Source organism: Macrobrachium rosenbergii, chromosome 19, assembly GCF_040412425.1.
Source record: "Macrobrachium rosenbergii isolate ZJJX-2024 chromosome 19, ASM4041242v1, whole genome shotgun sequence".
Classification (NCBI taxonomy): Eukaryota; Metazoa; Arthropoda; class Malacostraca; order Decapoda; family Palaemonidae; genus Macrobrachium; species Macrobrachium rosenbergii.
Genome location: NC_089759.1, coordinates 31,389,157 through 31,449,156, shown reverse-complemented (window position 1 = coordinate 31,449,156; position 60,000 = coordinate 31,389,157). Strand labels below are relative to the sequence as shown.

The window sequence follows — 60,000 nt, the reverse complement described above, 5'->3', positions numbered from 1 at the left end:
ATTTTTTCTCCTAAAACTAATCCCCATTTTCTCTATCCTAATGAGGATCTTGCCACCCCTCACGAAGACCCTCTTTCCTCAGCCGGTCTTCGGAGCCTCTGACGGAAGTCTTAGATGCCTTGGCGTCCGCCGTCAAGAAATGGGAAGAGCCCCGAGTGAAAGGAGGCAGGGATCGCTCTTCCTGAGGAGAAAAGGATGTCGATGACGTGAAGAAAAAGGCATCTTTATCATCTCATATGCTTTTTTTTTTTTTTTTTATGCGAAGTTGTTGTTTATGGTTTTAATTTATTTAAACATATTGATATTGTTCCAGAGAATAAATTTGTTAATAGATTTCCCAGAGCTTTCGTATCCTTTGGCGAAATAAAGTTTTCTGTGACGTAATTAATTCAGAAAATTATCTGTAAGCCATATTACTAATAAATATGTTTACTTTTTAATCTCTTCTGCAAAGCTGATACTACCATTAATCCGCAAATAATAGAGAAAAATAACAATGGAAAAAATAGGTAGAAAAATATTAAAAGATTTAGTTAGCAACCTTTTTAATTTGTTTATAGAATTATGAACATTTCTAATAAAACCAAGATCCAGAATCAATGATATTATCAAATTTTAATTATCGATTATACTTCTTCTTCGTTTTAACGTGCTTTTTCCCATTTTTATATGGGGTATGCACGATGCCTTCTTTTGAAGGACTTTGATTTGGCGGTGGGGTAGGCCGTAGCCTCGATCGGCTGCCCTGCCTGACATCTCTTAGACCCTGGTAATGAATGTGTACACACATATGTAAATATATATGTATACATGTGTGTGCTTGCGTACGGGCGCGTGCGTTGTATATGCTCTCTCTAGGGCGCGTTCACATATGCATATTTGAATGTCAGGTAACATATTGGTGTAAAACACATCACATAAACAAACCTGTTTAAACACTGTTTAATATCCTTTGTTTATATTAAGTAGCGTAAAAACTGACATAAGATCTGTCAGTGTTTTGAATCCAGTAGAGGATTACGTCACGTAGCATAACAGCTACTTTGATCAACAGCTAAGATTAACTTGAACCTCTCCTCACATTCTAAGCGTGAATCACACTTCCGTCTTTGTCTGGATGAAAGTAACTTTCGTTTGCTAGTGATTCATTTCTTTATATTTTTTTAAACACATTCTTTGCTATTTAATAATCATCGATAAAGGACTAAAAATATGTACCTTGGTTATCATGATTTTTCGATTGCGAATTCTAGCCTATAAGGCTTTAATTTGCCCAAATGTATGAATATACACATACATAATATACATACATGAACATTTTCCATTCAAATGTGTAGGTGCGTATGTCTTACATGATTAGAGAGAGAGAGAGAGAGAGAGGAGAGAGAGAGAGAGAGAGAGAGATAATGCCTCACTAATTTTATCGTCCTAATATCAGATTTCTGTAATTTTACGTATCGCTGTTATAACCATTAGCGTAACAAACAGATTGCTTTAGAAATGACTTCCAGGTATTCTTTTTCATTCGCATAAAAAGAAGTTTGTTGCAAGTGACAGATTAAGCAGCATTTATGTCTTTCAACACCTTCGGAACCAGATTGAAAAGGCAGCGAGACGTCATTCCCCTAAGCGATATCTTTTTGTTTGGGGTTCATTAAACGTACCAGAGCGAACCAGTTCCTTATACAGAAATAGGAAGAATAGATGATGATTGTCGTAATTCATCGAACTGGAAAATTACCGAGTCTCGGAGCAACCCGGATTCCATTGCGTAACAAGAGTGAAGTTCTCACAGGTCGTTACAGAACCGGATGATCCAGACCCTTGGGCTGAATAGATTTGTCTTATTACCTGATATATTGTACGGAGCTTATATATATATATATATATATATATATATATATATATATATATATATATATATATATATATATATATATATATATATATATATATATATAATGTATATATATATAAATATATTTATATATATATATATATAAATGTATATATGTAAATATATTGTATATACACACATACATACACACACACACATATATATATATATATGTGTGTGTGTGTGTGTATATGTGTGTGTGCGCGTGCGTGCGTGTGTGTGTGATAAAATCCGACAACGCAAAAATTATAATTCATATCGCAGCATAAATAAAATTACTACACATTTCGCTCGCACACGGGCAAATACGCAATTAATGATATCTATGTTAAACAATATGAACACTACATGTATTGTCTGTTATTACTGAAGATTGCTATCGAACATACATCATTATTTAAAAAAAATGGATAAGTATCCCTAATACCGAGAGGAGAACATACCACACCCATACCAGTTGGGTACAATCACTAGTCGAGCAAGGTGTGCCAAGTACGAAGGTCACAATCAGTTTCGTAGTATCGGTGAAAGTTATGAATGAGATGACGTCATACAACTCACATTGGCAACTGCCAATTCCGCTCTTATCTTAATTGCTCCGTATCTCAAAGTTCTTAGAATATAAAGCGTATTATTGGTGAAAGAATAGACAGTTTATTTTTCGTTGTTATGATATCAGTTTCTTACCTGTCAAAATCAGCTGGAACTGACAAATTTTTTGAACAAGAACCAAAAGATTTAGTGACGAGATATCCACAACTCTGATTGTCACAACAAAAAGAGGCAGCCAACCATCTGAAAGCCTTTAAAAGTTTATGTCAAAATCATCGATAAAACTTCACAGCCTTATATAATATACCAATCTGCAGAGGTAAACATTTTTCAGCTCCTTCTCCAGGTCAATTGACTGTTGGCTTATTGAGCCTCCTTGTGAACTGTTACCACTAGCACCAGACTCCTAAGATCTGTTGCCAGTTTTAGAGCGTCGTTTGTTTGAATAATGTTTGCCAGGTTCATAACCCAACCGCCCTCTGATGGTTACAGGGGTTTACGTACCAACGTTATTTCGCTTTATTTTCAGATCTCCCATCTACGAACAGACTAAACCTAACGTTGCTTAAATTCCCGGAGCCAGCGACCTGCTGGTAACTGACAGAGAATATTTTATAGCACTGAGTCATGACCAAGAGGTAAACGGTACGGAAGTAATGACGGAAGAGATTTAAGCTTCAGGAAAGTGTTGGCCAACAAAACGCTTTCGAGAACATATTTATTGTCGAGGAATTGCTGAGATCAGCTTTACCGAAAGTAATTCCCTCACAACCTAAGGCGAATTGGAAGGGTGGATATTCCTTTCAATTCAGCGATGACTTTTGGAGGATCCGGCTTTAAGGTCAAAAGGTCGACGGCACAAACTCGCAAAACGGAACTTGGATTTTCCTTGGGAGGATATGACGCCAAGATTTAAAAGTTTGCACAATAATGCTGGTGAAGACGCTCATTGAAAAGTAATGGCATGATCGTATACTAGTATCCATATTCACTGAATATGTGTGTGTGTGTGTGGGTATGTGGGGAGGGGGTGGGTGTGTGTGTTGGTATGTGGGGTGTGTGTGTGTGTGTGTGTGAGTGTTAGGATCAAAGGCAGTTCTAATTATCTTCCCAAAGAACGCTCGTAGCATAAGGAAAAATAAACGAAAAAGAATTGGGAGAGAAAACAGATTCAACGATAAAAGAAACGTCAGAGCCGAGTTTTGAAAGCGAATTCAGAAGAGGTTAAAGAAAGTAAGAGTATATACAACCGGGGAATGTTAGTTGGTTGGTATATGTAAATGTATTTTTTTTTTGTGTTACAAACCCCTTCCACCTTTTACGGAATTACCCTTTCTTTCTCTTTTATTCGCTAAGTCGTTGACTTCACTTCCTTCGTTCTTTGTGGAGTCACTGACAATTTTTTTCTTAAAAGAACAAATAACAAACAAAAATCTTAACTGAATGATATAAATGAACAAGCATTAATAATCACTAGGTAGAAGAACAACACATATTCAAGGTTGTAATTAATATTAACGAGGATAATTACTCTCACTTTCACTTATGCTATTGTCCTCAAACGACTGGGCTGTTGCCATCCCTTACTTTTCTTTGTCTGATAACTGCGTGGTTTGAAATATAAGAGGAATTAAAATAAAAGAAGTATGAGTCTGTGTATTGTTCCACATAACTATTTAACCACACATACATATATATATATGTATATATATATATATATATATATATATATATATATATATATATATATATATATATATATATATATATATATATATATATATATATATATATATAGTGTTGTGGCTGGGAAAGAAAGACGGTTGAGAGACACCTCCAACACAGACTACAGGCACAGGATATTGAGGATCCACTTGATGGCCGGATTGAGATGGTGTGGAACAGAGTGGAGTGGAGAGGTCTGGTGCCAGTTTCATTAAGTTGCTATACTAAGGCCCGAGGACAAATGGAATGGGCGATTGAGATCGGGTAAGTCATTTTATCCACCTTATTGCCAATGTTTTCAAAGGTTGTTTACAGTTACTTTGTACTTTTGTTATTATTATTATTATTATTATTATTATTATTATTATTATTATTATTATTATTACAGGATATAGCTTACTGTTATATATGTCTATTTCATATATGAGTATACTGTAATGTTATAAGGCACACAAATATAATCGCACACAGAAATTGATACAACGATAATTATGTCATTATTATAATTATACGGGACACTATATTAATGTACATCTCTTACGTATTCTATAATGAGTTATAAAGCACAGATATTTCTCTGCACACATAAAAGATAATTATATCCCTCATTTAGGACGTTTTTTACTTACTAGTAAAGAACTCATATTAGAATGAGGTACAATCATTTACTCTTTCGTCGTCATGCGATGTTTCAGAGACCAAGAGAAAGCGAATGTCATCACAGGGAAATATTTACTAGATTTTACACCAGTTGTTTCCGCCAATGAAATAATGTTTTTGGTCGGATTTGTCTTTTTGACTGCTGCGAGAATTACTCGAGAGATTTTCCCTTGATTTAACGAATATTTTTTTACAAAAGTGGTCCTCGTAAATGGCAATAGTGATTAAAGATTTGGTATATATAGGACGGTAACCTTTTGGGGTTCTAGAAGGGACTATTGGGAGTTAGATTCCAAAGCCTTGGCAGATGTTTTTCGGTTCCGAATTCTCTTGTTTATGTCGAGTCTTGATTATATATATATAAAAAAATATATATATATATATATATATATATATATATATATATATATATATATATATATATATATATATATATATATATATATATATAAAAAAAACAATATTCCTGTAAACTGGAGTATATTAATTGTGTTGAATGATTCTCTCTGGCATCCTCTAAAATATTTCTGTGATATCTTTATAGAGAGTCAGTTTATTAACATCCATGTTTGTCTGCTGAGGATTTATTTAAAAAGATTCTCTAAAAACCAGTAAGACATGTACACAAAGACACTCGCTGAAAGTGAAAGCATGCCGAAATTATACTGACGACAAGACGCCATGAACCTTGTAAGGAATGACTAGCACAAAGGATATTTGCAGTCGCTCCCTGTTTACGCCTACATATTTTTCCAGTCAAATCTGAATAAGGATCTGGCTGGATTGGGAAAAACGAGAATTTTTAATCTAAAGTGAGATGAAGGTAACTTTTCCTAATCGGCCATATATATATATATATATATATATATATATATATATATATATATATATATATATATATATATATATATATATATATATATATATATATATATGTAAATATATATATATATGTAAATATATAATGTATATATATATATATATATATATATATATATGTAAATATATATGCATGTAAATATATATATATATATATATATATATATATATATATATATATATATATATATATATATATATATATATATATATATATATATATATATATATATATATATATATACTATATATACTGCAAACATAAAATAACTTTTTATGAGATCCGTGAGCTTAACTGAAGCAAGCGTATCAATATTTTAAGCTCAAGTTTTCCATTTTTAGAACAATAGACATGACCACAGCCAACCACACACAACTTATTTTTTTTTTATTTTAAAAAATCATTATAGATGTATAATCGTTCTTCTGAATAAAAATATATATCCGAAAGGTTTATCACCCTAACTGAAATACAAGGGTCAGTGTTTTAGGAAAACATTATCCTGTAATTACATAAAGGTTTTGAAGCCATAAAATGGGCGCTGAAAAACTATTTATATGCATTGTGTGTCTGGTGTTGAAGGCCAGGCCATGTTGCCTTTAATTATTAAGTCTACAACTGAAATAGTGCTACAAATTAATGACTATAAATTATCGTCCCGGTCGTCTGATTTCACAGAAGTATTGTTTGTCATTATGGACAATAATACCTGCTTACGAGAAAGCGTTGCACTTCTCATTTTTTTCATGTATTATTTACATAAACGTCATATGTATTTATAAGATGTTTAAAAACATTTATCACCAGTGCTTTTATCTGTGTGTGTGTGTTTGTGTATGTGTGTACGTATGTATCTATGAATGTATGTGTCTCTGTGCTTGTGGAGTGAAGTATAACATTATTTTGTTAGCATGCACTTCTTCCTACGTAGAAATTTGTGTAATATTAAACACTTTTTTCTTTCCTGGCTATTTCTTTAGTAAAGGATGATTTTTTTTTTATCCTTTTCTGATGTATTAATCGAAAATAATTTCACTTACTATACATCGGGTAACAATAAATAAAGAATCAATTGTCCACCGCTAAGACTTCATGAGATTTTTTCAGCTTCCCCTTAAACAAAAATCAAAGAACATTGTTGTCTTTCGCGTTTATCGCCCCTGGCTGAAAGTGTGGCAGAGAGGTCCTTGACAATGACGTCATCAGTTAACCGTCAACTCGATACTGCTGAGCTCCTAACGAGGTACCTCACTGTTCCTGCGTTCGCTGACGGTCTGGCAAGTGGCAAGTCATTTCCTGGCTTAGTTACCTTGGAGGAGAAAGGAGTTCGTCTTATTCCACAAATACTCTGCAATGCCGTTGAATCTACGAGCGGTGCTCGGTGGACTTGAGGGTAATGACTTCTAATCATTGGGTAACTTCAGTGCTCAGTAATTTGTAATTTTGTTTGCGATAATGTTGGACATCTATTATCATCTGCCTTAGATAACTTTTAATCAGAACGTTTGTTACTGAATCCTAGAAATTTTTCCTTGTCATGGTGGCACTCATTAACTGTTTGCCGAGCTATTCTTGGTTCGTAACAAAACTAAATGAGCTCGTGATCTTTGAAATCTTCTTCATTATATTTTGTCAGGGGGTTTGCGGAATATTTTGTACCAGATGTCTCATGTTGTTTCAAGTCTTGCTGTTTAGGCCAAGGTTTATCTGTTCTTTTAGTATTACTAAATGTTAATTTATTCGAAGTACCATAACGGATATTTTAAAATTATTTCCAGATGTCTGTGAACTACGGAACCGATTACTGAAGCCAATAAACTTCACTGAAACTAACATTTTGACAAACGTGGAATTCAGAAGTGGAAATTTCACACCCAGGATAAAGGATCTCCAATTAGTGACAAGTGGAATCATTCTCCATCCAGGTGATCCCAACCAAACCAATGTATTGTTTTACCTCCACCCCTATGGGTGGAGGCCCCTCCCATGTCCTGTTCCGTAGGTCTTATGACCTACGGGCAGGGTCGTGGGAGGTTTTAACTCGCTAATCAAAATTTTCTTCCAGGTTTTAGTTCTAATTTTAGCAATTTTTAGTAGTTAACGTGCCCTAACTGCAATGGTGTTCATTAAGTTAAGGAATATCAGAGTTTATTTTAAATTCTTGATGCACATAATTTTTACAATTATGCTTTTAGAAGATTTTCTCACTTGAGTTGACTTTATATTTTAAATTCACTGATTAATGGTTCAGTTTTAAGTTGACTTTTAAGGCTCTGGTGTTTCACAATATAAATTTAATTTAACCCAACAAGCAATAGGTATGTATTGCCAAGGTTTATAAATTTTGGGTTTCAAAATTCACCAGTAAGTGAATTAATGTGCATATTTACATTTTACCTTAAAGGACGTTAACTACTAAAAACTGGTTAAAAAAATGAGAAACTTTGCTGCACTGACTTCTTTGAAGAGTAGTTAACGTAATTTTTTTGTTACATTAAATATTTAGTTGACTAAAATTTAAAGTATCTTTTAATAAGTGTTTGTTAACATAACTTTATCATGCAAAACTTAGTAATCTACTAAATGCAATATACAGACCTGTACTTTACTGCGGTACTAATATAATGATCAGACCTGTGAGTATCTGTGAGACTAGTTCAGTATACAAACCTCCTATTTTACTGATATTAAGTTGATCGGTTTTATGCCAAAGGAGTCAGTGCTCCGGTTAAATTGATTACCCCTTTACTCAGCGGTCACATGCCCTTTTCCGGCAGATATGACCACTTAGTTCGGTCGTTAACTAGCCATCTTCACTTATTACCAATCTTCTGGTACCCTCCCTTGGTTACTTGAATGAATGGTTAGGCAGTTCTGATTCTGTGGAGGGAAAGATGGATTTATTGTGAACATTTGTTCACGAACGCTGTTCAGCCCTTATTTTACTCAATATGTAGTAATTAAATTTTGTGTAAATTGTATTTCTTTGCCGTAAACTTTATTTTTTGACTTCAAGAACTTGTTTTCGTTGATCTTAGACATAATCGTTTTAAAACTAGGTGAGGACAAGGTTTGAAATTGCAGTTGGGCTCAAATATTTATACTACTAGTAGGTACTAGGTACTGTCTTGTATTACTTTAATCATCACAAAAAACTTTTAAATAAAGTTTGAAGATTGAAAATCCTGAAATATGAGCGTTATACCTAGGCTGACCAAATCGAAACTGAAAAAAGCAACTTTTCAAAGTTGCTTTTTCCAATTTCGATTTGGTCAGCCTAGGAAAAGGTGCTTTTTTCAATTTCGATTTGGTCAGCCTAGGAAAATGTGCTTTTTTTTATATTCCGACTTGGGCAGCCTAGGAAAAAGTGCTTTCTCTCAGTTTCGCTTTGGTCAGCCTGTATAGTTATACCCTGAAAAGTAAATGCTAAAGTATACAGCAATTAAGATGCCCTTTATGACAGATTTTGAATTGGCTTCATTTTTAGGCTTTGGTTCTAGGGCAACTGATAACAGGATAACTCATTCCCCGGAAAACTCATATCGGACAACTCATACCCGATCAGTTGACATCTAGGAGACTGAAATATAGGACAGCTCATAAAAGGTATAAATATTTTCACTTAAAAAAATAATCCACTTAATAGTTATTGATAAAGTAGATAGGCAAGTTTTAAGTTTATAGGCGCAACAGTGGTCATTTTACTTTAATTATTGACTAGTATTCTTTAAGTTTCATAGTTCATGCTAGTTACTGTTGGTCTAGCAAACACCTCTCAAACGGTCATCATAGCCTTTCAACGAAATTTTTATTTTTATATTGAACTCGTAAAGTTTTCAAGTGTTTTAAAATTTTCTTTATCCCTCACAATGCCATATTATATAAAATCAGAGAGGAGCTAATAAGCTTGTGGATAACTACGTATAAAGTCTTCAGACAGAATGTAGATAAATCAAGAAAAGTATGGCTATGTGAAGTAAAGGCGTGAAGTAAAGACGTGCAGAGCGCGCGCGCGTTCAGACGATGGCTGAAGAGGACCCATTGGGAATAGTAGGCCTATCTTCAACAGGGGAACACTTTCACAGCGCTGATGTGAATAAGTGAAATCGAGAATTGTCCTCGGTACTATAGAAGGCGAAGCCCTGTCATCACAAGAGACCGCAAGAATTGTGATTGCAATAGAATGTTCTTCTCTACAAGATGAAGTATATATGAGCTAGGAGGAAGTTCCTCTGTGTTTTGCTGGACTGCCAGCAACATCAAGTTTTATCATGAAGCATTCGTTGGTGGCGACAGCAGACTAGTAGTGCTTCCCGTTCCATCAGAAAGATATGGTTTTGATATCCCGCTGTTGTAATGAAGATTTGAATCGGGGGAACCTTTTGCAGCACCATACTGGAATAGGTGATGAAGAGAGAGAGCTAGTTTTCGCCTCATCAACAGGGCTGGATGATATTGTTAAAATTCGTGATTGGGCTGGCGATGGCACATTTAAAGTTTGTCCATCTATATATTACCAGTTATATACAAAAAAAGCATTCAGATAGGTAATTTGAATGGACCTCGTGTTTTCGCCTTCTTACGAGGCAGGAAGCTTACGATTGGCTGTTTTCTCAGTTACTCCTCGCGCTGATATTCAGCCTAAAAGGTATACGATGGACTTGGGAAAATCCCTCATGAATAGCCTTATGTCAAGATTTCCTGACAGGTTATATATTTCATTTTTCTCAAAACCTCTACCGAAAAGTTGAGCTAGGTCATAAAGTACAATATAATACAGATAAAGTATTTCGTCTAAAGATAAAGTGCTTTACAGCGCTTGCCTTTTTTACCATTGGCTGATGTTATTGTTGCATACGAACAACTGTCAGACGGCGATGATCTCCACTAGATTTTAGTAAATGCTTTTTATATTGACAGTCTTTAATGTTTTCAGTTTTCATTGTCCACCAAAAAATAGTTTCTTTACATATTAATTCTTGATTTCTCTTTCTAAATTAAATAGTTACCACTTTATACCTGTCCTAGATATCAGTTATCCAGGTATATATATATATATATATATATATATATATATATATATATATATATATATATATATATATATATATATATATATATATATATATATATATATATATATATATATATATATATATATATATATATATATATATATATATACATACAGAGAGAGAGAGAGAGAGAGAGAGAGAGAGAGAGAGAGAGAGAGAGAGAGAGAGAGAGAGAACAGAAACAAACTTCTGACTCGCATATCTGAATGTTCCAATCTCTCTAGGTAACAAGCAAAGGAATACTTAATTTTCAAGTTTTTATTATCGAAAACAATTTATAACTCATAATAAATACCAAAGCACTAAAAGTATAACGTCTATGATAATCTACACATAACTGAACTACCAAAGGTCTCGTCCCCCATAAAAGGATCGATCGCGGGCAACTTTGGGCTCCTCAGTTTTCTCCCATTTCTTCACAGCGTCAGCCAACGCATCCAGGACCTCGGTGACTGGTTCCAGGGAACGGCTGATGAAAGAGAAAAACGGAAAATGTGATAAATGTAAAGATACTTTCGTGCTTGGGGCAATATTCCTTATTAAGTTATGCATACATTATCCTTATTGTTTTATTGTTCTTATTGTAAATTGTGTCTCATATTCTTACCATTGTAACGCAAAAAAAATTGTACATAATGGGTTTGAATCCTATTGTTTTCTATTTCTGCCCCGCATTGTTTCAAAAAGTTTAAATACCGTTACAATCAAAGAGTAGCTATATAATTTTGGACTTATTTTATCTGGAGTAAGTTTAGCATAGCATTTCAGTATGTTATTACGAGAGAAACAGAACAAATGCCTGTAGCGTGCGGTAACAATGGATATAAGAAGGTAATTAGATTTTTGACAAACAAATGGCTACATACATTCATTTATTGCCTAAAGTTAAATTGTCACTGCAAATTATGCTCTAAATTTCTTATTATGAAGGTCATATCTTCACTAGTAATCAGGAATACTTGATGCAACATTAACTTTACATAATCAAGGAAAACTGTAATAATTAGCGTGAAATGGATGCAGTAATTAATAATACTATCAGTATTACAGCCAACTGCGATCTCTTAGAAAACTATAGCTAGAGTTTTAAGAAGGATTCTTGTGTATGAGAAGCTACGAGTGAAATGGCAGAAATGAGACAGCGATCAGAAAATTCAGTGGCAACGCACCTGTCTCTTCCATATTTATCAAAGTGAATGTGTTGTCTATTCCTCTGCCAAACATCGGCAGCAGTGACGGCCAGACTCCTTCCAAAAGGACCGTAGGACTTAGTGAAAAAATCCACAACAAGGATAACCGCCACCACAGCCAGAGCCAACCATCCGAAAGTCTTCAAATCTAAACCTTTGAAGAAATTCGCCACGTCGAAGTTCCGCGTCCAGTTGGTGAGGTCGAAGTTCTTCAGTCCCTCCTGCAGGTCGTACAGGATTGGGGAAACGGTGGTAGCGTCTGTGGCCATGATCCTCGCTGGGGAAGGGCAGGGTTGGTCAATGATACTGGGCGCGGATCATCCTTCTTTATATGCCGGGGTGGCAGTGAAAGGAAAAGGGGATGCGCTCTGCATGCCGGATGTAAAGGAAAAAGCGACTTGGAAAGAAAAACCTCAGACGGAGACTGTAACGTCGTCATACAGTGAGTATTTGCTCCCACTCACAGGATAAACATCTGTGTTTTGCGTGCAGCTGGTGAAATTATCGGATTACGAAAGGGAAAGATGGCATTTTGTTTATGCAGTCGATTCCTTTGTTACAAGATTTATGAAAGCCGGAGGTCAACTGCGCTTTCCAGGGAAATTTTGTTTTTCGTTTACGTTAATTTAGTGCAAGGTTTATCGACCACTAATATAAGGCAAATCAATATTACAAAGCTTTATTAACGATCTTCATTATTTAAATCAGTTACACTTGAACATCCTAAAAAATCTGGAAGCAGTTCTGGTCATATGGAACTAAAATGTTTCGGCCTTAATATACAGTTTATTTTACTCGCTTAGCTGATTAAGAAGAAATGAAAAAAGTAGGAGTTCTACAAAGAAGCATCTCTCTCTCTCTCTCTCTCTCTCTCTCTCTCTCTCTCTCTCTCTCTCAAAATGATGGATTTATATAGAATATAACAATTAAAATCTAGGTTATTTTTGCGTATTAGGCGATGCTGCCTTTTATAACAGACGGCGGAACAAAACCTCCTTCCGCGCGTTCAAATCTATCAGCGTAATTACGTTATTAAGCTTTGGAGAGCTGTTAATTTTGACTTTAATAATAATAATAATAATAATAATAATTATTATTATTATTATTATTATTATTGGAAAGTTATCGTATCCTGTAATCCCTAGTAGTACATAAAACAGGTCATGTCTAGGGATGGGTGCGTGGAAAGACCCAAGGTCCTACACCTTTTCGTAGTATGAGTGAAAGTTATGAATGAGCTGTCGTCATGACATACCGTGAGTAAGGGCTGTCAGTATTTTCATTGCTATTTTTGTTCCGGTTTCACATTCTAATTATGATTTGTTCAGGGGTTTTCAACGGAATTGTAATAATGATATAAAGAACGTTACTGCTATTGTTATGATTAATTGATTTATCTTATTCGTTTCACTGGTTTTTCTCCTGCAAATACTCGTAATGTTTATAAGCAAAATAGAAAAATCTTAGTAAATGATCTCAGAAGAATTAGAGTTCATTAATACAATTATGGTTTGGTGATCATTGCTGACTTAAATATTTCAAAATCGTAAACAACCTGACGAACAAAAGGGTTATCATTTGGCTTCTGGGTAAAATTAAAGGTCATTATTTCGTAGAAAAGTTAAGTACACCTTAGTTTAACCAGACCACTGAGCTGATTAACAGCTCTCCTAGGGCTGGCCCGAAGGATTAGACTTATTTTACGTGGCTAAGAACCAACTGGTTACCTAGCAAAAGGACCTACAGCTTATCGTGGAATCCGAACCACATTATGACGAGAAATGAATTTCTATCACCAGAAATAAATTCCTCTAATTCTTCATTGGCCGGTCGGAGATTCGAACTCGGGCCTAGCAGAGTGCTAGCCAAGAACTCTATCGACTCGTCCAACGAGGAACTTGATTTAATATAGAAGGTGATTTAATATAGAAGGTGATATTTCTCCCAATACGAACTTTATAGTAGATATGTGTTCTTACCTATAGAAGTTGTTGATTACTACAGAATCTGAATTTTGGTGGAGATAATTACAAATAGAACTTTTAATTCCTAAATACCAATATCCCACGGATAATTGATTTTATTTTTATAACACCCCCTGGTAGAATAAAAAAAATAATCGTGAGTGACATTTCTGTTGGAACTATAACGTGTATATCTATCTACCTATATATCTTTATACATATATATATATATATATATATATATATATATATATATATATATATATATATATATATATATATACATATATATATATAAACAAATTTCTGACTCACGTCGGAATCGTACCCACGTCTTTCAATTGAAAGGCAGGGGCACTATCAACCTGCCCTCAAACTGGAAGACTTGGGTTCGATCCGATGTGAGTAAGAAATTTATTTCTGTTCCACATGTGATTGTGCGCTGATTGCTCCTCTCATGTCCACTCAGAATGGATAACTCGAATGAAATGCTATCAATTGGGTCACTGCTGAGTCGGGAAATTGGGTAAAACTCACTAGTAGATTTGGCACTCAGCCTGCATAGGTAAAAACCTTAAGTACAGTGGTACTAAGGTTCCAGGGTCTTTTATGACTTGTGTGGTTCAGTTGGTAGCGCCCTTGCCTTTCAATTGAAAGACCTGGGTTCGATCCCGATATAAGTCAGAAATTGATTTCTGTTCCATACGTGATTGTGTGTTGATTACTATGTATGTATGTATATATATATATATATATATATATATATATATATATATATATATATATATATATGTATATATTATATATATATATTATATATATATATATACTGTATACATATATATATATATATATATATATATATATATATATATATATATATATATATATATAATCATGAAGCTACAAATGTTGTTTAATATCCAATTCACGCTACTTCGGAATATCCCCAATGGGGAATTATCATAGAAGGGGAATTTTATAAGTAAAATAAATGGATCGGTACCGCCGGGTCTCGATCCCTCGACACAGTACCTTCCAACAACTTCAGCGGTACCGATCCATTTGTCACTTATAAAATTCCCCTTCGTTGATAATTCTCCATCGGGGATATTCCCGAAGTAGCGTGAATTGGATATTAAACAACATTTGTAGCCTCATGATTGTATATAAATCACGGTGTGAAGAAAAATTTCATTTATATACACATTATATATATATATATATATATATATATATATATATATATATATATATATATATATATATATATATATATATATATATATATATATATATATATATATATATATATATATATATATATATATATATATATATATATATATATAATGTGTGTGTGTATGTCCAGATTCAACATGAAGATTCATGTTTTGATCATTTAAAGCGGTTTCAACATGATTTTTCAAAAATACATCTTTAACAGATGTCAACGCAGAGACTTAGTTTTGTCCTTTTATTTTATGATAAAAGATCGCTTTAATGAAGGTCAGAAATAGTCTTTTATTTCCAGGGCAATATTTCCTCATCAAAATTTAGAACTGTTTCAGCCGGACTTCATTTCCGGTTTGGAAAATGAGTTCTGTGGAATTTATTAATTACTGTCAATAAGTGGATTAATCATAGCCAACTAGATGTACATATAATTATACATGTAATACAACAGTGATCCAATTTTTTAGAATACAGCACAAAACCCCAATGCTGGGATTGATAGCCTAAATTAAATTTCATAAATAATTATAAATCATTGATAAATGTTAAACATCTAAAAGTTCTCTCTCTCTCTCTCTCTCTCTCTCTCTCTCTCTCTCTCTCTCTCTCTCTCTCTCTCTCTCTCTCTAAACTGATTATTTTCTTAGTTAATTAATCAACAATTTTATTACATAAGTATAATTTAACCAAAAACTAGTGCTTACAGAATTCCAAATACTTTGAGAATAAGAAAAGAATATATCAGTCTGTTGTCATATTCTTCTAAAGGCCTTTAAAGAGAACTTTATCTTTAAAAAGGGTAAAAAAAAGGGAAATATAGTTTCTCATTTTATTTTGTAATTATTAACAAAAGAAATCGCACAAATAGAAATAAATTAATAATTGGCGATGATGTAAGCAGCAAATAAGATTACTTCACTGAAGAATAATGTCAGTTAATAAAAGTTTTGATTAATTCCCTTAAAGCATTAGAATGGACATGTCTCCACCAGCGTAAGATTCTTGCACTTATCTTTCTTGAAATATATTTCTACAGATTGTTCTTACTGCTTCAAAGCATCCGCAAAAGCAAATAGAACCTCAGCCACTGGGTCTAGGGATCGGCAGGAAAAGGGCTGTAATGCATTACGAAACTAAGGAGTAAATGTCCGCTGGTGTTTTGCGTGTGTGTTTTTTATGTATTTCTTTATTTGGTGGTGTCTAGGGAGTAATTTTAGGCTTGTGGGTGAACATCCAATAGTCAGCTTAGAACTGATATTAGTAACTGTTTGAGGAACGAACTGAACATGCGTTTATTAACAGACTTTACATGTCTCTTACATACTTATAGAAAGTAATAAGCTTCTGCCCTTCTACCAAGCATCAGAGACTGAGACCACCTGACTCTTTCCGAAAGGAAAATAAGGGTTCATAAAATAAAGAGATACGCAACGAAGATGATGACCACCAAAATCAGAGCCAGCCGACCGAACGTCATCAGGTCGAGGAGGTATTTCATGGAACTCTCCAAATCGAAGTTCCAGCGCTTCAAACTTCCGAGCTCGAAGTTCTCCAGTCCAGTGGAGAGACGGCAGTTGAGGCCACTATTCCTCGTCCAGGGAATGTTGATTGCTTAGTCGGGCCCTGAGTGGAAGATGCCTCTGTATAATATGTCCAGTAAAAAATGAAAGGTGCCTTGTCACCTTTTCCCAACGGGGTTGTTGTGAGGTACCTCATGTTGTGACAAAGGGCCGCTGCTAAAAAAAGTGAGAGAGAGAGAGAGAGAGAGAGAGAGAGAGAGAGAGAGAGAGAGAGAGGTGTATACCGGAGCTTTGATTATGTGAGGAGGCGAAACCAGAGATTAATCAGGGACGCGAGGTCGCTCATTAATCTCCCGAAAATAGACGTCATGTGAAATGGAGAGTCGTGTTCATTACGGAGTCTCCTTTTTATTCTCACTTTAAGAAGATAGTTTTTCATGTTTCACCTTCATAATTCTATTTATGTTTTTTAATTATTTTCAGTAAATGTTTCTCGTCGGTTTGTCCCAAGCGTTTCGTATGAAATAGGATTTAATTAGAGGGAAATATTAGGGGTTCATCTTTTAATCCCTTTACTTCTTCGGAAGACCTTCTGCAATAAACCGGCCCTTAAGATAAAATTTAACGTGCCTTGTATTAAGTAAATTATCCGTTGCTTTTTTCGTAAAATTGGCTACAATATTTAATAACAACCATATCTGCTTCGCATCATATTATGTAAGATATAGAGTATTATATTCTGAGGGAAGCTCCGTATTATCTTCCTACTCTTATTTTCGGTAGACATCTTGTTGCTTATAATCTCGGATTAGTCAGGTGCAATTTGCAGTAAATATGGAATAGTAGTGAGGTATACAACTGCATACCGAAAATAGTAAAATTACAAGGTTCGTGTGAATTGTGCCGATTACATTTTGGAACAAATTACCTTTTCAGTAACATACGATAATTACCTTGAGCTTTTCATCTACATCTTTTTGAAACGAGTTTTCATGCACGTTAGAAAAAATGGTTCGGTTGTCAGTAACTACTGAATATACGATATAGCTCTTACAAAATGCGTCACAATCTTCATTCCCTGTGGAAAATCTCTCCGGACTCTCAGCATTGTGCGCTAAAGTAGAATTAATAAACATATATTCTATTTAATGATGCCAAATTAGACTCAAGGTCATGGGCGCTCCCAGGAGAGGAGAAAAAACTGTGGGATTCCCGGAGAAAGTTTTCTTCATATGGGTGAGTGCAGACACACAAACACATCATATATATTATATATTTATATATATTATATATATATATATATATATATATATATATATATATATAAATATATATATATATATATATATATATATATATATATATATATATTATATATATATATATATATATATATATATATATATATATATATATATATATATATATGTATATATATATATATATATATATATATATATATATATATATATATATATATTGTTACATTATTCTTTAAAAAGTATAATTTATCTAGCAGATTAATTGAGAGAGCTGAAGGGTAAGGTCGCCATGAGCAATCAATTGTCCATACTTTATTTACAATTACAGGTAAAAATGAGGAAAAGGGTGGTAAATGGAGTAACACTCATCAATTTAACAATGATATGGTAGCACTACAGTGTACTTCCGAAGATGAATAATAACAGAATAGGTATAGGGGTGGATATTGGAGAGTGGAACACAGCTTTGTTTAGCACCGCCTGCAAGAGGAGGGTGCATGCATTAAGAATAGGACAAGCAAGGGTACATGCAAACTAGCCTGGGCAAATGACTAGGGACTTTGATTTAGCTGAAAACGCACGTGTTTGCAAAAAGGGAGGTGGTTCTAGTTTACTAGGGCTGAATTTGACAATAAATATAAAATTTGTCACACTTACAATAATATGGTGCTTCCACGGATTTGGCCAGTTAGGTTTGAACAGGGATTTGGGTGTGGGAAAAGAATGAAGGAACTTAGGAGGGTGAGAGGAAAGAGTTTGGTTTTGAGAGGAAAGGACAAGGGGCAGGAGATCCGAGGCCGGACACTAACCCTGATTTATATTAGCATTCAGGTTTACCACCCCATGCACCCACAAATTCCCAGAATAAGGATGACTTTGCCATGTAACATACGATAATTAAGACCTCTGTGAGTTAAGCATGGAAAACAAGCAGGAGCATGGTTCATCTCCCATGGTCGCTTGGCTTAAAGCTCCTCAGCTGAGCTCCCAAGGTGTGCCCTGTCAGATTTTCATCAAAATTCTACACACACAAACACATACATATATATTATATATTTATATATATTATATATTATATAATATATATATATATATATATATATATATATATATATATATATATATATATATATATATATATATATATATATATATATATATATATATATATATATATATATATATATATATATATATATATATATATATATATATATATATATATATATATATATATATATATATATATATATATATATTGTTACATTAATGAGGCTTTAAAAGGTATAATTTATCTAGCCTAAGCCTTGTCTGTAGATTAATTAAAAAAGAGAGAGCTGAAGGGGTATACAATTGAGTAAATTACTTTATTTACAATTACAGGTAAAAATGAGGAAAAGGGTGGTAAATGGAGTAACACTCATCAATTTAACAAATATGGTAGCACTCAGTGTACTTCCGAAGATGAATAATAACAGAATAGGTATAGGGTGGATACTTTGGAGAGTTCCCTTATGTTTAATCACCGCCTGCAAGAGTATTGTGCGCTAAGAGTAGGACAAATTAATAAACAGCCCCTAAATGACTAGGGACTTTGATTTAGCTGAAAACGCGTGTTTGCAAAGGAGGTGGTTCTAGTTTACTGGGCTGAATTTGACAATAAATATAAAATTTGTCACTTACAAGGTCATTTGGCCAGTTAGGTTTGAACAGGGATTTGGGGTGGGAAAAGAATGAAGGAACTGAGAGGAAAGAGTTTGGTTTTGAGAGGGAAAGGACAAGGGCAGGAGATCCGAGGCCTAATTCCGGTGGACACTAACCCTGAATATTAGCATCAATGCTTCGTCAGGTTTACCATCCCATGCACCCAGCAGGGAAGGGTTAGCCTCTTTGGACGGCTTTCGGTCCCTGCAGAATAAGGATGACTACTTCAATGCCATGTGTTCAGTATGGATGCCGGAAGCTGGGTCATGAGCAACCTCGGGAAGACCTCTGGTCTCTGTGAGAGTTAAGCATGGAAAACAAGCAGGAGCATGGTTACTTCATCTCCCCTGGTCGCTATGGCGGCGAAGCTGCTCCTCAGCTGAGCTCCCAAGGTGTGCCCTGTCAGATTTTCATCATGGGTGAGTCTATTCTACACACACAAACACATACATATATATTATATATTTATATATATTATATAATATATATATATATATATATATATATATATATATATATATATATATATATATATATATATATATATATATATATATATATATATATATATATATATATATATATATATATATATATATATATATATATATATTATGTTACATTACGAGGCTTTAAAAGGTATAATTTATCTAGCCTAGGCGAAATGCACAGCCTTGTCTGTAGATTAATTAAAAAGAGCTGAAGCCATGAGCAATCAATTGTCCAGTAAATTACTTTATTTACAATTACAGGTAAAAATGAGGAAAAGGGTGGTAAGTGGAGTAACACTCATCAATTTAACAATGATATAGGTAGCACTACAGTGTACTTCCGAAGATGAATAATAACAGAATAGGTATAGGGGTGGATACGAAGGGCTTGGAGAGTGGAACACAGCTTTGTTTAGCACCGCCTGCAAGAGGAGGGTGCATGCATTAAGAATAGGACAAGCAAGGGTACATGCAAACTAGCCCTGGGCAAATGACTAGGGACTTTGATTTAGCTGAAAACGCAAAAGGGAGGTGGTTCTAGTTTACTAGGGCTGAATTTGACAATAAATATAAAATTTGTCACACTTACAATAATATGGTGCTTCCACGGATTTGGCCAGTTAGGTTTGAACAGGGGATTTGGGTGTGGGAAAAGAATGAAGGAACTTAGGAGGGTGAGAGGAAAGAGTTTGGTTTTGAGAGGGAAAGGACAAGGGGCAGGAGATCCGAGGCCTAATTCCGGTGGACACTAACCCTGATTTATATTAGCATCAATGCTTCGTCAGGTTTACCACCCCATGCACCCAGCAGGGAAGGGTTAGCCTCTTTGGACGGCTTTCGGTCCCTGCAGAATAAGGATGACTACTTCAATGCCATGTGTTCAGTATGGATGCCGGAAGCTGGGTCATGAGCAACCTTCTGGTCTCTGTGAGAGTTAAGCATGGAAAACAAGCAGGAGCATGGTTACTTCATCTCCCCTGGTCGCTATGGCGGCGAAGCTTAAAGCTCCTCAGCTGAGCTCCCAAGGTGTGCCCTGTCAGATTTTCATCGTGTTGATGGGTGAGTGCGTACATTCTACACACACAAACACATACATATATATTATATATTTATATTATATAATATATATATATATATATATATATATATATATATATATATATATATATATATATATATATATATATATATATATATATATATATATATATATATATATATATATATATATATATATATATTGTTACATTATTACAGGCTTTAAAAGGTATAATTTATCTAGCCTAGGATAATGCACAGCCTTGTCTGTAGATTAATTAAAAGAGAGAGCTGAAGGGGTAAGGTCGCCATGAGCAATCAATTGTCCAGTAAATTACTTTATTTACAATTACAGGTAAAATGAGGAAAAGGGTGGTAAGTGGAGTAACACTCATCAATTTAACAATGATATTAGCACTACAGTGTACTTCCGAAGATGAATAATAACAGAATAGGTATAGGGGTGGATAAAGGGCTTGGAGAGTGGAACACAGCTTTGTTTAGCACCGCCTGCAAGAGGAGGGTGCATGCATTAAGAATAGGACAAGCAAGGGTACATGCAAACTTGGGCAAATGACTAGGGACTTTGATTTAGCTGAAAACGCACGTGTTTGCAAAGGGAGGTGGTTCTAGTTTACTAGGGCTGAATTTGACAATAAATATAAAATTTGTCACACTTACAATAATATGGTGCTTCCAATGGATTTGGCCAGTTAGGTTTGAACAGGGGATTTGGGTGTGGGAAAAGAATGAAGGAACTTAGGAGGGTGAGAGGAAAGAGTTTGGTTTTGAGAGGGAAAGGACAAGGGGCAGGAGATCCGAGGCTAATTCCGGTGGACACTAACCCTGATTTATATTAGCATCAATGCTTCGTCAGGTTTACCACCCCATGCACCCAGCAGGGAAGGGTTAGCCTCTTTGGAACCTGCAGAATAAGGATGACTACTTCAATGCCATGTGTTCAGTATGGATGCCGGAAGCTGGGTCATGAGCAACCTCGGGAAGACCTCTGGTCTCTGTGAGAGTTAAGCATGGAAAACAAGCAGGAGCATGGTTGCTTCATCTCCCCTGGTCGCTATGGCGGCGAAGCTTAAAGCTCCTCAGCTGAGCTCCCAAGGTGTGCCCTGTCAGATTTTCATCGTGTTGATGGGTGAGCGCGTACATTCTACACACACAACACACATATATATATATATTTATATATTTATATATATTATATAATATATATATATATATATATATATATATATATATATATATATATATATATATATATATATATATATATATATATATATATATATATATATATATATATATATATATATATATATATATATATATATATATATATATATATATATATATATATATATATATATATATATATTGTTACAACCCTAGCCTAGGCGATAATGCACAGCCTTGTCTGTAGATTAATTAAAAAGAGAGAGCTGAAGGGTAAGGTCCCATGAGCAATCAATTGTCCAGTAAATTACTTTATTTACAATTACAGGTAAAAATGAGGAAAAAGGGTGGTAAATGGAGTAACACTCATCAATTTAACAATGATATAGGTAGCACTACAGTGTACTTCCAAGATGAATAATAACAGAATAGGTATAGGGGTGGATATCTGAAGGGCTTGGAGAGTGGAACACAGCTTTGTTTAGCACCGCCTGCAAGAGGAGGGTGCATGCATTAAGAATAGGACAAGCAAGGGTACATGCAAACTAGCCCTGGGCAAATGACTAGGGACTTTGATTTAGCTGAAAACGCACGTGTTTGCAAAGGGAGGTGGTTCTAGTTTACTAGGGCTGAATTTGACAATAAATATAAAATTTGTCACACTTACAATAATATGGTGCTTCCACGGATTTGGCCAGTTAGGTTTGAACAGGGGATTTGGGTGTGGGAAAAGAATGAAGGAACTTAGGAGGGTGAGAGGAAAGAGTTTGGTTTTGAGAGGGAAAGGACAAGGGGCAGGAGATCCGAGGCCTAATTCCGGTGGACACTAACCCTGATTTATATTAGCATCAATGCTTCGTCAGGTTTACCACCCCATGCACCCAGCAGGGAAGGGTTAGCCTCTTTGGACGGCTTTCGGTCCCTGCAGAATAAGGATGACTACTTCAATGCCATGTGTTCAGTATGGATGCCGGAAGCTGGGTCATGAGCAACCTCGGGAAGACCTCTGGTCTCTGTGAGAGTTAAGCATGGAAAACAAGCAGGAGCATGGTTGCTTCATCTCCCTGGTCGCTATGGCGGCGAAGGCTCCTCAGCTGAGCTCCCAAGGTGTGCCCTGTCAGATTTTCATCGTGTTGATGGGTGAGCAACCTTCTACACACACAAACACATACATATATATTATATTTTATATATATTATATAATATATATATATATATATATATATATATATATATATATATATATATATATATATATATATATATATATATATATATATATATATATATATATATATATATATATATATATATATATATATATATATATATATATATATATATATATATATATATATTGTTACATCAATTACAGGCTTTAAAAGGTATAATTTATCTAGCCTAGGCGATAATGCACAGCCTTGTCTGTAGATTAATTAAAAAGAGAGAGCTGAAGGGGTAAGGTCGCCATGAGCAATCAATTGTCCAGTAAATTACTTTATTTACAATTACAGGTAAAAATGAGGAAAAGGGTGGTAAATGGAGTAACACTCATCAATTTAACAATGATATAGGTAGCACTACAGTGTACTTCCGAAGATGAATAATAACAGAATAGGTATAGGGGTGGATCTAATAAGGGCTTGGAGAGTGGAACACAGCTTTGTTTAGCACCGCCTGCAAGAGGAGGGTGCATGCATTAAGAATAGGACAAGCAAGGGTACATGCAAACCCTGGGCAAATGACTAGGGACTTTGATTTAGCTGAAAACGCACGTGTTTGCAAAGGAGGTGGTTCTAGTTTACTAGGGCTGAATTTGACAATAAATATAAAATTTGTCACACTTACAATAATATGGTGCTTCCACGGATTTGGCCAGTTAGGTTTGAACAGGGGATTTGGGTGTGGGAAAAGAATGAAGGAACTTAGGAGGGTGAGAGTAAAGTTTGGTTTTGAGAGGGAAAGGACAAGGGGCAGGAGATCCGAGGCCTAATTCCGGTGGACACTAACCCTGATTTATATTAGCATCAATGCTTCGTCAGGTTTACCACCCCATGCACCCAGCAGGAAGGGTTAGCCTCTTTGGACGGCTTTTGGTCCCTGCAGAATAAGGATGACTACTTCAATGCCATGTTTCAGTATGGATGCAAGCTGGGTCATGAGCAACCTCGGGAAGACCTCTGGTCTCTGTGAGAGTTAAGCATGGAAAACAAGCAGGAGCATGGTTGCCATCTCCCCAGGTCGCTGGCAAGCTTAAAGCTCCTCAGCTGAGCTCCCAAGGTGTGCCCTGTCAGATTTAAAACCTTGGAGCAGTAAACTGTGTAGGATGGGGTCAGGAGCAGGTCAAGGATTAACTCCTAATTCAATTGCCACAAAAGATGCCCTTACTTTCTCACTCCTATTTACTTCAATAAATTTATTTAACTAATTCATCAGAGTGTTCAGTTGGCAGAAGGCCGTAATTGTGAAAATTTATATATATGACATATACACACACACACACACACACACACACACACACACACACACACACATATATATATATATATATATATATATATATATATATATATATATATATATATATATATATATATATATATATATATATATATATATATATATATATATGTGTGTGTGTATATATATGTGTGTGTGTGTGTATATATATATAATAGGACGCTCGTGAAATTAACCTGATTTTAAGTATAATGAGGGGACTGGGCATTATGTGCACTTTTCATTCAATGCCAGTATGCCTTTGAGAGGTCTGACAGTGAACAATGAATCTGGTAGCTAGTCCACTGTTTTGGAATGTGGGTAAGAACTCCATCCGAAAATGTTGGCTAAAAATCAAATAACAGAGTAAATAAAGACGAAGGCTATTTTATTATATTCAGTAGCAATAGCTTTGTTACTTCTTACTTTGTTAAACGTTCTAGTTTTATCACCTTTAAATATTTATCGCGACGAAAGTATTTTCTGTTATGAGCAATTTAGCCATTGCATCCCAGGAACCTATAGCTGGAAAGTAAGATTGCTGGTTTGTCAATGATTCTAGAATGATTAAAGATCCCCACAGAACGCAAGCATTTGCCAGTACATGAGTCTACACATTCTTTAGAATATTCACAAGAAAAAGTACTTTTTTTAAACCAAGGTAAATTAGGATAATGTAAAGAGGATGACTGTATAATGATGAAATGGAAAGCACTTATCAAACACAAACTATCATTACTTTGCCCCAACGAAACCAATTGTCGTACAAAGTAATACATGAACAGAAACAGCTTACATATTAATCTCATTAAATTGGATCTTGAACAACGTTCATAATTAGGGTATTACTATTAAGAGGAACGCTAATTATAACCGTTCCGATAACAGTAATTAATTTAAACTTGTACGGTTTCACTGGAATTACGAAGGCAATGAGTACCATGATCATCGAGATAAACAATTAACGATTTATATTTGCGGAAAACGTTTTTGAATTTGGTATTAAAGACGCGTTCCCTTCCATTCATGAAACGGTAATTCCCCGAGGCGTTGCTCGTCCTCGATAAGCAACCGCGGAAAAATATACCAGTCTTATTGGAGGAATAATATTTGGGAACTAAACTGATTATGAATTTTTCTTTGCAGTATTTTCAGCCAGTTATTGCAACATACACTTCTAATTTGAAATGTGCTATTCTATACTTTAGCATTTTGGTTCAGTTACTGGCCATTTTATTGCTCGTAACTCTCTCAAGGGGGAGGGTGTTACAAGCAATATATATATATATTGTTAGTAATTTATTCATTTAAGAAATGACTTATAACAAAAAGCACTTTGAATGCAATTCTATAAAAATACTTCCCCTAGCAAAGTATCCGTTATCTCTTTAGATCTGTCTTTGCTTCCTATAATCCTTAAAGGCTTGTCTATAAAGGGTTAAGAAAACATTTGCTCTCAATATTGTACGTTCATAGATGAATAAAAAGGATGACACACAAAACGTAATAAATTACATATAAATAAAATGAAGTACAAATAGAATCATCTGAAGGAGAGAATTCTAATTGCAGAATAACAACTTAAATTAGGATTGCGCCGTGTTAGGATTGCCAAAGGTCACGACCAGCGTAGGATGATCTGTCTGGTCTCACAATGGTTGCATGAGATCGCTCCCATTTCATGACAGCAACAGCCAAAGCATCCAAGACTTCGGTCACCGGCTCCAGGGATCGACTGGCGAGAGGAAATAAAGGGGTTATAATATAAACAAGATTCAGGTTTGAATCGTAATTAATCGCTTATTGCTTAAGTATGTATATCATACACCTAGTTTTTGGAGGTGAGGTCCAGTACTAAATATCTAACTCAGTTTAATCAAGAGGTATTTTCAGTTAATGCCTTTCTCTCATCCATATTAAGGTATCTGTTGTTGAAATTAATTTGTTGGATTACTAGATATTAGGGCGTATAATTTTGAACGTAAATCAAATTACCTGTCTCTTCCGTATTTGTCGAAATTGATTTCATGTCTGTTCTTCTGCCAAGCATCAGCAGCTGAGACTGCCAGACTTCTCCCCAAAGGGAAATAGGATTTGGTGAAAAGATCAGCAACAAAGATGGCGGCCACTACAATCAGAGCTAACCAGCCGAAAGTCTTCAGGTCGAGGTCTTTGACAGAATTCGCCAAATCAAAGCTCCGCATCCAGCTGCTGAGGTCAAAGTTCCTCAGCCCCTCCTGTAGGTGATGAACGAATGGGGAGACGGCAGTGAAGGCCATGATTCTTCGTAGTGAGAGGAGAACTGGTTGCTTAGTGATGCCCTGAGCGCCTGTTCTTTCTTTATATGCAAGGGCAAAAATGAAAGGAACTTAGACCTTCTCAGTTCACTGGGGAATACCGTTGGATACCGGATGTAAGTGGCCAAGAAATACTGCCAAAACAGGCACCCCCCCCCAAAAAAGAAGAAGAAGAAACAAATGCAAAGCACATCGTTGGTTATTTGAACTGACGTTACCAGAGGGTAATTTCGGTATGCTAATGAGGAAGATTACCAGTTGGTCATAACACCAGAATTCGATACGAAACATACTTTTTTTTTTCGCAGTACAGCTATCCGCAATTCCAAATGTAGGTTAACAGTTCATGCATTAATCTATAATTATTAGTGATGAGCACGTATCTTTCGCTTATTATCAGTAAATTTACGTGTGATATTTCATACGTATTTTCCCGCTGATTTTAGAGTTTGATCAGTTATCAGAAATGAGAGCCATCACTCTAAATATCAGATACCTGCAACGAACATCAACAGATTTGAACTCCCACGATATCTTCAAATTCAAGCTAATCATAATACTCTGTTGTAGCCATTTAAAGCATTAGAATTAATTTTATCGACATTAAGGAAATTGCGTTGTAGGTTGTTTCACAAAATGACGCAAAATAACAACAAAATGAAGAGAACTTCATCAATAACGCATTTTCCTTTGTCTCCTTTTCTCTAGACTCCGAAGATTTTTTTTTTTTTCAAAAGGGAGGGTTTAAACATTACACCATTAATAATCCCTGCTCACCCAGCAGTGTTGTCATTTACAGTCTCTGTTCACCCTTGTGCAATTTGCAGTAAATATAGAACAGGAGACAGGAAAACTCCCCGGTATCGAAAACGTTCAAATTATATTTTTTTTTTTAGTGCAAATAGTGTAGATCACGTTTAAGGTCTACTTTATTCACTCGAAAAATATATTTGTTTGCATTTTGCTGCTAGAATGTATAGCAGTCAATGCATCTTTATATATATAAAATTGTGGAAAGCAACATGCATGGAATTTTTAGTAGTTTAAACATAAACATCGGAGCAGGTCATTTCCAGTGAGTTCTTGAATTTTTATCAAATACTAATTCCATGGCTGTTTTACAAGAAGAAAATGAAGGACTTCAGTAGTGAGGTTTGCTGGAATTTCTACTGAAAGGCTGACACCATGAAAAGCAATTATATAGTATATATATATATGTATATATATATATATATATATATATATATATATATATATATCTAAATATATTTTGTATATATATATACAGTATATATATATATGTATATATATATACATATATATTTGTGTGTGTATGTGTGTGTGTGTGTGTGTGTGTGTCTGTGTGTGTATGTATGGTCCTTGTAGTTCAGTGTTTCTTGAAATATCTATTCATCATTTAAGGACATTAGCAGTTAATTATGTGCATAGTAGTAAATCAACTGTGGTGAATAGCAGGCAGTGTAAAAATGAATATGAGCCTAGCAAATATAGCCTACACTAAAAAAAAAAAAAAAGTACTTCCTGAGAACCAAGGAACAGCACCGCCTGGAGTCAGACAGACACATGGATAGAAAGATATTTCTTACTTGACACACTGTGACACAGTCATGACCTTGGGCTCTTTTATTGTTGAACTAATAATCAACCACTGCTATAATCGGTCTTTACCTTTCAAATGCTGTATGTCACAACAGACATCGACTTGTGATCACCTTTAACCTTACCTCTGCGAAGAGAATCAGGCTTCATTTATCATTTATGACAGATTCACTATATATTATTGGTCATGACGTCATCTTCGTTTTTGTTGGAGGGTTTAGTTGTTATATTTCAGAGTCTATGAAATAAAAAACGCTCTTAATTTTTCGAAGGCTTTATTGAATTTGGTAGATAAATGAAGAGTCTATGAAGTAAATGAAGTAAATCATTTCCTAAATATGAAAATTTATAAAGTAATTGTAAATGCTGCTGAAGTAAAAAATAATTTACTCCATTACAGTTTAAATATTGAAAAAATAGGATCATTTAGATAAATTTTGCCTTTGGAATTGATATATTGCAGTTGTATATTTCTTAATGTTTCATTAAATTTCCCTCGCATTTATAACGATCATGGGGTTTCCTGGTCCATATTCCAAACGATGGAAAAGAAATTTCTTCATTTCTAAACCTTTCAAATTGAATACAATTTTTTTTTCATCTTATTACAGGTAATTTATAAAACATTACCTGAATATCATTATATTATCATTCAAAGTGAGCTAATGTGTATTTGGAATATTCATTATCATGTAATGTAAGCTTTCTTAGAATAATACAAAAACCTTACGTAAATAACACAAACTAGCTATACTGTTGCAATTCAAATTATGCTGATTATATAGAATTTAATTATATTACAGCATGGTAGAGAAAGAAAGAAAGTTTTACAGAATTGAGCGTTATACATCATACACCGGCTGTATGTATTCATTTTCAATCATATTAAAAGGCCGTCAGAATACATGGTCTTATTGAGGTTTATTTGAGTGTCATTATCATCAAACGTAGCAACAGATATAATCAATTGTTCAGTAAGGTTTTCTTGAACGTGCCGGAATACTTTCGTTACCGATAATCCGTGATATGAACATTTCATAACTGACTGAACATCGATAGATTTTTTCACAACAAATTTCGCCAAATCCCACAGTAATGCAGAGTAGTTTCGAAAAGTTTCCTTAAATCACTTCACTACTGTCTTCCACTATTTAAACTGATTCATTTATTGACAACTTAATACTTATCCCACAGAGGAGCAATGTCCCCTCGCTCATTCTTTTTTCTTGGATATCATAAGTAACGATCCATTTAGGTTTCAACATTACCCTTAGAAAGTTCTAAAAGTTTTACGATCCATTTAGGTTTCAACATTACCCTTAGAAAGTTCTAAAAGTTTTCTTCATATTTCTGAGATGTAGCAAGATTCATTTCTACCGGTCAAGTCCTATAACCAATTTTTGATTCATATACTCGTTCCCATTTGATCCTTGAAGAAGTTATTGATAAAAGGATAAGGAAGAATTCGTGATGGTTTTCTTATTTATAATTAGCAAAGGACATTACATAAAATAATTTACGTAATAAATAGAATAACATAAGTAACATATAAAATCAAATGAAAGACAACTGAGAAAGTTAAGTTCAGCCTTAATCGCCTAGGCTACAGTATTAGGATTGCCAAAGGTCACGGCCACCGTAGGAAGATCGATCTTTTCTCACGTTCGTTTCCTCAGATTGTTCCCATTTCTTCACAGCATCAGCCAGAGCGTCCAAGACTTCGGTCACTGGTTCCAGGGACCGACTGGTGAAAGGAAATTGGGATTAGGAATGCAATCCAGATAGGCAGTCTAATACAAAAAGTCAGTGAGTAGTCAGGAAGATATTTAGAATATTATTCATGAATAACAATTTGAATCAGGATCGATAAAATTATACTTATGCTTTATCATAAACCGAATATGAGAGTTTTCGTTGATGTATAATTTATAAAGTTGTAATTAACAATTGATTATACGGTGCAAAAACTCTGGTACTCTAAACATTTTTATCCATCAGGTGTCTTTATTTAAATGTTACTGATGACATTTTAGTAATATTTTGATGATGACACCTGATGGCAAAATAGGATTCAAGTACCATAACTTTTGCACCGTGTAATTAAAAATGACAGAGAAATCGTGTTACCTGTCTCTTCCGTATTTATCGAAAGTGACCTGGTGCCTGTTCTTCTGCCAAGCGTCAGCAGCCGAGACGGCCAGACTTCTCCCCAGAGGGAAAAACGGTTTCGTGAAAAGGTCAGCAATAAAGATGACGGCCACAACGACTAGGGCCAGCCAACCGAAAGTCTTCAAGTCGAAATCCTTGAAGGTATTCGCCAAATCGAAGTTTCGCATCCAGTTGCCGAGGTCAAAGTTCCTCAGTCCCTCCTGCAGGTAGTATCCGAGTGAGGAGACGCCGGTCGAAGCCATGGTTCTTAGCGCTGTGAGTGTGCGTTGCTGAGTGACGGTCTCAGTGACCGACTGGCCTTTATAGGACCGGGCGAAAATGAAAGGTACTCTGAGGTCCTCTCTTGGCCTGGGGAATTCTGTGAACACCGGATGTTGAGGTAAAGGGTTACTGCCGGATCAAGAGGACGAAGAAAAAAATTTACTAACCGGAACTTGGGTTGCGTGAGAAGACGAATCCAGATGTCAAATTCAGTACCAAGCGAAAACAGTGTTTTCCCATTTGGTATAACTGGATAGCGTGTGGAACCGATAATCAGGTTTGTTTGCCATGATGTTGCCGTTTTACATTTCGTTTCTTGTAAACGTGTTTATGTCCCAGATCACAATAACAAGTATATTTCAGGATGTGTTTTGTTGTTATCAATGAATATGTTTTCTGTATCTTACATTTGTATTTTTCCACTTAAAAATGACTTTTGGGAACAAAGCCATGTTTCTTTTTATTAATTTCGCCTTCATAGATTTCATGGAAATATAAACAACGTTTCCTCTACATAGATTTCGCGTAAAAATAAATAACGTTTCCTCCATATAGATTTCACGTAAATATAAATAACGTCGCCTCCATATAGATTTCACGTCAATATGAATAACGCCGCCTCCATATAGTCTTACAGAATCCCCTGCCACATATTAACCTTGACCCCCCGTGTTATATATTTCGGTTCATACCATGGGGTGGAACGTGTGCTAAAGAAATAACTTCATAAAGAGCGTATCTTGTTTATTCTCACTTCCACCAGACCTCCAAGATTTTTTAGGAAGAAGAGGATGAGCGTTATATCATTTATAATCCCTATTCACCCGATGGTACTAACGTCTGTAATCTCTGTTCACCCTTGTGCAATTTGCAGTAAATACAGAACAGGAGACAGGAATACGACGGGTATCGAAAAAGTTTAGATTACGTTTTAGTTTTCTGTAAAAGAAAACCATTGTGCCGGCTTTGTCTGTCCGTCCGCACTTTTTCTGTCCACCCTCAGATCTTGAAAACTACCGAGGCTAGAGGGCTGCAAATTGGTATGTTGATCAGCCACACTCCAGTCATCAAACATACCAAACTGCAGCCCTCTAGCCTTAGGTAGTTTTTATTTTATTTAAGGTTAAAGTTAGGCATAATCGTGCGTCTGGCAACGATATACGTAAGTCCGCCACCGGGCCGTGGTTAAAGATTCATGGGCCGCAGCTCATACACCATTTTACCGAGATCACCGAAAGATAGTTCTATTTTCGGTGGCCTTGATTATACGCTGAACAGAAAACTCGATTGCACAGTAGAAACTTCGGCACATTATTTACTTGTTTTATCTTCCGAACAGTGCAGATTACGTTTCGGATAATAGTACTCTAGCAATATACACCGTTGACTCCAATTTATCCTTTAGATTTTTAACACTCAATTTGGGTTTCAAGATAAAAAAAATACTCATTTGCTAAGAGAGTACTTTAGCTATTCGTCCTGCAAATACTCTTATCGCATTAGATTTAGTGTATGATTAGACATATTGTATAGTTTACGAGTCTTTTATTTAGAGGTAATCCCGTTTTTACGTTGTCTTTTTTTATTACTTTGTTTTAATACTTAACACCCTAAGACGGATATGTGACCTTCGTCATGACCTTTGTAAATAATAATAACTACCTAAATTTTTATTTACCTTTGTTTCGAAATGGTTAGACATTTCATAACAGACAGTTGTCATTAGGAACGATAATTCAAATTAGCAAGCAACAGGTAAAATTTCACTACGTAGACGAGAGTTTATGGGTGAAATAAAATAAATTATTTAATAGACAAAAACTGTTCAATTATTGTTCTTACTGTTACTAGCTTGAAACACATATTCCCATTCTTTCATTTTCAGTATCCAGTAATTATAATGAGTGACATTGCCGACCTATCATGTGTATAGCAAATATTTCATTTGACTTTAAAATGATTGTTTCATATTGAACAAAATGTATTTGGGTATTTTATATTCGGTTTGTTTTGTCAATTTAAATACTTATTTAAATATTCATACTTGACATTATATATTACTACTTTATAACTTATTCAACATGCGCAGAGGTAATGTTACAAAATGCTAATACTTGACTTTCATAGAAAGGTCACTTTGGTATAAATAAGCACTATATTCATGAAGCTAATAAACACTGATAATTCAAATCTCATTGACATTACATATGTATATTTATATGTATATACATATATATATATATATATATATATATATATATATATATATATATATATATATATATATATATATATATATATATTGTTTTAAAAGCCCTTAAAGCACTATGTACGCAGCAAAACCGGACATTTCGATTAAATGCTGTAATCCTGATCACCGGCAGTGATCCGGGTTACAGATCGTTAATCGCAATATCTAGTTTTGTTGCGTAAACAGTGTTTTTATGAGCTTTTTAAACTTAATAGGACACAGTTAGAATAGAGTAAAAACGACATTCATGTGCATTTATGAATAACATATATAAAAATTTACACCATACACACACATATATACGTATATGTGTGTGTGTGTATGTGTGATTGTGGTCGTGTATATATATAAATATATATATATATATATATATGCATATATATATATAATATGTATACACACATACATATATATATGTGTGTGTGTGTGTATAAATAAACGTACTCGCAGGAAAAGTGAAAGGAAAGTTCACAGACACCGGATTTTCCTTTCACCTTCTCTCTGAGCGCTTTATATGTTTATATGCCACGGGACTATTGTTGTATTAAATATATATATATATATATATATATATATATATATATATATATATATATATATATATATATATATATATATATATATATATTATTGGATTACATCAACTTTTCTATACTCATAATGCTTTTGCTGGCTTTGATTTAATTAATGATGATTTTATCACTCAATTTTATATATTACAGTGATAAACCTATACTCTCTCTCTCTCTCTCTCTCTCTCTCTCTCTCTCTCTCTCTCTCTCTCTCTCTCTCTCTCTCTCTCAGTTAGACATAGACAGTCAATGATTCAAAGACGTTTCTTTCTTTTCGCAATTTAATTTTTATTATTACCTATCATGCACGTATTCATAAATCTTTTCCATGGGGCCTTGAAATCATTCATCAAATCATTGATAATGGATTAAAAAAGAGTTTTTTGTAGGTTTTCTTATTTATATTAATAAATATCATAACAATTCAAAACATATAACATATAATAAATAGCTAGCAAGCTGATAAATAAAATAAAATCAAAGAAACACTGAAGAACAACGGAACAAGCTAAATTTGAATCGCCCTGAGAATTAGGATTGCCAGAGGTCCCGGCCACCGTAGGAAGATCGATCTTTGCTCAGGTTCGTTTCCTCAGATTGTTCCCATTTCTTCACAGCATCAGCCAGAGCATCCAAGACTTCGGTCACTGGTTCCAGGGATCGACTGGGGAAAGGAAATCGGAAATATTAATTTTAAAAAGAATTAAATTCGTATCAAAAAGGGGTCGCGGAATGTTCAGTTCAGCGTTTAGTGAATACAAGATTTTTAAATTTTATTTTAGTATAAAAAAATTTAGCATTAAAATATTCTAGTATTAAACATTTTTATTATCTGATTATTTTACTATTGAAAATGTTACTCTTAGAGTCATCATTTCTAAGATTATTTAAAGATAGGCGTTTAGTGAATACAAGATTTTTAAATTTTATTTTAGTATAAAAAATTTTAGCATTAAAATATTCTAGTATTAGACATTTTCATTATCTGATTATTTTGCTGTTAAAAATGTTACTCTATAGAGCCATCATTTCTAAGATTATTTCAAGATATACTTAACGGCGATCATGGCTTATTGAGAACTTTCAAGTAGTTAGAATAAAATGTCCATTTACCTGTCCCTTCCGAATTTATCAAAAGTAATTTGTTGTCTGCTCCTCTGCCAAGCATCAGCAGCTGATACTGCTAGACTTCTCCTAAAAGGGAAAAAAGGCTTTGTGAAGAAGTCAGCGACGAAGATGACGACCACCGCAATCAGAGCTAACCAGCCGAAAGTCTTCAGGTCAAGGTCTTTGATGGAACTCGCCAAATCGAAGTTCCGCATCCAGTTGCTGAGGTCAAAGTTTCTCAGTCCCTCCTGAAGGTAATATCCGAGTGAGGAGACGGCGGTCGAAGCCATGGTTCTCAGTGTGGGTGTCTGGTAGTGCTCACTGCAGGCGATCGGGCTTTATACTATCCGGCGAAAAGGAAAGGTATACCCTTGGATCCTCTTGCTGCGGCGGGGAACTTTTGCGAACTCCGGATGTGAGGGTGAATAGTCAGCGTCACAACGAGGAGATGATTATAAAAAGATACTAACCGGATCTTTCGTTTCGATTGATGAAAAAGGCACCGGTCAATTTGAAGAACTGTCTAGAAAGATGTTTTCCCATCTGGCCGTACTTGGTATCATGTGGAATGGAAAATCAAGTTGGTTTTTATAACGGTGTTGCTTTAGTGCGCTTATTATTGTGCGGTTAGTATTAATGAAAGCCATATTCGAAAGCATTGTTTTTGTTTACATAAAATTTATTTTCAATAGTTTAAATGTACTTTCCCATTAGAAAGTGCCTGACTGTTTAGGGAAATGGAAATTTCTACGGAATTTCCAACAGCCAAGTTTGAAATGCATCGTAAAACATAGTTGAGATTTCAGTCTAGAATGAATATTTACATTCCCTCACTTATCGCAGCAGAATAGACGTAACAAAGATCAGCCTGAGCCTCCGTGTGTCTTGCCTCATGTTAAGACTGAAAACCAGAGCGGGATTATGCTCCAGGAAATGCCAGCGTACAAAGGACGCTCTTCATTTGTTTCTGCTCGCTTTCTCTGGATTTCTAAGATCGTCCAGGGAGGAAGGGATGAACATTACGTCATTTATAACCCTGGTTCACTCGAGGGTACTGTCGCTTATAATCTCTGTTCACCCTTTTGCAATTTGCAATAAATACGGAGCGGGAGTGAGGAATATGCCTGGATATTGCCAGGTTTTCAGGTCATATTGTCCGTCGTGTGAATTATATCGGTACCTTGTGACAGCATTCACTTTATTGAAGCATACTACATTGATGTTGTGGATTTTTCTTGTGTGAGTAACGGTCTGTTTTGTCAAGCTGTCGCTGTGCCCGTTGTTGCAGTTTCAATATTAGTTAATTTTTAAACTGCTGAGTATACTCGATGATTATTGAAAGCCTGTTCAAATATTGACCAAGCGGCCTTCTTGTGATAAAGCTAATAAAATCAAGTATTTCAATAAGACTGGCGCAGTCCTGGAGACAATTCAAGGGACTCCATTTTAAATGTAGAGGGAAAATTACGTGAATATCAAAATGCCACGAAATTCGCTTTGCAAGGACGACACTTCAGATAATTCTGTTTGTTTATGATTTGACAATGCCCCCCTCCCGAATGAATGGAGAGTATGTGTGCTTGCGTTTATAAGTAAAATTGAAACAACTAATAGTTTCACAGTCATTGGTTTATAAGGTTAATCACTTTCAGGATTCACTTTTCTTTTGGAATACTGAATCTGCTCCCTAGAATTCGAGATCATCTTTGACATGACATCCTACGAAGCTGAAGAAAGTGAAAGTTTATTTCGTCTTTAAGATAAAAATTCACGGAAAATATTGTTAGTAAAGAAGAAGTTCACGTGTTACGATGAACTGTCATCATCCCTCAAAGATTATCAAGAAAACAGCTTTTTTAAATTGTGAGAGTCATGAAAAATGTACGATGTAAAATTAAAGGTTTCCAGGTGGAAATGTTCAAGAATTTATATATACAGTCGCAGCGGTAATTGGTTTCTGTTATTCTCGATGACTTAAAAAGACGTGGCTTTATCTAATTTTTGATAAAATATTGACGAATCGTTTATATTTGTGACTGAGGTATATGCTGTTTCATTAATCGCTGAAGGTTTCTGATATAACACATATAATCCTAATTGCCAGAACGTTTGTCTTCACTGGTTTTTTATATTAAAATAATATACGATTTTCTTGTCCAGCTGCAGAAAAAATTTAGTGACTGTTAGAAAGAAATTTCTTTCTTGCGATGAAATGAAAAATGTCAGACCAGAATGCAACGATTGAATTATTAAAAGCCCTATTCACACCGGCTTCAAAACAAAAACGAAACGAGCACAAAAGGTGCCTACGTGTTAATTATACTTAAATGGTCCTGCGCTGTGCTTTTAATTTGGCTGGCAACATTGGGCGCAATTCTCATTATAAGCGTTTTCGCAGAAGTAATTCTCAGTAGTGTTTTATTGGATACACGATTGCTATTAGCAAATTGACTGTGCCAAAAAAAAAAAAAACTCGATTTGTTTGTGCGATAAAAGATTTTATCCCTTTATCAATAATCGCCTCATTACATATAAGTTATTAAATCGGAGATCTATTGATATTAGATATTTTCCCTGTACAAACAGAAGTAGTCTTATTAAAAACAAAGAAAGTATATATTATTTATCTTATTTTTTTCTTGTCTAATATCCCTCTGAGATACAACATTCTTGTGTATTTCTCTGAATTTCTTGTATATAATAAATTAGTGGCTGAAGATTTTATCAAATCACTAAACATTTTCTCAGCGTTCATTAAAGCTGTCTCATATTCATTTATTCCATCTGTAACAAAATTATTGTTCTCAACAGTCTTTGATAATATTTCATCCAATGTTATATTTGTTGGTAACTTGTAAATTCTAAGAAATGAAGAAATTCGTAGGACCCACGTTCATTAAGACTGATAGTATCAGCGTGTGATATTTTCGTTTATACCATAAAGATGAAAGAAAAAAGGCTGGTCTTATTTTTGATTAATATAATTTCTCAGCAAATAAATTTTCAAACAATAAATAACAAATAAATTAACTTTCACAAAATATCAAACAACATACATTTCTTTTTCACATGGCTTCAAGTGAACTTAACCACTAAAGATTTCGTCCGCCATAAGCGGATCGATCTTGGGCCCCATTTCTTTCAGATTGCTCCCATTTCTTCACAGCGTCAGCCAAAGCATCCAGAACTTCGGTCACAGGTTCCAAGGAACGGCTGAGGAAAGAGAATTATTAGTTATTAGGATAAAGCTTTAAACATAAGTCATAAGCCTAAAACTTAATTGTTTAGCCTGAGTATTGATTAATATCTTCTTATTTTGTATGTGATGAGAGATAAAGGTTAGCAGATATAGTTTGTCATGGAATACTTTTTAATTTAAAGCTGTTCAAAAAACTTAATAGGAATTTCTGCCACGGACAACGAAAGCGAATTTATAATCATTACTATGTGTAAGCAAACAGTTAAAGCAAAGTAGAAATCAGTGACCATACGATGAAAATCATGGATAAATTAAATGAAATTTGTAAATATACTCAACGTGAAATTCACCGCAGCAAACTTACTTCTCTCTGCCGAATTTATCGAAACGAACATTTTGCCTATTTCTCTGCCAGGCATCGGCAGCTGAAAAAGCCAAACTTTTCCCGAAAGGACCATAAGATTTAGTGATGAGATCCGCGATAAAGATGACGGCCACCACAACCAGACCCAACAAACCGAAAGTCTTCAGGTCGAGATCTTTGATGGAATTGGCCAAATCGAAGCTTCGCGTCCAGTTGGTGAGGTCGAAGTTCTTCAGTCCCTCCTGGAGGTGGTGCACGAGAGGGGAGACGGTGGTGTAGGCCATGATCTTTCCTGAAGAAGGCTGGGTGTGTCAGTGATGCCCAGGGTATCTGACCTCGCATTATATGCCAGTGCAAAAGTGAAAGGAGAAGCGGCAATGTATTCCGGATGTGAGCGCCACGAGTGACAAAGGGCTCGAACCGGAATTCCCTCGTGTATGAGGGAAATGGATTTCTTCATCTTACTCAGTAGGAAAATCCGCGCATTTTGGCCAATTCCCAAAACAAGGGAGTGCAACGACGAAGAGGTCGTCTCTCTCTCTCTCTCTCTCGCAGATTCAGCTGTCATTATTACTTAACCCTCTCCGGTCCAGACGGGTCAGCCCCAAATGTTTACGCTCAAGTCTTGGTCATTTACTCCTGGGTGAACAGTTGAAGATTTAGACGCTTTGGAAGTCTTCACAAAATGCTTTCTAATTTTACCCGTGTAATTCTTATTATCACTAAAGTGGTACCATTGGAAAGCTGATAGTTTATTCTAAAGTATATTAAAAGTTCTCAGAAATAAGATAACACCTACCACCGTTATAGATGTGATGAAATAGGACCAAAAATCATTTTTTTGCATTTCTTATTCTCTTCCTCTGTCTTCAAAGGTCAAAAAATATATTTTCTGGTTAATCAAATGTAATAAGTTTTACGTAAGTAGATAGAACATTCCTTACTCATAGTCATGGTAAATATTTCAGTCGAAATAAATTAATATTTTACGAATGACAAGGCAATTAACAGAAGCGATCATCAAGGGTTTAGTTAATAGCCGGCGTTGGCAGCACTGAAGACTATTAAAAAATGTATCAATGAGTTTCTTTTTAAACAAACCCAATTGTATAATTGGGACTCAACGATACATTTTTTTTCACTCATATATATATATATATATATATATATATATATATATATATATATATATATGTGTGTGTGTGTGTGTGTGTGTGTGTGTGTGTGTGTAATGAAAAAAGCGAGAAAGTAATGAAACTGGATAAAATAAAAATTAAAATGACTATGAACCATCACAACTATAATTAGTTTCACTTAAAAATTCATGTACAGGTTTGGGAAACAAGCAAAGGCTTTGTTTTTTCCAACTTGAGCAGTTATCATCACTTCCTCATCTTGTATTGAACTGAGATAAAAACCCGCAAATTCGTATCGCCACCTTTTGTGTAATGCGAGTGAGTTATGAATTACAGCAATTTGCTGTTTCCTAAGCCGAAGCTCTTATTGGTTCATTGTTTATGTCCGAACTGCTACAACGGTAGTTTGCAAGTGAAATATTAAAATAGTCAACGGTAGTTTGCACGTGGAATATTAAAATAGTCAAGATTTATTAAGCAGAAGGGAAAAGTCAATCTTAAAATGAACATTCAGTAGTTATAAGGTAATTCAGAGGTTGATTTGCTTCAGCAACAACTGATGTTACTACCACAGCCCCAGTTAGAAATGACAAATTGCTGTTTGTCACAGATACGGCAGTAAACAAAAGGTGGCGAACAGGAAGTCATGCAATTTCTGTGTAGTTCAGTTCAGTATAACCGAGTGAAGGGTAAAATATTAAAAATTTCGTATAAGCGAATACAGAAGGACATAAAAAAGTTCGCAGAAGTGAATTTACAGAAGGACCTTTTAGTTTATAAACATATTGCAGATTACAAAGGTAGGAAAATGTGTCATATACAGTATATTTGTGTGTGTATGCGATAATGTGACTGGGGGGGATTTGGGGTTGGTTATTTATACTATGCCTAGTTACTTATTATATTTGTATAATGCAATTCCATTGTGAAACTGCATAATTACATTAGTTTTACATTGTTTCTTGTTCTTATGGGTCTAATAAATTTATTGATTTCTTCTGAAGTACTTGGTTGGGGATTGTTATGGAGTGACCTTGACCTTGTGTTCTTCCCCTCAGGCAGTTGGTGGGGCGGCTTTGCTCTAACTCCTTCCATCTGGACGTTCAGCGTCGGCTTGGTTGTTATAATATACAGCCTTTGTTATTGTTAGATACCGACATGTGTTGCTTTTGCATTCTATTCTGGCGTTGTCTATCGGTCCTTTAGTGCTGATTTCTTGTTGTGTTTGTCTGACTTTTTCATATTTCCTCACTTCTACATTCAGTCTTTTTTCAAAATTCTTGATAAGGAAAACCGATCTGGGTGTGGTCATAATCCACATTGGTATTCATCTTCTTGGGCATAGATCCACCAGCTGTTGGCTTCCACCTCCCCAGGGCATAAACCTCATTGGTATTTCTTCCTCGGCCTTTGTCGAGTATGTTCATTCAGAAGGCTATACAGTAGTGGTACGCAATAGTTAAATATTAAAGAATTTATGGTGATTACGAAATCCATAGCAAATGTAATAATAACATGAGCTTTCGCATGTTTCCAAACATACTAATTCATATATACAATGAAATAATAAAATAGTCAAGATTAATTAAGCAGAAGCGAAAAGTCAATCTTAAAATGAACATTCAGTAGTTATAAGGTAATTCAGAAGTTGATTTGCTATGGATAGTTGGCTAACAAGTATAAATTTTGAGACTATCGATTCCATATCCTCAACTATCCCCGGTCAGTATAGTTTATACCGTCGTGGACTATCTTGTTCAGCAGTTAGGGGAAGTCCTACTCGGTCAGCATCGGCGCCCTAAGCATGACTTTTTTCTTTTTTACCTGGATTCTCAACAACTCTTTACCTTATTTCTTCGGACTCGCCATAACCCATAAGAAAGGCGTTTTCTGACTCCCAGTTTTGTGAAATTAAGTCTCGTTCATTTTGACTCTACCGGAAACTTAGCAAGTTTGCTGACGCATTTTCTAGGTAGTTTATAAAACACGCAGAGGACTCTATTCAGAAATTCTATAAATTAAATATCACAGTGAATGACATAACGCTCATAAGCCAGGACGCGGAATCATTATTCACAAAGGTTCCTGTAAACGACATCCTGAATTTCATAAGGGAAAAAATCAACTCTTTACGAAGACCTATTTCCTCTGGGGAGCGAAAAAAAAAGTTAAATTAATCAAGCTCCGTGTAACCAATAACATGCCCTCTTTTAACTAAAAGGTTTACAGAGATTTTAATGTGGGAAAGCCAGCCTGCTATTCCTCTTTAAGCCAATGTCTGCATATACTTTAATGACTCAGTCCTAAAGTGGTTTTGGTGCGACACGTTGATGACATTTTCACGTTCTGGAATAACAGTTGAGACTTTGATATCTGTTTGCAGCAAAATGAATTCACTTCTAGCATTACGTTCAAAACTGAATGAGAAAAGGACAGGAACTAGCCTTCTTGGATATGTCAATAGGGAATCATTCAAGTACAGTTTCAACGTCTATAGAAGACCAGCGTTCTCTTATTTGCTGCATTCATTTCCTAACTATCATGACATTGCAATATCAATGAAGACTGAGGAATCAGTGTAATTTTTTTCTCGGAGGACCAGGAACCTGTTTTGACGGTTACATAGACGGAGTGGATTTCGGCACAACTCAACCAGCTGCCTCACTATGACGGCGGGAAAGCCATCAACCAAGCCAGTAAGACAGATCTCTCTTCAAACCAATGGGCACAAAATAAGGTATGTACCAGCAAAATAAAACTCCCCTGCGTAGAGGCATTAAGAACATGTCTATAGGGACATCGAACCTGACTACCCTTCTGCTTTCATATCGAAGAATCGTAGAGAATGCTCTTATTAATGTCCATCAAAATAAAAGAGAATTATGCCTCTGCAGCAGAGTTGATATTAACTTGAACCTTTCTTGATGGGTCAGTGGTGAAAAGTCACTGTACATCACCCATGGTCAAAAGTACGACATTGTTTCTAAATAAGGCAACGTTTCGAATACCACTGGTAACGAATCACTTATCAGTCAAATTCTTCTGGCTGTAAGCTATTCGTGAGGTATAGTGAATTAGACAATAAACGATATTTGTGTGAGCATATATATATATATATATATATATATATATATATATATATTTATATATATATATATATATATATATATATATATATATATATATATATATATATCATATATATATATATATATATATATATATATATATATATATATGATCATATTTACCACAGCTCCACCACATACACACTACACACACACACACACACACACACATATATATATATATATATATATATATATATATATATATATGTATGTATGCATAATCCTGATGATAATAGTTTTCATAGTTCCACCTAATACTATCGAAACAATATTCGAATATCAGGCGATGATCGAACAGTATGATCTGGTTTCAGTAAATTCATTGACCACTGTTCGAATTAGCCGCTAATTATATCACTTACGACAGATATAAATGATTTATTTATTTAAAGCCACTTTGTCCTCCTACCTTCTCAATTTCCCCAAAATTTTGGGATATATTTATCACTGCAAACCCTGAATCCATATGGCAAATCGCTAAAGGTGGCCTATTACCGTAACAGATTACGAACCTACGCACCTTTATTATTAGTAATAATAAATTTAATTATAAAAATTACCTTCCATTCATCGGTGCGAGTTGATAAGCTCACTGTTGAATCACCTTAACAAAAGTGTTCTATAATATTTTTGTCTGTGACCATGTCATTGTGACGCCATGTTGCATTAACTGATAACATAATGATAATAATATCCTTTGTTTCAGCTCCGGGCCATATACGATGAACGATAAGACGAACACAATACAGTATACTAAATTAAGTACGCTAGTAAAAAGTAATGTTCATGATCTCTTGTGCCCAAGCACTGCTGAAAACAACAGCAATAATAATAATAATAATAATAATAATAATAATAATTCCCGATAAAGACCAAACACCGATACATAATTCAGGTAGTTTGCTAAAAAGGAGGCGTAAATGGCAAATCTCAATAATAATAATAATAATAATAATAATAATAATAATAATAATAATAATAATAATGATTTTTTTCAGATGGGCTAACTACTGATACATAATTGGGGTAGTTCGCTAAAAAGGAAGAGTAAATGGCAAACTCCATAATAATAATAATAATAATAATAATAATAATAATAATAATAATAATAATTTCTGTCGATTCTCTGATCATCGCCTTAAACTTCTTCGGTGGCGAAAGGACGATAAAGTGGCGTCCTGTACAAACAGGCAGCTGCAACGGTCTTGGCTGTTATCCTCAAGAACAGCTTGTTACATTGTTGAGGAGTCTCCAGCTTGGTAAGACAGGTTTCGTTGATACTAACTCGACTTTCGCCTTCATTTGCGTTTGGGATCTCGGCTGTGCTGTACTGAAGGATCGTTGGTTTCACTTTGGTTTTATGTACAGTCCTCCACAGGTGCGATTCCTTTCTGACGGTCCCTTGTACGTTTTCAAAGTAAGGTGCTTCTTATATTTTATAATTGTTTGTGTTTTCTCGTCAGTATCGTAGCTCCTGCACAATAGGAGAGTAGTTCTTTCGTAAATTTGCTTTCTTGTATGATCACTCCAGGCGGTATTTTGTTGTATATTCTTGGTTCGCAGTGTACAAATGCTCTCGAGCCTGGCTTACAATTTGTTTTAAGTTCAAATCACCTGTTTGCTTCACTTGCATGTCTAGTGTTTATAATGTTCATTTGAGGTCTAGAGAACCTTGAGCAGTTTCTCAGATATGTCGTTTTGTGAAGGCGTGCTTCAAGATTTGTTGGGTTGGCTAGTGGATTTCTATTGCCAGTTTTTAGTTTTAAATTTCTCAGATATTTAGATTGTGGTACTTCGAGCCTTGACATACAGTTGTCGTATGAAAGTTTCCCGTTTGCGGGTTTTGTATCTTCAAACATTGTATATTCGAAATTTTTTTTTATTTATTTTTTTTGTAAATTCCTACAACAACTGTTCAAAATGTTTGTTAGATATTGTTTTAGATTGCCTTTCAACATGGTATTTAAGATTGTTTCGAACCTTATTTATTACTAAGCTGAACTAGATTGCTTTGAGTGGTAATTCTATGAACTTTGGTTTTATACTAGCAATCTTGTGCAGTGCTACGGATATTTTCATTTTAACTTTATACTGCAATAGAGCAAGTCTTACGGTGCAATAGGGTTTAAAGTTTCTTGAGGATTAGAGAGGCCTAAACTCGACTACCATAGCCTTCCTGATATGGGGTATATTAAGTTGATATAAACTTAATTATTGTAGGCCTAAGGGGCAATAAGCCAGTAATAACGCTTACCAGTATTGATAAAGCCTTGCTTACTGCTCCTTGTCTTAGTATTTTAACTTATCAAATGGCCCAGCTAATTGTAACCAGTAGTCAACCTTTGGTTCTTTCTACTTGCTACAAAATTTTGGGTTTTAATACACTACAAAATTTTGGGTTTTAATACATATGTATCTTATTTCAGGTCAGGGTGTGTCGTTAAATAAGCGTGCCACAATGAGTTATTGAGTTGCTTAGATGTACCGATACCTTATGACTAAACAGGATTAATGGGTAAGTATTGTTTATTTAGTTGACTTGAGCAACCCCTAACATTGTTTAGCTTAGTTTTTTCAGAATCAAAACTCGTGAGTTTTCAAGTTAGGCTTTGTATTAATGCGTTTGGTTTATTTTTTCAGATTCAAAACCTTAGTTTTGAGAATTTAGATTTTTTTTCTTTAAAATTGCAAAGGTTAAAATTTAACTTTTCCAGCTTTGAACATTTCTAGAAATTTTAGGATTTGCTTCAGCTTCAGAAGTTTTTGCTTTAAAGTATTTAATTTTTATTTTTGATTAATAGTTTAGTTATATTTTAGCATCAAAAGTTTAATGTGTGTGGAAGTTTGTCAGTTTAATGTGTGTGGAAGTTTGTCAGTTTAATGTCAGTTTAATGTGTGTTTGTCAGTTTAATGTTTGTCAGTTTAATGTGTGTGGAAGTTTGTCAGTTTAATGTGTGTGAAGTTTGTCAGTTTAATGTGTGTGGAAGTTTGTCAGTTTAATGTGTGTGGAAGTTAATTTTTGGAAGTGTAGAGTAAATATAGTATTTTTTTAAGCTAGTGGATTTAATCTTGTTTATATGAAAATTTTTGCCTTATGTGGTTTGATCTTGTAATTTCAGCTAGTTTTGTTTTTTAGAGTTGTAAAGTTTAGTTTAGTTTCTATTTTGGAATTTTGAAGTTTTTGAACACTGACAATTTTTAAAGCTCTTGAGTAATTATTTCAGCTGCAAAAGTAAAAGTTTTGCGTGTAAAGTAAAGTAAAAGTTTTGCGTGTAAAGTAAAGTAAAAGTTTTGCGTGTAAAGTAAAAGTAAAAGTTTTGCGTGTAAAGTAAAAGTAAAAGTTTTGCGTGTAAAGTAAAAGTAAGAGTTTTGCGTGTAAAGTAAAAGTAAGAGTTTTGCGTGTAAAGTAAAAGTAAGAGTTTTGCGTGTAAAGTAAAAGTAAGAGTTTTGCGTGTAAAGTAAAAGTTTTGCGTGTAAAGTAAAAGTAAGAGTTTTGCGTGTAAAGTAAAAGTAAGAGTTTTGCGTGTAAAGTAAAAGTAAAAAGTTTGCGTGTAAAAAAAAGTAAGAGTTTTGCGTGTAAAGTAAAAGTAGTTTTGCGTGTAAAGTAAAAGTAAAAGTTTTGCGTGTAAAGTAAAAGTAAAGTTTTGCGTGTAAAAGTAAAAGTAAGAGTTTTGCGTGTAAAGTAAAAAGTAAGAGTTTTGCGTGTAAAGTAAAAGTAAAAGTTTTGCGTGTAAAGTAAAAGTAAAAGTTTTGCGTGTAAAGTAAAAGTAAAAGTTTTGCGTGTAAAGTAAAAGTAAAAGTTTTGCGTGTAAAGTAAAAGTAAAAGTTTTGCGTGTAAAGTAAAAGTAAAAGTTTTGCGTGTAAAGTAAAAGTAAGAGTTTTGCGTGTAAAGTAAAAGTAAGAGTTTTGCGTGTAAAGTAAAAGTAAAAGTTTTGCGTGTAAAGTAAAAGTTATTCTTTGGCCACTTCCCAAGTCCACCTTTGCCGGGGTGGCGATGCCATCTGCCAGGCAAAGGTGGACTTGCATGTTGTGCATGGTGACTTGGTCACCATGCACAACAGGAAGTTCAAAAACAAGCATGGTGACTTGGTCACCATGCACAACAGGGATTTCAAACCAACCAACTTACTTAGGTTAGAACTGCAAGGTTGATAGTTTTCGTGTAGCTAGGACTTAATGGGAAGTTAGATAAGGAACTTGAAATATTGGAGCTTGAAATATAGGATAGGCCAGAACAGGGTGAAGAACGTGCTAATTTTATATAGATGGAGGGGGTTAGGTTAAATTTAATAAATGCTAAAGTTTATCTCTTAAGGATGCTGGGAATAGACTGGGGTAAAAAGCGCGATAGTCAGACCTAGGGAGACATTTGACAGTGCAAGTTATTAATAGCAGAGGGTATTACAGCACTTGAGCCCTTTGTTTGGTCACGAGATGTAAGTTTGAATGTATAGTGGAGCTGAGAATAGGGTAGGGTAACTCTGACATAATTTTATAGCTTAGAATTTCATTCCCACTAGGAACTAGACAGGTATTAGGTGGATCTTAACGACTTTGTAAGAGGCCTAGGTCTTGGGATGTTAAAGAATTTTTTTTGACACTGATGTCGTGGACTTGTCAGGTATTCTATTAGGCTGGTTAATAGTGGAAATTATAATTCAAATTTTCGCAGTCTTGCTAACGTCGTTCAGTCAATGCGTTCAACACCCTCACCCTTCCCTCTTCTTCCTCTTCAAGCAAAGCTTTCATGTTAGGAAACACAGTTCAGATTGCATTGCATATTTTCATTGACCCTACCTTCATTCACCTTTCCTCCAGCGCCAAAGCTTGCTTCGGGAACCCCTTTCTTATTCTGAACTACCCAACTTGATTTTTTGCCCCGTGGGGTTGTGCAGTTTCAATTCCCTTAAGACTGTATACTAAAGGACGAAAGTTGCCAGATAGTAGTGTTTGCACTGCATGGCACCTTTCATAGTTACGTAGCACTAAAGTTAGATGCGGTTGTTCCAGTGTAAGATTGGTGCCCTATTAAATACATCTTAAAGGGTGGCACTCTCTATCCTGTTGTCTTTTTGGTAGTTTGAAGGAGCAATGGTGGTAATATATGGGATTGTTAATGTGAAAGTTGATGGCAGTTTGAAGTAACAGTAATACTAATACATGGATTGTTAATGGGAAAGTTTACTCATACGATATAGTATTACTTCTAATAACCTTAGAACAGCTGCTGGGACTAACTGAACACGCTATTTTCACTTTGAGGGTAGGTTATGTCGTGGAAACCTTTGGTATATTCTAAAATCCAACAACCTACTTACATGCACAGGCTCTTGGTGTAGCTGCAGCGGACCATAACATCGACACTAATGGAAAGAAACGCTTTTCGTTAAGACTGAGTATCCTGTGAGGATTCGAAGCTCTCTGAATCCGGTTACCCAAACGACAAGAACTCAACTTGTAGACGCTGTGCAAATCCTGTGAGGATTCGAAGTGCTCTAAATTCCGTTACACAGACTACTAGAACTTAGTTGATGCTGTGCTCTACCTACTATTCAATTTTATAATCTGACTACTTTGGATATGTAATAGTATTTACATGTATGAAGACCAGCTTAATATATATGTCTGTAAACCTTTGTCCATTTCTTTAACCCCAAAATGTCATGTGATGGATTAGACTTTGTAGTACTCCTTGAAAGACAAAGAATGTCCTATGAAATCAAGGGAATGGTAGCTACTGATTGGTTGGTTAACAGAAGCAAGGTGGGGAAATTGGTATGAGAAATGAAGTAACTGATATAATGGTTTTTAACTGAGGAGTTTCTAGTATATTAACCTCAAATTTTGGTGTTTACTTGCAATAGTCTATGCAGATTTAACTGCTATACAGTAAAGTGATATTGTATTTTGACTCCTCTGATGACAGGACTATGTTTTAAGATCATTCCTTATGATCTGGAGATCGCATTCGGCTGAGAACACTTGTAAAGGTGACTTAAGCGTTAAGCGATGGTAGTTGGAAGTGAAAATTCACTTTGACATGAGATACCGCGAAGAAAATTTTTCAAGGATCTTCCGGGGTTGAATTGGTCCAAATTGCTATGTAAGGGTTATAATTCGTTTGTAAATAAAAGTTAAGCAGGCAGCAAATTTTCAATAGTGATAGTGTAATTTGCCCCGGGAGTGGTTATTGCTTACGCCTCTTTAAGTTGTTGACGTTACTGTGACTGTCGATGGTTACTACAACAGAGGCTTTAGCGTTGGACTTGTATGTATCGGATAAGTGAGGCGATAGGAATGCAGGATTTTTGCATAATGCATTTAATTATTTGGTGGCCTTGTCTGTGGCTCTAAAGTTTTTGAATGTTAAAATTGCTCAAAGGGTTTCGTGAGGATGGGGTTGTGCTTCTGGTCCCTAATTTTGCCATTCTCTTGGTAATACTTAGTTTAGAACTGCGAGTAAATTAGGTTCGCTTTAAAATTGAGAGCGCCAGGACAGAGACTTAAGAAAATCGGTCTTCCTTTTATCCTGGCTACGATCCGGAAACTTTGGATAGCTAGGTTAGTCACCTAATTCTGGCTTTAATGTGGTTTTTGCGTTTTGTGCACCGCCACGAAATATTCTTCAATATGTCTATACAAAAAGAAAAGCCAGAAAATATACAAGCCCCTTTTTCGTCGGTTTGTTTCTGAGATATTTCCTTCCATAGCCGAGTAATGAATAACTAATGATAACTACTCCCAATTATTAACCAGCTAACTACTGGGTTATCCGCCAGCCGATTAGAGTTATCACCACGTGAAAAAATGTCTTAAAATACTTCTGCTTCTTTTTCCTTACTGATTCGCCCAATTGATTGGTGCCAATTTTCAGGATTTTGATATTTTGTCGCCCAAACTATACAATGAATAGTTGCCCAAATGATATATTGACTAATGCCCAAATTCGCTCAAATGAACTGCGCCGGAAAAAAGGTCACATTAAATTACGATGGACGGTAATAAAATCACAGGAATAAAGTCACAGAAAAAAAGTCATAATTTTATGACAAAGTTGTAAAAATCAGAACAAATTTGTTTTACGCACCAGAACATTTACAGAAAGTTATTTTTTCTGTAAATGTTCTGGTGTATAATAAAACAAATACAAAACTGACTAAAATCATAGGATTACGTCAGAGATAAATATGAAGCCAAAACATATTGCAATTATATACGTGATAATTGTTGCAAATGAAAGCTGATTCCTTGCGAGGCACCAAAACCAATGATAATAAAATAGAAAAAATTTATTTTTGTGGATGAAACCTTTTAAGTACGTCTGGAATAAAGCCACATGTACTGTAAGTATCAGTAAAGTATATTATGTGAATGTCTTCATTTTCGTTATTTCAGGGGTGTATGTACACAGCAAAAGTAAGCTACAGTTACTTAATGTTCCTTTCTTGACCTAGAAATCAGAGAGGATTAGCGTGTCCAGGTGGCCGAGTATGGACAGCAATTGTAGGCTTACAAGATCACATTTTGTAAACATTTTATGTATACAGATGAATTTGCTCGCTGTAGATAAAACCCTTACTGCTGTCCGTTGCTGAATTTATAAACTAAGTGACGACAGATAGATCCGCATATCCCCGCCTTTAGGCTGAACATAGATTCGTGTGTACTTCCATGCCTCTAGGAATGTAACGCCATTAGCTATGTATAAATGTCTTAGTCAGTATTGTAAAAATACAAATAGCTGTTCACAGGAGAGGCAGAAAAGTATTTCTACTGGAATAGGCTTAGCTTTGTACTGAAACATAATTATATGGGAGTCACTTGTCAAGTGTTATAGTCAATGTCCAAGATATACCAGTCTTTCCTTAGCTATTATTATTATTATTATTATTATTATTATTATTATTATTATTATATTTTTAAGAACGTTTTGAAGTTCAAAATACAAACACACACACACAAATATATATAACGGAGTCAGCGTAAGACCTTCCCATGAGGCAAAAAAAAAAAAAAAAATGAAAATTCGAGAACAAGTCAGTCAGTCCCAAATGGGCTAATCCGGTTAAATATTTTCACACACATGTAATGCCATAATATATATACAATGATGTTATGTAAGTCATATATTGCCAGTTAATAACTGATTTAAAACTTTTTCTTTTATTACTTTAATTGGTTATGACTCTTAAATTATAACTGACTTGATTGTTTTTATTTGATTACCTGTCATCTTTCCCAGCCAAAATTGTGAAATTTTCCCTTTGACTTTATTACCAGTCACCACAAATTAATGACTTTTTTTTCTCTGTGACTTTTTATCCTAGCCAAAATTACGACTTTTTCCGTGACTTTATTACCGGCCACCGTATAACCAAGTAGAATGGTAAACTATTCAAAATTTCGCGTAAGTGAATACAGAAGGATGTAAAAAAGTTCGTAAAGTGAATTTACAGAAGGACCTTTTAGTATATAAACATATTACAAAGGTAAGGAAATGTGTCATATACAGCATATTTGTGTGTGTTTGCGTATGATGGGAGTGTGACTGGGGAGGGACTTGGGGTTATTATTTATATTTACTATGCTTAGTTGCTTAGGGGGTGGCTAATTATGTACATTATATTTTTTTTACATAATTACATTGGGTAACTACATTATTACATTAGTTTTACATTTTTTTCTTGTTCTTATGGGTCTGATAAATGTATTGATTTCTTCTGGAGAATTTGGTTGGGGATTGTTATGGGAGGGACCTTGACCTCGTGTATAAAACATAAAACGTCGCACAATGGTCTGGAAATAAATACTGCTGTACTTTATTGACTCACCACAATGAAAAGCTGGAAATTTTTTAAATATACTGCGGCCTGCAATCCATTTCGCCAACATGCCCACGAGAACGCGCGCGCACACAACCACACACGTCATATATACATACACATACAATGGTTAATAATCTGTGTTGAACACATCGAAATGAACTATAATTATCAATAGCCACGTAGAGTGTAGAGGACTGAAGACGACGAGGAAAATGACAGCAGGTGTCCAGGGAACAGTGACCCAGATTAGCAATGGGGAACTCTTTCCTTGTGGTAAAAACAACCTTTATAATGCCACCTGGAATTTGGGTGCGCCGATCCACAAGACCTTTAGTTTACAAGTGAAAAGGTGCTTTTGCACTTGCCCACTCACTAGGCTACAACATCTCCCAGGCAGCACTCCCTTCTCTAATTGCGTGTAAAACGAATTAACCAGGTATGATACTATGCGGTACCTTTGTCTGGAATCAAATTTACCCAACTGTTAGTGGCTCTTTTAATTTACCTTTCACATCTCATAGAAATGAGTTATGAGCTACAAATAAGATCAACCACTGTTAGTTGTTCTGTACCTAAAATTCTGTTTTATCCTGTGGGGTTCATACACACACATACACACACACACACACACATATATATATGTATGTATATATATATATATATATATGTATATATATATATGTATGTATATATATATATATATATATATATATATATATATATATATATATATATATATATATATATATATATATATATATATATAATTTATGCATGTGTGTGTTTTTGTGCGTGAACTACCTAGGATAATAGAAATGATTGTGAGCAGCAAATAATACAAATCAGTGTTAGAAGCTATTTTGTACCTAAAATTTTTTCCTGCACGGTTTGCGCACACAAATACGTACATATATATCTATATTTATATGTATATATAAACATTATATATATATATATATATATATTTATATATATATATATATATATATATATATATATATATATATATATATATATATATATATATATCTATATTTATACGTGTGTGTTTGTGTGCGTGAACTGCTTAGGATTATAGAAAGAATTGTGAGCTGCACAAAAATATGAAGAAGAGCTGCCTGGGACAGCGTTACAAACACCTGAGTGGAAACAAAGCCAGCAACTAGCGAGAGGCGACTTTCACCTGGGAAACACTCGGGCGAAATGAGCTAATCTCGCCAGAGAGAAGCCGAATTTTTGGTGTAGTTTTGAATATGACTTTCGGGGGTAGATTACGGATTGATGGCGGGGGCCGGGGGGCGGATGAAGGATTTCTTTAATTTATAGAGCTCAAGTAGAGAAAACAGGCTATGGATTGGATAAATTTGGGCGACGCTATATCGAGTTATTACAAAGTTACGGACGGTTTTGGGGTGGGCTTCTGTGAGAAGCCCTCGATACCTAGTACGAGTGAGACGGATGGCTTCTCCCAGAAGCCCCAAGACCGGAGAGGGTTAAGCGGTTAGCGTTCACTAAATCAAAAGACTACGAAAAGATATAACCTAATTTGTCTCTATCTCTGTTTTTACATATATGTATACACACATATGTATAAGGTTATATATATATGATTGTTCATTGTATCAATTAATGAATAGTTTTCCTCCTATATAAGCCAACGGCCATACCACGTTAAAAGCACCGCTTCTCGTCCTCCGATATAAACCGTTTATCCTCCGATACTTTTCGGAGTATGCAGTAAAGCTCGCGTTGTAGATTTTAATCATACTTCTTATCTGAATGACTAAGGGAAAGTTATTAGGAAAAGATGACATGATTTTTTGGATGGTGTAACGCGAAAGTAAGAGTGATGTGAGAGAAAGTTAAAACAACTCTAATATATTAAGAATGAAAAAGATTCTAGTATCACTTCAGAGAGAGAGAGAGAGAGAGAGAGAGAGAGAGAGAGAGAGAGAGAGAGAGAGAGAGATTTTCATATTCTATTTTTAGCTGAATATTGCACAATACTAACAAGTACTATGCGTTCGATTTATTGGCTTGGTAAGCGGATCCTTTCATTGACTGTTGATGAATAATAATTTTACATTGAGAGAGAGAGAGGGAGAGAGAGAGAGAGAGAGAGAGAGAGAGAGAGAGACTAAATGGTTCATATACTCCCCCTCAGTTTTTCCGTTGCCTCTTTACGTATGCATTTGACAACGCTAACTAGTAAGGAACGATATAAAAAGAAAACTGAAACGTAAAACATTTTAAAACTCCCTCGAGGGATCAAAGATGCCACACAGGATATTCTCGGTTCAGTACAAGTCATGTTATTGAGGTCAGCGATAAAAAAAGAAAAAGAAAACAAAACAAATGTCCGGGAAGAGTAAATAGAACAAAAAAAAAGACGAAGGAAAAACAAAGTTTTGGGTCACTCAGGTCATCCAATCGCCAACGAAAGTGAAAGTCCGTGATCGCTCTGACGTCATCTGGGCTTCCCAAGAGAGTGTCAGGTAACTTGGTAATTGTGATGTTTTGCATCCGTGAGGGCTGTCTTCCCGACGTATTCAGATTGGAGAAGTTATTGCGTATTGTGGAAAGAAAATTTCGCAATTTCTTAATAGTCTGTTCTTTATGTAAGTTTACTCGCTTCGTTGTATTAATTTTTTGTCGTCATCTAGGAAAAGTGAAATAGTCTTATAATGAGAGAGTGCTTCGTGCTGATAGCCTCGAATAGAATCATATACTGCTCACAAAATTGCATGTTGTTATAAGTGCACATGAAGCAATTCTTTCTTACTGAAGTTATGAAAACCCCAAAATACTTATTGTTTGATGATATAAGCACTTGCGTATGACCTAAACAGTGACATGTGTATACACAACGAATTTATCCCAAAGTGTCTCATAAAAACAATAAAAATTTGCCCCAAACAGTCCAATAAAACATTAACAGAAAAATGTTAAAACTGGCATCAGATTTTTAGGTAGGCATTAATTTGATCTAAACAGGAACATATCTAGTATCCAAGTATTCACAGTGAGGTGAGTGAGTAAATGGAATTCCCTCTGATGTAATGTATAGGTCTAGAATATGCCTTTCTCTGGCTATCGTTTTACGAATAAATAACCAGGCACTGGCCTTGACGACCGATTCTTGAGCGAGAGAGTTTCTGGTCACGGGATTAGGACGTTTGATCCCAGTTAATGAACTATGCTCACTTCAAGGCACGTTTCCATGTTCCTAAGTTGATCTATATACATATGGTGTCCACACTACCAAGGTTGTCGACGCTTAAAATATCTTTTAATTTTTTTCAAAGCGAAAGACTTCTATAATATCAAAAAATGTATCAATGCATACGAACCGTTTATGCACACAAATACACATGCACTGATCCCATGTAGTTGTGGTAGTATTATAAGACTGTAAGAGAAAACTGTAAGAACCAATAGACTTGATAGAGTAGGAAGCCCAGTATGGTCCCCTTTACTACTCAAAGCTGGCAGGACTGATAAGGTACTCGCACCGGTTTTGCTATAATGAAATCAAAGACCTTTGCACTATGGTAGCAGAGTTACACGGACTCTTTCATTTGTGCACGAGTTAATCGTACGTCTTTGGCGAACATCTAGCAACAAGAAAAGCTGGGAAACATTCAAATTAACAACCAAAATAATAGGTTTATCGTTAATAACATGACAAAGGAAACGGCATAATCTCCGTTTCTTCTCGTTTCCTACTAACCGAGTCATTTTCATGGATGCTGCGACAGTAATATCTTTATTTCATATAGACGCTGAGATAATTTTCATTATTTCGTAGATCTGGTGTTTGAAGCTTCGTTTCGGCGAAAACGAGTTTTTTTAATTGCCTATTTGGATTTCAAGTTACCTAGCGGAAACCATTTCAAAGTTATCAGAAAATCGAAATGAAATCTAGGGACCACACGGCCATTGTACTTTCATAGCTCACACAAACACACACATATATATATATATATATATATATATATATATATATATATATATATATATATATATATATATATATATATATATATATACAAGTGTGTGTGTGTGTGAGAAATGTAAGATGAGAATTTCCCATGAAATGTATATATATATATATATATATGTATATATATTATATATATTATATATATATATATATATATATATAATATATATGCATATATATACATTTATATATATCTATATATATGAACACACATATATATATATATATATATATATATATATATATATATATATATATATATATAACTCATTTGATAAAAATGTGTCATTCCATACATCACAATAAGTAACAATGACCGGAATTCATAATTCGGCATTGTTATTCATGGTTTTTATAATTATGCAACTCATGAATTGTGATACATTCAAGTATAGGCATTGTATCGTCCCAATATACGTAATTATCATTTTATGCTGCACTGATCATTGCACTCACTGACGCATGAAATAAAATGCAACTGGTTATTGTTCAAACATTTATTATTAATGAGGTAACTTAGCAAAAATATAACATCAATAACGAAAAGAGGTATTATGTAATAGGCATTTACAACCAATGGAAATTCCAGGAAAATAAACTAAACATCAATTTGACCAAACAAAACGGTCTCCAGAAGCGGGCTGGTGCTGTGGTGCTTCGGAATTCTGATACTGTGATATTCTGGATTCGAATCTTTGATGCTGAGGTATTCTGAAGCCCGTGCTCTGAAGCTGTGTTAATCTCGTTTCGAACGTCACAGGCTGGTGTGTTGGGAACTGGAAATTTTGGTGCTGTGGTACTCTGAACTCGAAGTTTTGATGCTGTGGTATTTGTGCTTGGAATGTCTGGTGCTGTGGTCTTGCGGCTTCAAAAGCCTGATGCTGTGGTCTTTCGGCTTCGAAAGTCTGGCGCTGTGGTCTCACGGCTTCGAAAGCTGGATGCTGTGGTCTCACGGTTTCGAAAGCTGGATGCTGTGGTCTCACGGCTTCGAAAGCTGGATGCTGTGGTCTCACGGCTTCGAAAGCTGGATGCTGTGGTCTTTCGGCTTCGAAAGCTGGATGCTGTGGTCTTTCGGCTTCGAAAGCTGGATGCTGTGGTCTTTCGGCTTCGGAAGTCTCGCGCTGTGGTCTTACGGCTTCGGAAGTCTGGTGCTGTGGTAGTCTGGCTTCAGAACTGTGATGTTGGGGTACGCTGGACTCGAACTCCTGATGCTGTGGTATTATGGTATCGGATTTCTGGAACTGTGGTGAACTGGCTTCGGTTTTCTCCCATTTCTTGACAGCTTCTGCCAGGGCGTCCAGTATTTCAACGACAGGCTCCAGCGGCCGACTGTTGATAGAAAAATAGGATAAAATAAACAATGTTATTGAATTATAATCCTGAGTATAATGAAGGAATCCTAATACTTCCTTCAGTGATAAAAAAAACGTAAATAATTTATCTAAAGCAAAATTTGCCAATTTCCAAAAAGAACCATCTGTTTGATCATGGAATATTCCTTCCGATAGGAACAGTGATCATCGTTTTTTGTAAGCATGCTTATGATTTTCACTCCTTTTGTATAGAAGCAAACTTTTTTCAGCTAAAAAAAGGGAAACCAATATATAATTAATATAGCCAAAGAAGCAGGCACTTTGTTAATATCTTATTAATCCGAGTAAATAAATTGATAAATAGATAAATAAACAGAGAAATAAATCAATCAATAGATAAACAAATTTCAAGCGTCTACCAATTAAATTTATCATTTACTTTGCACAGTCCGAAAATCCACAGGAAACTAACCTCTCTCTTCCAAGTTCACTGAACTGGATCTGATGCCTATTCCTTTGCCAGGCGTCGGCAGCCGACACTGCCAAAGACTTCCCTAAAGGAGCGTAGGACTTCGTTATCAAGTCGAGGACGAATATAACGGCAACAACAATTAAGGCCAGAGACCCAATTGTCTTCAAATCGATATCCTTGATGAAGTCCTTCAGATCAAAGTTTTGCGTCCATCTCCTGATGTCGAAGTTACTCAGGCCCTCCTGCAGGTGGTCAAAGAGAGGGAAGAGAGCGTTGGAAGACATGGTTCCCACCGAAGAGAGCGTCGACTGTGAATGCTGCTGTTGAGATAAGTCATTCTTTCTTTATATGCCACGACGGAAATGAAAGGAACATTCTCGGTCGCGTATCGCCTGACCTCCAACCGGCTCACAACTAACGCGAGGTATTCCCCAGCAAGGAAAATATAACCGGATCTCAGCTTATGAAATACGTCTCTTACGGAACTTCAAACATCTGATAATATACCAATTATTGACAAAACGCCAAGATACGCTCTCGCTCATGCATACATATGTGCATGTGTGAATATATATATATATATATATATATATATATATATATATATATATATATATATATATATATATATATATATATATATATAAATATATATGTAATAACCACAATATATATATTAATTTATATATATTTGTATACATTCAGTATATATAAAATAAAGTAGATTCGATAACCACAATGCCTATATAATATATATATATATGTATATATTCGTATCTGATAAAATGATAGTAGATTATATATATATATATATATATATATATATATATATATATATATATATATATATATATATATATATATATATATATATGTGTGTGTATGTGTGTGTGTGTATGTGTATATGTGTATGTATATATATATATATATATATATATATATATATATATATATATATATATATATATATATATATATATATATATATATATATATATATATATATATATATATATAAATATGTATATACATAGTAAATGGGTCATAAAGTACGATAACCTGCTAAGAATTAACTGTTCTTTAAGCCACTACTTAACCTAAGATTTCCTTTTATATGATGAGATCACATTAACATTATCTGAAGTCACCAGGAGAAATCCATGTGTCAGTGAATACATTATGAAATGAGGGACGTAATGTCGAGGAATGGTAAAGTAATCAATTCCATGAAATAATTTTTTTAGAATTAATGTTAAGATATTGATAAGGTGCAGGTCGAAAGTTAAATTAATTGCGGTGAGGAAGCCTCACATAACAGAATAGAATCAGAGTGGGGAATAAGGGAAAGATCAATAAAGAAGAGAAGAATGGCACTTAACTCTCTTCCTATAACAAACGACGATAGATACATTTAGCAACAAATGGCAACAGAAATAAACAGTTATTAAAATGAATAATTTAGAGAATAAGGGTAAAGGAAAATGCAAACTGTTGTCCCTTCAAACAAAAAAACCTCAAACCCAAGATGGACGAAGACCATATTATAGAAGCTGTGGCCAACGTCACCTAGGACAAAATCAAATGCGCCTTGTAAAATGACACAGAAGTGTTCAGAAACGCCCAAGTCAATTAAGAAATACGCAAGTCAAAGGTGTAGATGTTGATCGACCACAGTAGTCCTTGAATCTCGTTAGCCTAATAGTAATCTTGCAGGCCAAGGATTTACGTTGATCGGAAATGCGCGTCAAATGATTTCATTGGAGCTTAGGGAAGATTTGTATTTCATTAATGATGTTTACGTAGTTTGGCAAACGTATAAACATCTCTCTCTCTCTCTCTCTCTCTCTCTCTCTCAAAAACACAGTCATATATATATATATATATATATATATATATATATATATATATATATATATATATATATATATAAATATATATATATATATATATATATATATATATATATATATATATATATATATATATATATATATATATATCTATCTATCTAACTCTCTATCTATCTATCTATCTATCTATCTATCTATCTATCTATCTATCTATCTATATATATATATATATATATATATATATATATATATTACACAAACATTTAAATATATATACATATATATGCATGTATGTATATAGGTATGTATATATAATACATATACAGTATATACATATATATATATGTATATATATATATATATAACTATACATACATATATATAAACATTTCTAATAAAATCCTCCTTTTCAGACGGATGAAGTGGAATCACTAACACGATTTTAATAACATGATTCACCCATTATCTTGTAACCATCTCTTGTGTCGCATGAGCATAGACATGTGTTCACCTATCCTCACTATTCTTAAAAGATTCCATTTTCCAGGT

At 34.8% G+C, this 60,000-nt stretch overlaps 6 protein-coding genes and 1 long non-coding RNA gene across 7 annotated transcripts; 1 reads left to right on the top strand and 6 right to left on the bottom strand.

The window, feature by feature from the left end:
• Positions 1-11,044: 11,044 nt before the first annotated feature.
• On the bottom strand, positions 11,045-12,294 carry LOC136848492 (uncharacterized). The gene is made up of 2 exons (XM_067120768.1): positions 11,959-12,294; positions 11,045-11,258 (listed from the first exon to the last, which is right to left on the bottom strand). The coding sequence occupies exons 1-2, from the start codon at positions 12,246-12,248 to the stop codon at positions 11,132-11,134; spliced, it is 417 nt and encodes a 138-aa protein (XP_066976869.1). The 5' UTR covers positions 12,249-12,294; the 3' UTR covers positions 11,045-11,131.
• A 14,166-nt stretch (positions 12,295-26,460) lies between these two features.
• Positions 26,461-27,298, bottom strand: LOC136848491 (uncharacterized). Its single transcript, XM_067120767.1, has 2 exons — positions 26,877-27,298; positions 26,461-26,616 (listed from the first exon to the last, which is right to left on the bottom strand). The coding sequence occupies exons 1-2, from the start codon at positions 27,158-27,160 to the stop codon at positions 26,484-26,486; spliced, it is 417 nt and encodes a 138-aa protein (XP_066976868.1). The 5' UTR covers positions 27,161-27,298; the 3' UTR covers positions 26,461-26,483.
• Positions 27,299-30,275: 2,977 nt separating this feature from the next.
• Positions 30,276-31,233, bottom strand: LOC136848490 (uncharacterized). Its single transcript, XM_067120766.1, has 2 exons — positions 30,926-31,233; positions 30,276-30,542 (listed from the first exon to the last, which is right to left on the bottom strand). Exons 1-2 carry the CDS (start codon positions 31,207-31,209, stop codon positions 30,410-30,412), a joined length of 417 nt encoding a protein of 138 aa, XP_066976867.1. The 5' UTR covers positions 31,210-31,233; the 3' UTR covers positions 30,276-30,409.
• Positions 31,234-34,441: 3,208 nt separating this feature from the next.
• Positions 34,442-35,457, bottom strand: LOC136848488 (uncharacterized). The gene is made up of 2 exons (XM_067120765.1): positions 35,165-35,457; positions 34,442-34,715 (listed from the first exon to the last, which is right to left on the bottom strand). The coding sequence occupies exons 1-2, from the start codon at positions 35,446-35,448 to the stop codon at positions 34,583-34,585; spliced, it is 417 nt and encodes a 138-aa protein (XP_066976866.1). The 5' UTR covers positions 35,449-35,457; the 3' UTR covers positions 34,442-34,582.
• Positions 35,458-38,140: 2,683 nt separating this feature from the next.
• LOC136848487 (uncharacterized) lies at positions 38,141-39,096 on the bottom strand. Its single transcript, XM_067120764.1, has 2 exons — positions 38,722-39,096; positions 38,141-38,371 (listed from the first exon to the last, which is right to left on the bottom strand). Exons 1-2 carry the CDS (start codon positions 39,003-39,005, stop codon positions 38,251-38,253), a joined length of 405 nt encoding a protein of 134 aa, XP_066976865.1. The 5' UTR covers positions 39,006-39,096; the 3' UTR covers positions 38,141-38,250.
• A 5,193-nt stretch (positions 39,097-44,289) lies between these two features.
• On the top strand, positions 44,290-48,621 carry LOC136848486 (uncharacterized). Its single transcript, XR_010856033.1, has 3 exons — positions 44,290-44,405; positions 45,415-45,503; positions 48,315-48,621. It is a non-coding gene; the product is annotated as an uncharacterized lncRNA (long non-coding RNA).
• A 7,677-nt stretch (positions 48,622-56,298) lies between these two features.
• Positions 56,299-57,998, bottom strand: LOC136848485 (uncharacterized). Its single transcript, XM_067120763.1, has 2 exons — positions 57,602-57,998; positions 56,299-57,145 (listed from the first exon to the last, which is right to left on the bottom strand). The coding sequence occupies exons 1-2, from the start codon at positions 57,883-57,885 to the stop codon at positions 56,422-56,424; spliced, it is 1,008 nt and encodes a 335-aa protein (XP_066976864.1). The 5' UTR covers positions 57,886-57,998; the 3' UTR covers positions 56,299-56,421.
• Between the last annotated feature and the right edge of the window lie 2,002 nt (positions 57,999-60,000).

Excerpts from the sequence above, each read along its gene's own strand:
- LOC136848492 (XM_067120768.1), bottom strand. The coding sequence starts at position 12,248 with ATGGCCACAGACGCTACCACCGTTTCCCCAATCCTGTACGACCTGCAG. Across the intron at positions 11,259-11,958 it reads GATAAATATGGAAGAGACAG|CCGTTCCCTGGAACCAGTCA; the intron begins GTGCGTTGCCAC and ends CTCTTTCATCAG.
- LOC136848491 (XM_067120767.1), bottom strand. The coding sequence starts at position 27,160 with ATGGCCTTCACTGCCGTCTCCCCATTCGTTCATCACCTACAGGAGGGG. Across the intron at positions 26,617-26,876 it reads GACAAATACGGAAGAGACAG|TCGATCCCTGGAGCCGGTGA; the intron begins GTAATTTGATTT and ends TCCTCTCGCCAG.
- LOC136848490 (XM_067120766.1), bottom strand. The coding sequence starts at position 31,209 with ATGGCTTCGACCGGCGTCTCCTCACTCGGATACTACCTGCAGGAGGGA. Across the intron at positions 30,543-30,925 it reads GATAAATACGGAAGAGACAG|TCGGTCCCTGGAACCAGTGA; the intron begins GTAACACGATTT and ends TCCTTTCACCAG.
- LOC136848488 (XM_067120765.1), bottom strand. The coding sequence starts at position 35,448 with ATGGCTTCGACCGCCGTCTCCTCACTCGGATATTACCTTCAGGAGGGA. Across the intron at positions 34,716-35,164 it reads GATAAATTCGGAAGGGACAG|TCGATCCCTGGAACCAGTGA; the intron begins GTAAATGGACAT and ends TCCTTTCCCCAG.
- LOC136848487 (XM_067120764.1), bottom strand. The coding sequence starts at position 39,005 with ATGGCCTACACCACCGTCTCCCCTCTCGTGCACCACCTCCAGGAGGGA. Across the intron at positions 38,372-38,721 it reads GATAAATTCGGCAGAGAGAA|CCGTTCCTTGGAACCTGTGA; the intron begins GTAAGTTTGCTG and ends CTCTTTCCTCAG.
- LOC136848485 (XM_067120763.1), bottom strand. The coding sequence starts at position 57,885 with ATGTCTTCCAACGCTCTCTTCCCTCTCTTTGACCACCTGCAGGAGGGC. Across the intron at positions 57,146-57,601 it reads AGTGAACTTGGAAGAGAGAG|TCGGCCGCTGGAGCCTGTCG; the intron begins GTTAGTTTCCTG and ends TTCTATCAACAG.